The sequence below is a fragment of the Mytilus trossulus genome, chromosome 8 (assembly GCF_036588685.1).
Source record: "Mytilus trossulus isolate FHL-02 chromosome 8, PNRI_Mtr1.1.1.hap1, whole genome shotgun sequence".
NCBI classification, from domain to species: Eukaryota; Metazoa; Mollusca; class Bivalvia; order Mytilida; family Mytilidae; genus Mytilus; species Mytilus trossulus.
In genome coordinates this window covers 28,674,067-28,735,014 of record NC_086380.1, presented here as the reverse complement: position 1 = coordinate 28,735,014, position 60,948 = coordinate 28,674,067, and the positions used below count along the sequence as shown (strand labels likewise).

At 32.0% G+C, this 60,948-nt stretch overlaps 2 long non-coding RNA genes across 5 annotated transcripts; one reads left to right on the top strand and one right to left on the bottom strand.

Moving 5' to 3' along the window:
• Nucleotides 1–1,119: 1,119 nt before the first annotated feature.
• Nucleotides 1,120–12,955, bottom strand: LOC134680770 (uncharacterized). Of its 4 annotated transcripts, none has more exons than XR_010100501.1 (3): nucleotides 12,715–12,955; nucleotides 4,181–4,272; nucleotides 1,120–1,764 (listed from the first exon to the last, which is right to left on the bottom strand). It is a non-coding gene; the product is annotated as an uncharacterized LOC134680770 (long non-coding RNA). The 4 variants fall into 4 exon arrangements; XR_010100500.1 differs by lacking the exon at nucleotides 12,715–12,955 and adding an exon at nucleotides 9,707–9,858; XR_010100503.1 differs by lacking the exon at nucleotides 12,715–12,955 and adding an exon at nucleotides 7,018–7,068.
• A 594-nt stretch (nucleotides 12,956–13,549) lies between these two features.
• On the top strand, nucleotides 13,550–19,981 carry LOC134680771 (uncharacterized). Its single transcript, XR_010100504.1, has 4 exons — nucleotides 13,550–13,604; nucleotides 14,899–14,994; nucleotides 17,179–17,381; nucleotides 19,643–19,981. It is a non-coding gene; the product is annotated as an uncharacterized LOC134680771 (long non-coding RNA).
• Nucleotides 19,982–60,948: the final 40,967 nt, after the last annotated feature.

The following is a 60,948-nucleotide window of genomic DNA, read 5'->3' as shown; positions in this document are numbered from 1 at the left end:
TTGTATGACAATAAAGATTATTCTTATTTTTGAATATATAATAATATATATATGGTCAAAGAGTAAATTCCTTTAAGTAAAACAAAATGATGACATGTCTAAATAAATGAAAAAAATGTTGTTTTGAAATCTTTGTCTTTTTATTTTATTTCAAAAAAATTGTAAGGGTTCCGCGGAACCCAGTGTCTCGCCTATTTTTGCTGTAAATCGCAGGCTCAACAACAATGAGGAAAAACATCAATAAAAATATTCCTCTTGTTACTATTTTATGATTGTAAGAAAATCTAAGTCCATTTAAAAGTAAATTACAGAAAAAAATAATCTTTTTACAAACTTTACTTCTGGATACAATCTTATGATCATAAATAAGCTTCTGTCCAAGTTTGGTACAAACCCAGGATAGTTTAAGAAAGTTATTAAAATTTTAAAAACTTCAACCACAGAGTGAATGTAATGGTTCCCCGCAGAAAAACTAAGTCCATTTAAAAGTAAAATATGAAGAAAAAAATTTATTTATTTACAAAATTTACTTCTGGATACTATATTATGATCATAAACAAGCTTCTGTCCAAGTTTGGTACAAACCCAGGATAGTTTAAGAAAGTTATTAAATTTCTAAAAACTTTAACCACAGAATGAATGTAATGTTTCCCTGCAGAAAAATCTAAGTTCATTTATAAGTAAAATACGGAAAAAATGAAATTTTATTTTTACAAAATTTACTTCTGGATATTATCTTATGATCATAAACAAGCTTCTGTCCAAGTTTGGTACAAACCAAGGATAGTTGGAGAAAGTTATTAAAATTCTAAAAACTTTAACCACAGAGTGAATGTTTTGTTTCCCCGCAGAAAAAACTAAGTCCATTTATAGTAAAATACGGAAAAAATGGAATTTTATTTTTACAAAATTTACTTCTGGATACTATCTTATGATCATAAACAAGCTTCTGTCAAAGTTTGGTAGAAATCCAGTATGGTTTAAGAAAGTTATTAAAATTTCAAAAACTTTAACCACAGAGTGAATATTTGTTGACGCCGCCGACGACGCCGACGCCGACGGAATGTAGGATCGCTTAGTCTCGCTTTTTCGACTAAAGTTGAAGGCTCGACAAAAATAGAACTTTTCTTTGTTATAGCATGTATAGTTTCATTGCAATACATGAATATGCAAACAATTTGAATTATATACCTTATACATAATATTATGGGTATATTTGCAAATTTATAATACAAACACTTTTTCTGTTAAAGTTGTAGTTTTCTTTTTTCATTGCTTGCTATGTACAATTATTCAGTCCACTATACATGCTACATAAGAATTAAGTCAATAAACAGTAAAACTATTTCATCCACCAGAATATTCCTGCAATTCTTAGACAAAACATTTTTTCAATCTGTTCTTCAAAGATCTTTCTCTATACATCTTTATTGGATGGAGCAATTCAAATGAAAAGCAAGTTTATTTGGACAACAACAAACTTAAATTTTTTTCATTCAGTCCTTCTTCCAATTGATAATTCCGTACATTGTTGCATTTCCGTGATCAAGTTCTTGTGCATCTAGACTATGATTGTGATGATATGACTCAATCTTTTTGTTTAGTCGTTATGTTGAAATTTCCTCTTTCTTATAAATGAAGGAAAAAACATGTTCCATTTCAAATTCATAAAAAAAGTCGCACTATGGAGAAAAATATCAACTTTAAGTTTTCTGTTCAGTATTGATCTGTTGAATGATGACCATGAAAATCAAGATGTCTGACCTACAAATACACAAAATTCAAAAATTATCAGTGAAGAGCAGCAATAAAATAGCTATTTTATCATGTTTACGAACATTTCGAACATTTCGATAAACTTTCATTTGAATATTCATTGTTAGGACTCTTATTTTAGTGCTTTGTGTCTATGATTTACATATTACCGTTGTGTTTGGTTCCTTGGTGCAGACTTTTAAGATAACCCCATTGCAACAAATGTCTACAATTTGTTCAAATGTTGTGTGCTGTTATTAAAACCACTGTCGGGTATAAAGTTTGTATATAAGTTTAATTTTTGTTAAATTAATGGGCTTACGGGTCTAAATCATTTTTATAGGATTTCGCTATATTTTTCTATAAATGAACTTTATCAAATATTTCAAAGAAAAAGAAAAGAAAAAAATAGGGTCACCATTTATTTACGATTACAATGCCCCTTAGAAAGAAGCATACATTTTTGTAAAGGTACTTTTTTTTCTGTTGAACTAATAGGAGAAATAGAGGTTACATCGAAATGAAAAAAGAACTAAATTATGGAAATGGCTTAAATTTTATAATAGTTTAGTTTAAGAACGGTTTATTTGAAAATGATAATAAAAACTTAAGGTCACAGATGAGTTAAAAAAGATATTACAATTCTAATGCTGAAAAATGGCATTTTGGCACCAAAGGGAGATAATTTTGAGTTTCAATGATACCAGGGTTTCCCCTGGGTCAATTATTTTTTTCGCCACCTCTTTCGCCAAAACAATATATTTTTCGCCACTTTATTATTTTTTTCGCCAAGTAACACAAATATATTTTTCATTTAAAATTTTCCTTTTTTCCAGCCCCCCCCCCCCCTAAATAAGAAGTGTTTTTACAACAAAACGATGCATCTTATCACTTGGAATTGATCCCTTGAGTAAGGTGTAGTCATTACATTGAAGGGTTTCTCTCATGCCAACCTTTTGAATAGATTTCTTCATAACGACAGTTTTCTTTTCTAGACCATCGTACATAAATAAAACTATATGCTTTGAAACAAGTGTGTAACTGAAACGACTTTGAAGTACCCACTCAAATCAATGATCCACATGAAAGTTAAATGATAAAGTTTTAAATCAGAGACCTTTCTTGCTTTTGGAAATTTTTCGTCATAACAACAATTTTCTTTTCTGCACTATCATTAAAAGAAGGAGAGGAAGCGTAAAAATTTTGCTTCAAACATGTGCGTCGCAAAGTGGTCAATAAATCCCTTTTGTGACATGTGACAGAAGCCATTTAATCATATCATTTTGTCACATCATACAATCAACACCTTTATTAATTCGTCCTTTGATGTCGATAGCTATGAATGCAATCAGCTGATTATTGATTTTCTGTCAAAATCTTAACGAGTTCAAGGTGAATTCCGAGTATTGTCTGATCGGAAAAGTCAGAGAAACCCGAAAAAAGTAAATAAATATGATGGCTGAAATAAATCGTTATATATATTTCTTTCGCCAAATTCTTTCGCCAATGACGAATTTTAATCGCCACAATTATTATTTTTTCGCAAATTGCGAAAATGGCGACCGCCAGCGGAAACCCTGATGATACAAAGGAATATACATTTTGAAAGTCATCTGAATGATTTTTGTACCATATGATAAATTAACAACTTATATAATAAATAAAGTTAAGTTATGAAAAAAAAAACTGTCCCAAGTCAGGAGCCTGTAATTTTGTTTATGTGTTACATATTTGTTTTTTGTTCATTTTTTTTACATAAATAAGGCCGTTAGTTTTCTCGCTTGATTGTTTTACATTGTCTTATCGAGGCCTTTTATAGCTGACTATATGCAGTATGGGCTTTGCTCATTGTTGAAGGCCGTACGGTGACCTGTCACCAATAATTGTTAATGTTTGTGTCATTTTGGTCTTTTGTGGATAGTTGTCTCATTGGCAATCATACCACATCTTCTTTTTTATATACCCAAGAGCCTCCTTAAATGTCATTTGAACCCTATTGGAGAAAAGTCTAATTGGATATCAGACTGCCTCTTATTTTTATATCAACCCAGAAATATTATGCCTGTCTAATATCAGGAGCTTGTACATAGTTCAGTGGTTGATGTTGTTTCATATATGTCATTTTGGTTTTTTATAATTTTTTGTTTTTAAAAATTTGTATGGTTTATTTAAGTTTGAATTGTTGCTTTGTTTTAAATTGTGTTAGTGTTGTCTTTTATAGAATACTATATTATGTATAGGGTATGGTTTTTTTGTATTAATTACAGGCCATCATTGGCCTCTAATAATTAAGTACAATGCTTACATCCTCTAAATTGAACTCTGATGGATAGTTTTCTCTAATGTCATTTATCATACCACATCTTATTTTAATAAATATTCAATCATTGTTCAAGGTCAAAAACTTTATTAACAGTGGACTTACCATTTAGACTTGTTGACCTCTGTAAATCTATTTTTGTTGATAACTTCTTCTGTTTGTAGTTTCCCTTTATCTTTAATGTTCTTGCCCTACACCTAAAGGGGTAAAGATTATCTTAATTTTAATGACAAAAATAACTACTACATGTATTACATAACTAGTAAGCAACTGAAAATGATGCCTCATTTGTATATAAAGTTGACATTGCTCATTATTCTTGCCGTTTAAAATTATCATTATTCTATGAAAATGAGGTCACAGTAAAATTAACCTTGGCAGACAGACATCTTCCTATTTTTATATGACACCTTGCAGTCATTCCATACAACATGAAGTAGACCCATGCTTATAATATCTGATAAAATGACAAAACCAAGAAAACTTAGCATTGACCTAAGAACCATACAATGTGGTCATGGTTATATGAATCTGCCAGACAGACATTCACATCTTAAAATTGTTACATATCCACCAGATATAATCAACTAGTACCTGTTACTTTAAGCATATGATAAAATGACAAAACAATGCAGTGTTACATTGACTAATGAACCATAAAAATGAGGTCAAGGTCATATAAAATATGGCAGACAGACATGTGCATCCTACAATCATTCCATTCACTAAATCAAGGAGCATTATTGCTTACAGTATCCGGAAAAAGGACCAAACCACAAAAACTAAACATTTTCATAGTTCCTTATACCCTGCCACATTTGTTTATGTATGTGCCTGTGTAACGGTTTATTTCTTCCTCTGAGATATTTTATCCTGGGGATAATTTGTCCCGGTAATATTTTTCCAGGCATGGTATTTCACAGGTAGATTTTTTCCAGAGGAGTGAAAATCTATCTGTGTTATGCGGATAGTATGTATCGGTATATATTTGCCGTACAATATTTCACAGAACCTTGTGAAATATAGTCCCATTAACTAGTAAGTAAGTTTATACTCACAATCAATAAATACCTGACTATAACTATAAAATGTTTCACAAAGGTAGAACAAATTTGCATAATTTATCAAAGGGAGGTAATTATGAGCAATTTATATTTTAAAGACATTAATATAATAATATTCCTGAATCTATTTCATAGTGAAATTTTGTCCTTGAATCTTATTTTTTGTATATTCATTCATATAAAAAGATGACTTACAACATAATTTTTTAATAAGCCAGATAAAATTTAACAGGTAAATACTATCCAGCTGTTAAAATTGCTTTTGTTCCAATATATTGTTATGCTATAATTTATCTGATTTCCATATGCAACTACATCTTTTTCACCAGACAAAACTATTTATATAGTTAAAAAAATATTATCATAATCAACTTCTTCAATTACTGTTAAACAGTAGTAATGCAACTATATTCCTTTACCTTTTAATTTATAATTGTACTGAGATCTGAAAACAAAGTTCTCACTTTTACATGTATTTCGCTTACCTTATTTAATCATGATATTATTTCACAATTACGATCTTTGAAATTATTTCTGGTTTTCTTTCTTATGTTTAATCATAGATGTAATACCCATCTATGGTTTAATGATAATTTTCTTTTTAAAAGAATGATATTTACTTGAATATTTCAGGATTTTTTTTCAATGATAATTTGTGAAATGAATCCCATTATAATACATTTTAGTTTACAATAGAGGTTTAATTCAAATACACTTTTATTATTTCATAGTGTTTGTAAAGGATAAGTTTTTGCTAAGGACTATTCAATAGGTTAACTACTCAGATAGAATTTCACGGCAAAGGAAAAAATATCCCAGGAAAATATTCTCCTCCGGATAAAAAAATAACAACAACTACTGTGACATTTTTTCCTCTGGATCAAATTTCACCCAGATATAATTTTGCTTTACACCTGTTCCAAATCAGAAGCCTATAATTCAGTGATTGTCATTTGTTTATGTGTAACATATCTGTTTTTCCATCTATCATAAGTTTTGTACATAAATAAACATTAGTTTTCTTGTTTGAATTGTTTTACATTGTCATTTCTGGACCTTTTATAGCTGACTATGCAGTATGGGATTTGTTCATTGTTGAAGGCTGTACAGTGACATTGAGTTGTTAGTTTCTGTTTCATTTGGTCACTTGTGGAAAGTTGTCATATCCCACCTTTTGTTTTATCATGGATTTGTATAGTAAGGTTCTATCAAGCATTTCTCCTGTTTTGTGACGAATACAAATAAATTTCATATTTAAATACAATACATGTATATTGTTTTTATACTGAAATCATGAAATCACTAAAAAAAAAAAAAAAAGTGTAACAAATATTGTTAAAAAAAAGTGTTTGGAATTTCCCTCTTGGGGTACCATTTTGGGGGTATTTCCCTATGACCGTAGTCAAGGGGGTAAGACATAGACATTTTAATGAATTAAACAGGGAAAAAGTAATATAAGATATGACTTCGCATTCTTCTTCAATTTTTAACGTTTTTATCACAGGCACTTTGAAATGTTAATAAAAAGTTGTTTTCAACTTGTCGCTAAAAAAAAGATAATCTTCGATAGTCTTTCACCTAAGGCAAAGAAAAAAGTTTGTCCAGAGAAAAAATCCATAGCCCCCCCCCCCCCCCCCCCCCCCAGAAAATCAAATGGTTGCTGCCTAAACCCCATATTGACAGAAACAAGTGACTGTGGTTTTTATACATTTATATATACAGATATTTTATTTTTTTTAATTTTTTCTGAATGCGAGGTGCATATTGATATTAAAAATAAATATATCAGAACAGTAAATAGAAATAAAAAATAATGCCCCCGAGGTCATATATTATAGGACGAACTATTTGTCCTATCAAATTTGTGACTTTATTTACTGTGTCTTTTTATCCTGTGACTTTCTTCCGTGTTTACCTTCCTTCTAAATCAGTGAACTGAATATTTGTTTTTGTAGTAGTACGGATAACGAGTCGATATCTGTTATTAATCATGCAGATTAATGAGGAACATTGGTCAATTATTCCCCTTTAATGATAACACAGGTGGCAGTGCTGTAGATCAGGTCCAACACACAGCATCTCTTATCTATATCCTATTGAGAATTACATTGTTTATATTTGTATACAAATTACAATAAGATTTTATTAATAAATGTCTTTTATCTGGATGTGTCTTGTAGAGGTGGTCATATGTTTTTAATAGATGGGGATTTAAAATAAAAAATGGACAAATAGTCAACAAAAAGTAAAAAATATGAAAATTAAGCACATAGAATTAATAGTCCTATATTACATGTATAATTTATGAGGGGATATTTTCTTCTACTAATTCATGATTTTTTTTAATACTTATTATGCTATTTATAATTTTTCATTTTTATTATCAATGTGCATTATATTTTTTAATGAAAATATCAGCAGAAAAAGGATAAATTACACAACTGTAATGCTTAAATGCATCTATTATAGGACAAATAGAATGGACAGCTAGCAAAAACAGCTTAGTTTGCTGTGATTTTTTTTTTTGCAGAGTGATCATGCATCAGTTAAAAGTTTTTACAATGAAAACTGAAGTGAAATATTCATTAAAATTAATTTATAATTAATAAATATAATTAAATTAACAATTTTTGATTTTATGAACTATCGGTTTGAATTTTTTTTTATAATAAGTAGTTCTTTCATTTCAGCTTTGAATTTTAAAATACTTTTGAAAAGATATTTGAAAGTGATACACAGGCAATTTTTTCCAACGTGTGTTTCACGTTTGTGCTCATCACGTGAGAATAACGTTTGTCACACGTGTGTATCAACGGGATAAACGTGGTGTGGACAACGTGAATATCACGTGATTCTCATATTAAAATCACGTTGGAAAAAATTGCCTGTGTAGTCATGTTTGTTGGCCCAACACTAATTTTCTCCCAAATGACATTAGACATGGCAACAGATCTAGTGTGATCAGTTTATTTCGGGATGTATATGGACATTTGAATGCTTAAACTGTAAGCCACCTGATGAAGAACCAAGAAAAAGAAGTGACTTTGACACACATATTCCAAATTTAATGGTTTTATTTTTGCTTTATGACTGACTCAACTATAAAAAGAGGAAAACTGTCATGGCAAAGTAAACTACAGAGACATGTTTACAATGAACTGTTAGGCCTGTATTATGTAACCTGCAACACAACCGCACTGATACTCTATAAAAATTGTTGAGGTATTTCTTTATGTAAACATTTTGTAGGTGATTTCTAGCTCTTTTCATTTTGATAACCCACTTTACTTTGGCAAAAAAATAGTCATTTAAATGATTTTTGGTTCCTAGTCACTGGTATTTAAGAAATCTATTGTTGTTAAATTGCTCAGCTGTATTGAAGAGTATTTAACGCTATTGGTTCCAGCTATATCTCGTTTGATATTGATGTAAAATATGTGCAAAGTCTTTTACAAAATTCTGATTTCTGTCATTTGATTCTCATTTGAAAATTTAAAAAGTGTCTTCATGAAAAAAAACCATCAAGTTCAGAATTGAAAGCTGGGTTTTGTTTTAAAGCTGTCATATATATAAATATAAAGATTTCTTTCAGTTTAATTAGTGAAAATTATTTTAAGATTTAAACAAATAAAAAAAACATGCTTAATTTATATATTTGTGTAAAAAATTGAATTATTATAAAATAGTCATAAATACAAACATGTACATAATGGTTTACTTTTATAAATTGTTACTTAGATGGGAGAGTTGTCTCATTGGCACTCATACCACATCTTCCTATACATGTACCTATGTATCTAACAACTCTTTTAAATTCCATTTTTAGTTATTAATAAAGAAAGAAATAATAGTCTTTAATTGTAATTATGTGAAAAAAATCTCTCATTTTTCTTCCACTGCATGATAATACACATACACTCCTTTAGTTTTTTTTGTTTTTTGTTTAGGCAATGTATCCAACATTTGACACATTTATCATTAATTTATTAATAGTGATTAAAATAAACAATATAATACAAATGAATCAAATAATAATTAAGGCTGAATTATCAACATATACATATTTGTGTATCATGTGTCAATGAATGCATGCTGACTTCTTATCATACAAACAGATGTTGGACCTGATCTACAACAGCGCCACCTGTAATTAAGTGGGGATAATCTTCACCAATGTCTCTCATTGAGAGTCAACACTTACACAGTACCTGTTTCAGAGTGTCAGCTAAAAACAAGGAATCACTGGTGATAGGGGAGTGTAACCGGTGATTTGCTCCTGAATCAGATAAGATTTTCCAAAGCCAGGAGAACCTCTTTTAAAATTGAGCACAAAGTCGCCTGAGGAATTAATAATAATGCTACTAAAAATATTTTATTCCCCCCATTTTTCACTTTAATTACCAAATCTTCACGCGACTGTGCTTTGCGTGAATATAAAAAAAATGACGAGGTCGACCTCACGAATGAATATACAATTGAAATACTGGACCATCGATTAGCAGAGCTCGAGCAGCAGACTGAGTAAACTTCCACATAAATATCTAAGTTATTTACGACTAATACTTACTGTGCTCCTGAAATCAGAATAAAGTTGTTAAATACATTAATTTGTGTTTTTACTGCTACGAATTCGAAATATGTGAATCAAATGCTAAGTATGCACCAGTTGGACTGAGCAGAGAATATTATTCTCAATCAGGAACAGTCTATACTAAATAAAACTGTTAACAATAAGAATAGAAAGTCCCTGTAAAATGGCAGTTAAATCCTAACAGAACTGTAACGTAATGATACATGCATTTTAAGTTCCAGCACCTCACTCAGCACCCTGGCCCAATACACTGAGTAAGCAAACTTGTGTGTGTGACTGTCAGTCTTATAATATAAAACTGCGTAGGTTCATAACGTTTGAATCAACGTTTGTTTGGATATTTTTTTAGGATCTTTGTAAAATAATATCTTAATCTTTGTTAAAATACTATTTTAAATTCTTCTATTTTTTTTTTCATAATTAATTATGTAAAGTGTACTTTTTAAAGTTTTAAATTTTAAATATAAAATAAATAATCCATTTTGATTTGAGGAAATCTTTTTGAACTGTAATGACATGGTCAGTCAACTGATTTGTTGAAATGCTGATTACAGGTAATTATAACATTCAGTAATTTTCCATTACCTCCCACAGTGCGTGTGCCCTCGGGTGTATAACGTATAGTTTTCTAGAGAACATCCTGTCTACGTGTAATACAGGTTGATGACATTACACAAAATTTCTTTTGTTAAATGTATCTGTGTCCATTCCCAATTTTAACACACATTTTTTTTCAAAAAATCATATGAAATAAAGAAGAAAAGCAGCAAATATAAACTTTAGTAACTGCGCATTTAGAAAACATAAATTCAATATTGCACGAACCAACCCTTGAGAAAACGTATACATGTATGCAGATGTGTTTTAAAAAAAAAAACCTATTCCCATTGGCTTTATTTCACACTAGGACTTAAGATAACCAGAAAGAAGCATGCAGTGTTTATCCAGATAAATGGGGACCCATTAACTTCCAGTCATGCTTCAGTGATTTCCTATTTAATCTACCATTTTTCCCCAAAGATTAGGGGGGAGGGGGGGGGGGGGGGCTGGAAAAAAACTAAATCCGCCTCTGCTAGCCTAATAGGGAAATCATTTGGTCTGATACTCAAAGATATGTACAAAATGTATACCTATTATGAACAAAATTAAGAACAAATTAATTTTTAACAATTAATGGAACGTCTAAAAACCATTCAGGATCTCCTGGTGCACGCAGGACATAAAATGTCACTTAGGAAATGTATCTATATACGTTTTAGTGAGCGTTGAGGGTATACATTCGGTTGATAACTCATTTAATAATCTTGAAAAAAAAAAATTTGGATAAAATCAGAGACATACAATACATGTATCGAGACTTATAATACATGTATTATATGTCTCTGATAAAATCAAACCATCTTGAAAGAAGTTATTTAAGTTTGAATCGGCTGTTTTTTGCATTGGGATGCCAACGTTAACCTTAATTTTATTTACAAAAATGCCAAAACCTGCAAATATATTTTAGGCAGGAATAGACATTTTATATATCGATTATTTTTACACCAAACGTTTTCGTAATTAGTACATGTACATAGTTTAATTGTGTAAATATATATAATTGTGTGTGGTGAGACTTTATTAAATATTGAATCTGAATCTAGTTTTATAAAGTCCATCATTGCTTCAATTAACCCCTTGATGAAATTTCGATGGCGAGATCCGTTAATTAATAAATTAAGTATCAATCTATCTATCGGTATACGCCGTTATTTGGGATACGTCACCTCTTCACGGATGACCGATGATCATATTCAATACCAATCATCATGTGAGTTTGGTTAATTGGTCTTGAACCATTAGGACTGAGTGGAGATGACATAATGTGTCTCTGGTGATGATTATAAACACATAGAAGTAAACTTTGCCAGAAAAAGTTTCCTTCGAAAAAATTATAAAAATATGAATATGCTAAATATTTTTTATTTCGTATGTAATAATTGAAGACGTTATAAGAAATTTAAAAAATCTTCACATAGTTGGGAAATTTTCGATTGAAGTTTAAAATTTCATTTAAAAACGTTTAGAAATATAGATCTTATTCGATGTACAATTATGTGGCCCGTATGGATTGGAGATCAAATCCCCGTTTAATTATATGGGTTGCCTACTTTCGTCTATTTATATTGCCCATTCTATATAAATCAAGGGTTTGTACAAGCCCTTGCTATAATAAAATGAATCTCGTCGCCAATGTCACCATAATAACACAAAGTTTAGATACAATCTTCTCCTAAACAGTTTGCCATCTAGCAATTCCAAAAGAAATTTTGAGTCGAAACTTAAGTATTAAATTTATGAAAAGAATCACTGTTGTTTTTTAGCAGTAGATGTCGAAAATAAAACTGTATAAATTCCTTTTTCTAAACTTCTCAAATAATATAACATTATCTATAGACAGCTTATATATGCAAATCCTTTTAGAAGTATGTGAGCGTATAGTAAAATTTGTTTAACCCCCCCCCCCCCCTTTTTCCTTCTATAAAATTTAATTGTAAACTGTTCGATTTTAGTTTGTGTTTGCTAATTAACTGCGGTTCATGCTGTCAAAAGTAAAAAAAATGTCTCCTTGTGTATGAGTTATTGATAAAAAAAATATTTGAAGCCGCAAGAAAAATCAATCATTTCCTGAACTAACATACATTTATCTGTAAATAAAGACAATTCGCCTAAAACTTTCTCTCGTATAATGAAACAATTGTAAAATAATTAATTCAACGACTTTTTCTGCCTGTTTACTAATACTTTTCTTGTTCAGTTTTTGGTTTATACCAATTGCTCTTCATATATTCGAATGATAATTACTGATCACAAATTTTCCAGATGCTCTTTTATCCTTTTTTTCGTATCGAACTAATATGTTAACAGTTGAACCGAATACTCTTTTTTTTGAGAATTTACAAATTAAATTTTAAACCACAAAATTCTACACTTTAGTTTTTTACCTGTTTTTTGTTTTTTTGCTCTGTTTCGAATCAACAACCTTTGACCCCGTCTCAAACATAGCCAACACCTCGCATGGCGTATTCGCGATGTTGAGGTATTGACAATATACAATCAAATTTATCAAGTAAGTAATTTGGTGTTGAATGCCAGTAGATTAGAATTTGTTAATTGATTAATTAAATTTTACCTGTTAAAGGATCACTGTCTGTCTAGCTGTCAAACTCATGTTCATTTATTTTAATCGAATTCACATAACGTGAAGTGTTGAGTTTGTTTTTTTTTAAATTTCACGCACAATCTTGGCTGATATGCATAAAACCATTATTTCATGAAACTGCATGAAAAATTGACTTATCGCACAATACAGAACTAAAAAAAAATAAACCACCAAAAGTCCACATAAGAGATGTGAATTAACAGAATAGAGAATAACGGACAAAGAAAAAAAGGAATAAAGAATAGTGAAAGAAAGAGAAAAATAGAAAAGTGTAATAATGGAAAAAAAAGTGTAAGTTATTAAAAATATAGCTAATAAAAGAAGACAGATAAATAAGTAAACAAGACCCCCCCTCCCCCACACCAACCCCGAGACGATCCTTACTTCAACTGTTATTTGATACTGCCGAGTTGTTTTGAGACAAACACACGTATAAGTAGTCAGCCTGTACTACGCAGAAAGCCTCTTGCATCAGTTTTATGATTACCGATCATTACTCAAGGTTAATATTTTTACGGCGGCTCATTTTATTTTGGCTTAAAAATAAACACAATTGACAAGTTTCTTTCCCCTGCATTCTTGATCGCACAAGTAAATTGCACGTTGGTCTCAAAAAAGACATTGATACAATGCAACACTTGCCGTCAGTATTTGAAAATATTGATTAAGAAGGTATAGAAAATTAATTCACGCACACTATTATCAACCACAGGCCTAAATCGTTAGTCCGCAAACAACGAGCAGGGTGATGAAAACCCAGCACTTTGAACGGAAGCAAGTTAACTCGTACCAACGGAAACTCGTACCATGTTAACTCGTACCAAAAAAGTTAACTCGTAACACAGGAAAGTCGTACCACTGCAAACTCGTACCATCAAAAATATATAAAATATTAAGAATATTTTTTGTAAACTTAATAAAACTAATGTTGAATTACTTGAATTTTATACTGGATTTTATAGACAAAAATACGATTTTTTTTTCTTTTTTTCTAAAAAGCTTTATTTTTTAAGCTGATCTTTCAAAGTAGTTATAATCCAGAAGAAAGAAAGAAAATTGCTTTAACTGTACCTTAAGTTGAATATCTATATCCAAATTAAATTAATTAATGCTGTAATCCATGATCACACATTGAATGCTTTGTTTACAATTGTTGAAAGCCATGTGCTTTTTGGCGGGAAAATTCGGGAACAGGAAACGGTTACATTTCATTGTAACTTGCTATTTATAAAAAGTAAGAATTTCATTTTGGAAATCATTTTGATTAACTGCTAGGATTTATTCATGAAAAATTACTTTGGAATGATTAAAAATTAAATTCAATAATTATCAGTAAAAGTTTAAAAAAGTCTTTTCATAAGAGACAACAAAGCAAATCTGCCACGGTATTTTCTATCCAAATTTTTATAGACAGGGAACATTAGCTACAAATTGGTCATTGTTCTTTCAAATTATATACATTTTACAGACTTGAGAGGTATTGAGTGAAAGTAAAAATTACATACATCATAAAACACCATTTAAATGCATTTAAATAAGTTGGTACGAGTTAGCAGTGGTACGAGTTTGCAATGGTACGAGCTTTTGTAAAGTGGTACGAGTTGACGTTGGTACGAGTTTACAATGGTACGGGATAACTATAATTCCTTTGAACACAGCCACCGACATGCTGTGAATTTGAAAAGCTTCCCAAATTAGTAACACAGGCACTAGACGTTCTGTCAATAGTATAAAAACATTTAAACCATTCCTATTGTAAGCGATAAAACTAAATTTATATCAGGGTGATTGAAATGAGGAAAGGAGGGGGGGGCCTGATAAGGAGTTCAGGGCCCCCTTTTTTGTGGGAAAAATATATTCACAACCAAGAGGGAGTGAAGGAGGGGTCCTGATCCTGCACTCCCGAAAAACATGAAATTCCCAAAATAGTATACATTTTGTAATATAAAAACTTTATATTTTTCAGCTGTGTGTAAAAGTGAATGTTTAAATGGAGGCTCATGTAGAGGACCTGACTACTGCGCATGTCCACAAAACTTTACAGGTCCTTTGTGTGAACTAGGTAAGCAAGAACACAAGGATGGTAGTCAACTTTATTTTATTAGAAAAAAATATTTAGAAGTTATTTATCCCCTTATATTGGGGGTAAGAAAGAAGGGAGGAGTTTTAAATACTAAAGAACCCAATGGGATTTTATTTACTAAAACTTTCAAATGAATATATATACGTCATGATATAACTTGTAAACTGTAAGAGATAATTTAAACACACGTCATAGTCTACAGAAATGATGCTGGCACAATAAAACAAATCACATGAAATATAGGGTGAGTCCCTGGGGGTTATCCATGCCCCTCTGATTTGAGAATATGCTATTATTTTGTAAACGGTCCAGATCTCCACCCCTAAACCATACATATTCTTGAATGGGACGATAAAACAAATCAATTAAAATTAAAGGGAAGTCCCTGGGGGTCACCCCACCCTGTTCAATCTGAGAATGTGTTATTATCATGTTAACAGTCCAGATGCCCACCCCTATACCATGTATATTCTTGTATGGGACAATAAAACTAATCAAATGAAATTAAATTGAATGAGGGGGGGGGGGTTACCCTACCCCGTTCAATTTATGAATGTGCTTGTGAGTGACAATGATCCCCACCCCTAAACCAAATATATTCTTGTAGGGGACAGTAAAAATAAATGAAATGAAATAAAAGGAAGTCCTGAGGGGGTCACCCAACCCGCTCTTTTTTGAAAACTTGTATACGGTCAAGATCCCCATCCTAAACCATGTATAGTCTTGTATGTAACAATAAAACATATCAAATGAAATATAGGGAGAGTTCATGGGGGTCAACCCCACCGCCACATGTTTGAAAAACTTTTAAACCATTGAGATCCTCAGTCGTAAGGTGGAAAAATTTCTGGATCCCTGATCCCCACTCCTAAACCATATATAATCTTGTATGAGACAGCAAAACAAATCAAATGAATATGGGACCATAGGAATGGCGAGTTATGGAAGCTTTGTTTGGGAGATTTTGTAACAACATCCTGTTACAATTACTTCTTGTTTGAACATAATTTTGGTTTTTATTATGCATGTCTTTCATCTACATATTTGGAGAAAAAGACTCATAATCTGTCATATTGCAAGTTGAACCTTCTTTAGTAGGCCTATCCCCAACAGAGACCAAATGATGCACAAGTAAGGTATAGATAACAATATGAATTCAACTATGAGCAAAAGCCATACCAATGGCAGATCCAGGGGAAGGATTCCAGGGTGGAAAGTTCAACTTGGAACCCCCCTTTTTTTAGGACAGTAAATGCATTTGAATGGGAAAATATAGTTGGAACAACAACCCCCCCTCCCCATCCTTCTGTCTTGGGTTGGGAACCCTCTTTTTAAAATGACTGGATCCGTCTAGGCATACTATCTAGCTAGCTATAAAGGCTTTAAAATATGAAATAAATCAAACAAGGAAATTAATGGTGTAGATATGGTAGACAACTGTTTTGAATTTTTAAAAAAGCCTTTAATAACAATGTTAAATTTTGTGTGCATTTATTTTTGCTTACTTTCAATAATCATGATAATAAACAAAGTTCAGTGATTGATTATTTTAATTAAGAAAAATATGCATACATGTTATAAAATGGGAAGTTGAAACTGGGTTGTTGTCAAAGAGACAACAACCCAACCAAAGAGCAGACAACGATCAAAGGTCACCTATGTGTCTTCAATGCAGTGAGAAAATTTCGGCACTGGTCTTCAGCTCATAAATAAATCAAAAATGAGAATGAGATACAGCTTTCAGTTGCTAATAAAAACCTCACAATAACATAAATAAGTTCTGAATATCAGAATATACAGTATTGCAACATTCTCTCAAAATTTACACATGGAGCTGAGAAACTAAAATTAATCATGCTAATTTAACATTTAAGTCCTTGAATTCAATCTTAATATGCATACTCCTGTACAAAGGAATATAAGTATGCAATAGTCATATATGGTCTTCAAAAATTAGAGTATTGATGCTATTAATTTATGACAAGATCTTAATCAAGTAATAATTTTGGTTTGCTTTAATATTTTGGAGGTTAGTATGACCTTCTTTTTTGTGATGATGTTTTAGTTTTAAGTTTGAAAAAATTGTTTGTACCAACAAAAATAAAAACACAAACATGACAAAGTTAATCTAGAATTATGTTTTTATCATTTTTTTATGTTTAGGTTGTCAGCAAGATGAAAAGAATAAATATGCAGTTAAAAGTCAAAATGTGGATAAGCTTCAAAGTTCAAGGTCCTACTTTTGCAGATTTTCATATTTTGCATGAATGAATTTAAAGTTTATATCATGGACAGCAGTGAAAGAAAAAAAAAATCTTTTCAATTTTCCTGCTACAAAGGATAAATGTAAAGACATCTTGTTTTCGGTAAGTTTTAATTCTGTTCTGTTTTTTTGGGGCTCGCTGGTCTTAACCATTTTTTTTTTATTTAATATAGGATTTCGCTATATTTTTCTTTATTTAATATAGGATTTCGCTATATTTTTCTTTATTTAATATAGGATTTCGCTATATTTTTCTTTATTTAATATAGGATTTCGCTATATTTTTCTTTATTTAATATAGGATTTCGCTATATTTTTCTATCTAAAAAGAACTTATCTTAAACTTAAAATGGGGTCACTGTTCTCTCGATCACAATCTGCCTTCGATGAGTTATAAAAGATATTTCAATTTTAATGCCCAAAAAATGGCATTTTTACACCAAAGGGAGATAACTTGAAGCTTTTTCAATGAGATCTAGAAATTTAAAAGTCACCTTGGGCCAACATGAATTGATTTTTATGCCCAACCTACGATAGTAGAGGGGCATTATGTTTTCTGGTCTGTGCATCTGTTTGTCCCTCTGTCCGTTCGTTCGTCTGTCTGTTCGTTCATCCATCCGTTCGTCCGTCTGTCCCGCTTCAGGTTAAAGTTTTTGGTCAAAGTAGTTTTTGATGAAGTTGAAGTCCAATCAACTTGAAACTTAGTACACATGTTCCTTATGATATAATCTTTCTAAATTTTAAACCAAATCAAACTTTTGACCCCAATTTCATGGTCCACTGAACATAGAAAATGAAAGTGCATGTTTCAGGTTAAAGTTTTTGGTCAAGGTAGTTTTTAATGAAGTTGAAGTCCAATCAACTTGAAACTTAGTACACATGGATATTATCTTTCTAATTTCAATGCCTAATTATATTTTTTATCCAATTTCATGGTTTATTGAACATGGAAACTGAAAGTGCGAGTGGGGCATTCGTGTACTTTGGACACATTCTTGTTTTGAATTATTTTTGTACCATATGATAAAGTAACAAAATTCTACTAAATGTAACTGATAAAATTTGTAATCCTGGTAATGAAAAATAAGTGTTTAATTTTTTTCTGAAAATCTTATACCCGTGAGCCTCCTTAATAGTCATGGTAGTGTTTGTGCATTCATCTGTCCAGTCTTTCCTCTAAATTGTATTCTCTTTAAATATTGGTGAGTGATCGTCATGAATTTCAGTAAGTTACTTGTGGATTTACATGTAAAATACTCAAAATTTAGTACTTATATTAATGGGATTTTAGCATGACATCCTGTCAAATGCTCGTTAACCGTGTTTATATTCCAGAACATATGAGTATTTGTACTGTACACGTACAATCTGCCCAATTTTAAGAAGTTGGTCAAGTTTATTAGAAACAAATTTACATTACAGATCAATATAACTGAAACCTTTTAATAGATTAATACAAAAAGTTAAATTTGTATTAAGTTAAAATTGAAATAAAAACACATGTTTGGTCCATCTGGTACTAGACAGTACAAGTATACTCAAATGGTCTGACTGTCATACTGTATGCATATGGTCGGACTGTAAGAGTATACTTATATGTTCCAGACTGTAAACATACGGTCCAAATACTGATATGGTCTGGAACATTAATATACATTCTTAAAATTAATATCAATCACATTGGTGTTTGTGAACTTGGCAATAAGTTATTCAATAGATCTATTATGTTTTGGGATATCAAAAATATCTCATTTTTAATTTTAATAAAGAGGAAGATTATTGATGTATGTATAACTGTATATAAAAATGAGACAGCAAGCCAACAACACAAAAAATAAGGATAAAACAATATCAAATTTTTGTAGAAATGTTATAATTTCCAATATTCCAAAGAGTTCTAGTTTTTTTTTTATTGAAATAAAGTTGAACTGTCAGAACTTCAAAAGCTTCAGGAAATGTTATTTCTTTTGTCTGAGTTTTGTAAAATTGCGTTTTGTAAAATATATTGCGAATTTTTATGAATAATGGAATGGTATCATAATTGTCTAAAGTTTTAACATTGACCTTTTTATATATAGCTTGGGAAAATACCCAAATGTTATAAAGAAGAATAAAATAATTGATTTTTATATAGTATTAGAATAAGAAGATGTGGTATATTGATAATTTGACAACTCTCCATCAGAGACCAAAGGAAGTAGGCGGTTAGCAACTGATGACCATGATGACACTGGACAACCTTTAACAATCAGTAAAATCCATACCGCATAACTATTTTTATTGAAAATCATATTAAAGAACACTACATGAATGCTAACAATTTTGTATAATCAATAACTTCAATTTTTGTTGGTTCTTTTTCAGAAGGATTGAAATGCATCACCTAGAATAAATGAAGAAAACATAGAAACAAGACCAGAATACATTCAAAGACAATGTTGGATCAGTTATTATTTTCATCAAGCAGTCAATGATTTAGAGTTCTTTAAAATACCAAACGATCTTGAAACCACAATAATGTCAATGTTCTTTGCTGAATGACCAAAAAGTGGACTATACAAACACACAGTGCTTGATGATAAGAAACTATTAATGTTTTGTGTGGAGGGATATTGTGAAAAAAATACATTTACTTAAATAGCTACTAGTATGTTTAGCCAATAATAGAGTTTTTCACTGATTTCAAATGGTAAATAATTGTGTTTCGAAAAAGTATTCTATTATTCATAAATAAACATATATTGATACTTACAATATCTTCTTTGTTGTTCAAAAGTTAAGTTTTGAACAGTTATAGAACAATATGTTGAATTAACATTTTCAAAGAAAAAAAGATATATTCAATTTAAAAGATTCATCTTATAACAATTTACTACCAAAATAGAATATATTGTAACATACACATTACTGTATATTTTTATCTATATATTTATAATTAAAATCCCATAGGATTTTAATTTGTCCCATGGGATATTTAAAATCCCATGGGATAATTATAGTCCCATGGGATTTTTTTTGTCCCATGGGACAAGAAATATCCCATGGGACTACAATAATCCCATGGGACCAAAAAAAATCCCATGGGATTTAACCAAAATCCCATGGGATAATGGTAAATCCCATGGGATTTTGCCCTGTCCCATGGGATATTGAAAATCCCATGTTTTTATAAATCAAATAGCAAAATAAATATAATAGTAACAGTACAAAACCAATGAAATTATTGAATCCCATGTAATTCCGCACATTTTGGCTATATACATGATACTGTAGCTCTTATTTGAGGCGGCGGCGGATTTGCAAATGAGTGTTTTGCAAATTAAAAGTGTCCAGTGTTTAATAATGCATGATACAAGAAAATCCTTAGTTTTTCGAACAATTCAAAGTTTAGTAAACAGGAAATTTATAAAAACCATTGTTATAAAATTTTGGCTCTCCCACTTTTGGTACAAAATCTGACAGTACTTCCAAATCCAACAGTTCAGGTTATGCAAGAAATACAAGAAATTCATAGGATGGAAAACCAGACAAAATAAAAAGGAATGTTTTTTTTAAATATTTATGATGAGGGAGGTTTAAAATTCCCTCATATAGAAAGTTTTTCTATGTCCCTTAAAATGTCATGGCTTTATAAATTGCTAGAGCCCTTGAATGTTTCCCCATGGAAAGTTTTATTATTGAGCTATATAGAAAAATATTGAAGGTAATAAAATATTGTGCCTGACAAAAGAGGGTTTGGAAATATTGCAAAAATGTTAAACCTTTTTGGAGGGACATTTTTCTTAATCTGGCTAAATTGAAGCCAGAAAAGGTGAAAGATGAGAACAATCCCATAATATCCTGAGTCAACCAATTTGCCTGAATATTAACATTAAAAGATGTGGAAAGCTACTTTTTTTTATAGTAATGATGGTATATGTTTTTATAAACGATCTAATCTCAGATGGAAAAAACATACTGACATTTGAGCAGCTTAAAACATAGTATGCAGTTAAAACAATTTTGTTGAATAGTATGGTCTTGTTAGTGCCATCCCTGATATCTGGAAGAAAACAATTTCAGATCACAGTAGATTAGATATGATTGAAACATAGAATTGTATACACAAACTCTTTTCTTTATAAATGTGGTTTAACAGAAATAAAAATGTGCACTTTTTGCACTGAAACCAAATAAAGTTTATTGCAATTTTTTTGGGAATGTATATACAGCAAACATATTTGGATAGCACTTCAAGTTTTATTATTAAAATGTGAATTGAGACTTAAACCTATAGAGGCAAACGATGTTATTTTTGATATTGGGGAAGTTTTTGACCCATATAATGTTGATTTTAAACTTTTATATTTATATCTGTAAAAGAAAACATTCGGTGAAAGGTAGTATTGCATATTTGAAATACTGTACAAGATAAATAAAGGCAACAGTAGTATACCGCTGTTCAAAACTCGTAAATCTATAGACAAAAAACAAAATCGGAGAAACAAACTAAAACTGAGGGAATCGCATTAAATATAAGAGGGTAACAACGACATTTAAATGTAACACACACAGAAACAGACTAAACATTAGACAAAATCCGATGAGAATAACAAATATAACATCAAAACCAAATACATTAATTTTGAATAGAAAGGTACCGTAACACGTCTTATAGTAATGTGAACTCACACTCAAATATAACAGAACACGAACGACACAACAGAAACACAACGTTAAAATGTTACACACACAGAAGCTAGCTATAATATATCAATGTCCATTTTCCTGACTTGGTACAGGACATTTTTAAAGAAAAAAATGGTGGGTTGAAATGGTTTTGTGGCATGCCAAACCTCCCTCTTTTATGGCCATGTGAAATCTATAATACTACAATTACGAGGTTCAATTTGTCAGCCGTCATCACGTAAAAACGACGAATCAAAGAATTCCACCTTATATATAACTAATATAGTACAAAGGTGTAGATTAAAAATTACACCACTCCAGGCCCTTTTGTTTTCCACGTAATTAATATTACCAATAATTGATAAATTCCGGTTAGACGGGCTCAAACAGAAAGATTTCAAAGCAGAGAAAACTGTGATAACTATCTTATAATCGGCATGACTTTATCAGATGACAATACTAATACAAAAATAAGTCTTGCGCATAGTTATATACTTTAATTCAGTCACGGACCCGCGATATCACGGGTGTGTTCTAGTATAACATTAAAATGACAACACAACATTACAGGACTACAATACAAATAAATAAGAGAACACAATTGACGAAGATACACACGAATAATAGCTCACAAAAGGCAACAGATTTAAAATTTTAAAACGCTAGAAGTGCATTTTGCCCACATTAGACTTACTAGTGACGCCCAGATACAAAAGTTTAAAAGCCAAAACAAGTACAAAGTTGAACAGCATAAAGGACCAAAAGTGCACAAAAGTTGTGTAAAAAAACGGCCAGGGTTTTCTGTTAGGTATCAGAACATCCCTATTATCTAGAATAATTTAAAATTTTGCAAACAGTAAATTTTATAAAATGACTATATACAAGAATAGAACAACATACGGTAAATGTCTTATCGCCTACACTAAAAGAATATATAGATAAAATGGTTGTCATTACATTCTTTCCTATGTGATTTAAATATTTCATAGTTATATTTTGTTTTATGTTTTGCTATTAAGAAATGATGTAATATAATGATATCTTTAATACCATACTTAAAACTGTACAGGTGTGTAATCCTGCTTGATTGTTTTCTGTCTTTATGTCAAAAATAAACAAATTACAAAAAAAAATCAAAATAACATGGTGGCAAAATCGGAATTTAATTGTTTGATTTTCCGATCATTCCTTATTTTGTTAGTTAGTGTATATATATCATGTATATACTCTGTTAATCTTAAATTACTAGTTATCATATATGTGAATAAATTTGTTCAAAGATTGGCAAATAAGATATATTAATGTATATTCAGTTTCCATTTTTTAATAACATTTTCATAACGAAATACACTCTTATTTCCCTTGTCATAATTTCTACAAAACGCTTTTTTACCATCAAAGTCTACATTATTTGAAATATTTTAGCTATAATAAATGTCATAACTTGCCTTGCTGTCACAAGTTTTAGTTTGAACGGACATTATTTGACAATTGGACACCTGTATGTATCAAGTGTCATTTCTTTTTATTGAACAAATGTATGGAAATTCACAAATTAACGCAAATACGTTTACATTAAAATATTTACCACAGGAGAAAGTGAAATAACCAAAAATACCGAACACTAATATGAATTCAATGGAAAGACCCTAAACAAATGGTAAAACAAAAAGCTCAAAATTAACAGTCTCTTAAATTTTTTTTTTTATCTTTAACCAGAATTTAATTTTAAATATTGTTATCAAGTGTAAAAAGGGCATAGTTTGCAACCCAATTACGTTGCATGTGCGATATAAGCCGACAGACAATACCAGTTATGTGATCAGGTAATAGTTTTAGTACAACAGAACATTGCAATTTTAATAAATCATAAGTTTTAAACTATATGCATGTTTAAAAATAAAAAAAATAAATTTCAGTTGTTCTTAAATTGAAATGTTGAAAGTCCAATTGACAATTAAACATTGCCTCAAAACCAGATCAGTAAAATAGCGGAAACTAGAATATCGTCTCGTACATAAACACGCCATTTTCCAAATTACAAGCTCAAGAATAAGACATAGATAGCCTTGCAATATGCCCGACACGCTTTACTACTCGACCAACTAGGCTCTTAAAATAAAGCTCGCGGTGGCCAGGTGTTACCTTTCCTCGTCAGTTTTTATATAGCGTCGTAAAACAGTAAATGATATTACGTAGAGTTGTCACTGGCCCAGACGTACTGATATATTTATATACTTATGTTGTGTTCACACGACATTTGAATTCGATTTGCATTAACTGATTCGAATTAGTTTAATACGCATTATAACGTTTTACGTCCGAACGTAAGTTCTAATTCGAATTGCAATGCGCGTCAAATTTGCTACTTTAAAGAAGATTTGGTATGATTCCCAATGAAACAACTATCCACAAAAGACCGAAAATGGGTCACTGTACGGCTTTCAACAATGAGCAAAGCCCATACCGCATAGTCAGCTATAATAGGTTTTATCATAATTTAATTCGAATTACAATTTAGAACATGTCCATAACACAGTTTAAATCGAATTAATGCGAATTAACTTATTCGTATTGACGAAAACGGATTTTTAATGCGAATTGAATAATGCGAATGAGCCAAGAGTGTGTGAATGCGATCAGCGAACTCGATTCGCATTACGTTTCAATTCGAATTTAACGCACGTGTGAACGAGGCATTTTATATAATAAGTAAGATATATTAATGCCGACTGAACGTTATTTTTATATACATTGTTAAAGATCGTATAGCTGCCTATATTTGCTTATAGTCACTTCATTTGTTTTTTGAAGGGCAGTTGTCTCATTGACAATTATACCACATCTACTTTATTTTATTTATCGGCTATAAATGTACATGTATATGCATCCTAGATTCATTTACATGGTACTGAATCCTGATTATTAAAAGAAATGTCTAACTATAGTCATTATTTATCGCCTTCACGAAGATATTCTAAAAGCTAACCAATAACATTTGTACATGTGTTTCTAGAAAACATCTTCAAATGTATTACTGGGATCTGTGGTTGTTCAAATTTTTGTCCTTCAATGAATGGTTCAGTCACATTTGCAATCATAATTCACCTGCTAGTAATGCTTGGCATTAGCTTTCTACGTGTATCTCTTGAAGAAGAGATTTCTGCTATTAAGTCTTCATTTTTTTCTATGTCACTATCCCATTGACGTATAACACGTTACTGCTTTGTTACCACTTACTAAAAGATCACTAAATTAAACTAGTCAATTAATTCATTTTGTAATTACATACAAAAAAACCGTCAAAATTTCATTGATCTATATAATAAACCTTGAGTAGCACATTACAAAACACTACACAAAATTTTGGTTACGTACAAAAAGGTTAATGATATTTTTCTCGATTATTTTAAACATTGCATAAATCCATATATCTTATACATTTTAGTTACTTTATTTATTTACGTAAAATGCGCATTATACAAGTTCATGATTAACTGTCAATATTTTGACAATTATTGGAGATTAATTTATATACCATTTCAATTTAGTTAAACTGATACACATGATAAATAGATAACGAAATTACCAATTAATTTCCCCAGTCTGTGTATTTTGAACCGATGTTGCATATCTTCCAAGGATAACCCACGAATAAATTTCAGCATTGAATTGTAAAAGTATAAAGTAGTTCAGATGTAAATGATTACTTTGAAAAGTGATTTTTCAGAAATCCGAAAATAAACATTCGATTTGTCGGATGTAACTTGTATTCCATATAATGTCGGTCGTTCTGGCAAATTGTCAAAAGGCATTTGTTCTCAAATGTGTCAACAACAAATAAAATGTAAATTCTTGTAAAAATATAATTCAAATGACAAAAGTAAAGGAATTGAAATATCATTACTACTTGATTGTGTACGCATTTTACTTTTTTGAATCGGTTACAACGTTTATGATATAAGTGCCAAGTGCCTCCCCCCCAAAAAAAAACACCCAAAAAAAATCACAGGAACAGACTTCGTGTTCTTCATGAATATTGATAGTCTCGTCAAATCATTTCAAGGATTAATTTCAAAATATGATTTTTCTCTTTGGTTATTAATAATAAAAACAAAATTTCACACATTTCAATGTTCGGCAATGTTGTCTAATTGGTTAAACATTGTTGTTACGTTATTTTTATTATTGTACCCGTTCTTTATTTCAGTGATTGGACTATCAATAACTGTAAGAAAATATTATGTTACCTTAAAAGGGGCACTAGCTGTCTAATTCATGTTCATCGATTTGACTCAAATTCTCATATTTGATTTATAACAATGTAAAACATTTATTCAAATTATAAAAATTCTAATATAAACAATATACTGGGCATGGGTTTGATAATATTTAGCTTCTTTTCGTGTGTATTTTAGTCTAGACGCCAACTTTTAACTATCGAGTTGAAATCTGAGGACCTTCGATTGCCATATAAGCAATATAAACATAAATACAGATATAAATAGATAGCAGACTCGTGCAATTGGAATTTTCTAGGTCTATTCAATTTCATATTATAGATTAAAAATATATGTTAATCATCGTTTTTACCTGTATAAGAATGATGTTATACAGAGCGAATCAGTTAATCAAATGATTTACCTTTGTTTCACCTGAATGTTGACAAATTTCACATGAATACGGATTCAATAAGATCGAAAAATTCACTTGCAAGTGAATAATTCATCATAAATGTTTTTTTTAAGATAATTTTAACAAAATTGAACCATACTGTCTGTTAACTAGATGTAATATTTCACTATTTCACTTTGATGAATTATTGAACAAAAAAAATCATATTTCATATATTTATATATCTCGTATCTAGTGCCCCTCCAATATCTTTTTAAGAATTATTCTCCTTTTTCTTTAAGAGATTGGGCAGCTGGAGCTAGTATAATTGATTCCTTCAAGTAAATACTAATTCAAGAACTGAAAAAGATCAAATCGCACAATTTATTTCTTCATGTGAAAAAATACAACGAAAGAACAATTCACAAATACACAAAAAACATTTTAATGCAATAATATTGCCAATTATCAATAATGTTCTCTTGAAAAAAAAATAACTCTTTCAAATTGATTTTGACACTTCCGATACTTATTTTACAGTCCTTTTTCTTGTATTTTTTGGTTGTCTCCTATATAAATTTGTTTGGTAGACAATGCTCCTTGTAACTTTTGATTTTTGTTGCTTTTGGGTATTTCTTTTTGTAAAAGATTTCTCTTCGGCCATCTGTGGATATTAAAATCGGCATTCAGTGTTGAACTTGATGAATATAAGCAGAAAAAAGGAACACTTTACCACAGTTATCTGTTGAAAAAATCAATCAGGTGTTCGATTCGAACTTTGTTCGTAGTGAAATTTTTTAAACAGATATACTCTTTAGGAATTATATAAACATAACTATTTGATTCGAATTTGGGTAAACAATAATCGTCTCTTGCAAGGAAACCACCGAGTCAAGATAAATTTTGGTAAACGACGAAGGAAAGAGAGGACTTCCATCATACTGTCATACGTGGAAATTTTGAACTATATTTTTGTCATGTGAATTAGGTGAACAGGTTGGAGGGATTTGTTCATCTCCTGTCATTTTATGTTTTTTTTCTCATTCACTTACTTTTTAATAAGAAATAAAACCTCAAAAGAAATATGTATTTAATAGAAGATGACACCATTTTAAATTATATGTATATAAAACTTCTTACTAGTATTATAGCTGCTTTAACACTATATCCTCTTCGTTGTCCTTACTGAAATCGAATATATCTGAATACACATTTGAATTAAATCCAAAGAACACAACACAATCACTAATTTCTTCGTTTTTTGCATAAAGAATATACTTCCATAGTCTTTAACCATTTTGAAACACAAAATGCATGTGAATGTATTTACGGAAATTAGTACGCCGCTAGATTAAAACTGACGTGGAAAGGTAACACATGCCCACCGAAAGCTCTTGTTTTGAGAGCCCAGGTGGTCGTGTGGTCTAGCAGGACGGCTGCAGTGCAGGCAATTTGGTGTCACGATATCACAGTAGCATGGGTTCGAATCCCGGCGAGGGAAGAACCAAAAATTTGCGAAAGCAAATTTACAGATCTAACATTGTTGGGTTGATGTTTAGACGAGTTGTATATACATTATGTACACAGCCATGTATCACCATCATTGATGGCGATCCGATGGATACATCTGTTGTAGGGTTGTCACTGACTCAGACGTATTTACGGAAATATATATATATTGTAGTCCTAGCGAACGCTAAATGCATGATTCGAATACACGGTGTCTGCATGTACTTGAAGCAATACTATACGTTTTATGTATATATAGATATGTATATGGGTCGAATCCCGGCTATGGAAGAAAAAAAAATCTTCTGCAAATTTTCAAATCTAACATTGTTGGGTCGATATTTAGACAAATTATATATACATTTATATATAAAGAATTGAATCATTATCGTATACGGTATATAAAAAAATGTTGAGTTACATTGCTGACAAATAAAAAAACACCGTTGAGTATAAAATAGTAATATACCATCTTCACATGCTTATAACACATGTCTAATGTGTATATCAATATTCGCCTTCGTGACAAGGTCATGAATGTAAGACCACGACTATTGAAATTATATTTTTATAGCGGATGTGGTCGTGTGGTCTAAAGCGCTAGACATGAGGTTTAGCGATTGGTGCTGTAGTGTATCAACTGTGTGAGTTCCAATCCCGTTGAGGGACATACATTTTTCAGCATAAACATTTAGTTGTAACACTTTTGGGTATAATTATCAGACTTCATATATACTAGAACACACCCGCAAAATCTCGAGAATTTAGAGCCTGGTAAAAAGTATGTAAACTGTTTTAAGATTTTAAAGATTTTATAACTGTAGAATTTATCGAAAGGTATCAAAAGTCATTATATACCTGGGGACAGAAAATTTTGTTTAGCCCTCCCTCCTTTTGCTTCTTCCTTTTTGCTGTATACTTTAAGCATACATATACAATGTACTTTTAATAAAGTGTATTTGCTATTTTAATCTATTTACTATTAATTCCAAGTTAACTCTCCAGGGCGGATGGATACTCTCTAAGATATAATATACCAGTGACCGCCGTGTATGCGTGGTAGTAAACTTGGAATTGATAGTAAATAGCAAATAAATGTATATATGCATGCTATGCTCATAGTATAAAGAAAAACGCAAAATAATTATCCTGTCCCAAAGTAATTGTGAAAATTATGTGTTATCTTAAAAAAACGGTCCTTAAGGGGACACGGTAGTATTTCCGGGCCGATAAGTGATAACCTTTTTAGAATTTTCACCACTTTCTAACACTGCCAAAACTAAAGTACTTTCTTTATACTTTTCAGAAATTAATTTGAATATGCATCATGACCGTTCACTTTTTTGGATATCTTTAAAAACATAAGGCCACTAATGCTTTAGGGGTAAATTCAGTAAATAAATATACTTCATCAGGGACCGCCCATTCAGGGGAGAGCTTTCTGTCTAAAAGTGAAGTCAGGTGCTCTTCTGATTGGTAGATAATGTTTGTAATAAATATTTTTTGGTTGATGGATCAAAACTAGAGTTGAAAAAAAATAAAAAAAATGCTGAATGTACTAATTCTTTTACCTACAGGGTTGAAAAGTAATGGGGGTCAGTATAGGAATTCAGTGCGAATCTACATTGTTTGTAAACAAGGCCATGTGAATGCCCAAAAATGCCGCATGACCCTATGTTTTTATTGTTGCAAAAGATAGGGCTACATTTGTACTTTCATGAATAATATATGAAAGTTTTTAATTTCTAAAGGTAAATCAGGTATAAATTTATTCCCACACATAGATTAGCATTAAAGTCAATGGGAGATCTTTTACTGAATTTACCCCTATAAGGTCTTTTATCATGCAGTGAATACAAAATAAAAAAAAAGATTCAAAAATTCATTTTTACCTGTATATCAAATTATTTCATATTTTTCTACACCTGATTCATCCCTCAGTTTGGGAAAGTATGTTTAGTTGATACTGTATTTTTTGTTTAATCACACTGGTCTGATACATTGACTTAAGTAGGGTACACAAAAGAGCAACTGAATTCTGGAATGCAAATACTACCGTGCTACCTAAACAGAAGTCTTGTCTATGACTAAAAGGTCCGCCCGATGACGAAAATAATACCCGGACGCCTTTATTTTCGTTATTTTCCAGAGGCCTGATTATTAATGTTTTGTGGAAGGAAGTGCAGCACTTAATAGTATAGATAACAAATCTAAATTGAAAACAACGTTCAAACCTAAGTATGTATACGATAGATAACTCAGCTGATCCGTAAACAATCCATCTTCATGACTTATATATCATGAACTGTGTTTCGGCGTTAGTTAAAAACTGACGAGGAAAGGTAACACCCGGCTACCAAAAGCTTTATTATTTTAGCCTAGGTGGTCGAGTGGTCTAGCACGTCGGACACAGTGCAAAGTAATTTGGTGCCACGATATGTCAGTAGCATGAGTTCGAATCCCGGCCAGGGAAGAACAAAAAAAATGCTTCCGCAAATACACAGATCTTACATTGTTGTCACTGACTCAGACATACTTATAAATATAATTATTTTCTGTGACTGTATGTTGCATTAATTTGTAGGATCCTTTACCATAGATAATTGATTTTAAGACGAGTTGTATATATGTATTTCTCTAGTTCTATGGAAATTTATCCCTTTCCGAACCCAATGTATAAAAAAATTTAATCAACGTGTGGTTGATGGTGATCTCAAAAGACCATTGGATAATTTTAAGGGTCATGACCTTTTTAGCTAACTGGATGAATCAAATATGATAACGGGTGTTAATGAAATTGAAAACTTCGTGCAATGTGAAAGGCGCTCGAAGGGGATTTTCGGTAAACGAAAAAAGAAAATGTCATTTTAATCATTAGAGAAACAGATACTTACATAGTTACTCGTGGATTATCGGATTTATCCAATCTCGATAGTTAAATTATAAATTTTAAAGTCCGAGCCGAGGCGGCTCGGACTTTAAAATTGATAATTTAACTATCTCGATTGGATAAATCCGATAATGCACTGGTATCAATGTAAGAATCTATATATATAGCTTAACTAGCTATAGTAAAGGATCCTAATATATATATATATATATAAAATAAAAATGTCTGAATAATAGTCAACGATAATTCCTACGATAAATAAATTGTATAAACGCATAAAAAGTGTACACAACAACACCAATAACAAAAAAGGAACTAGAAATGTAAATATTTGTAAATATTTAGAATAACAGATATCCTTTAGCAGTAAATATGATTGTGATGATAAATGATTCATATAGTCTACTTAGATTAAACTATAACAATCTTATTCCCGTGCCTGCATTTCCTATCATGATTTTCTTGATAGAGGGTTACTGCTAACAAAGAAGCTATTAAACCAAGAGTTCCAAATGGTGAAGTTGAAATCATCCCTTCGTAAATTTTACGGACGCCATCACGAGTTGGTTGACCCTTATGGAATAACCGTTTCACAAATGATATCGGATATGTTCCTTACGTCGTAACTACAATCCACTTCCCTTTCATGAATTTGACCAGCCGAATTAGACTATTTACCGGATTTGTAATCACATAAGCAACACGACGGGTGCCGCATTGGAGCAGGATCTGCTTACCCTTCCGGAGCACCTGAGATCACCCCTAGTTTTTGGTGGGGTTCGGGTTGTTTATTCTTTAGTTTTCTATGTTGTGTCACGTGTACTATTGTTTTTCTGTTTGTCTTTTTCATTTTTTAGCCATGTCGTTGTCAGTTTGTTTTAGATTTATGAGTTTGACTGTCCCTTTTGTATCTTTCGTCCTTCTTTTTATACAAAAGTCAAACCGAACATCAGTTAATTTAGGATGCATTTTTGTAAAAGATATTATGACTGGAGAATTTCATTTAAGGTATCAAAAGCCCTCTCCCTTTTTTCCAAAGTCCGTTATGTGTTTGCTTTCTATTAAATTCAATTATTTTTCGTGTTTCTGGCCTTATACTACAATTATTCCTCCCCTTTGCTACAATGCATTTTTGGTAAAAAGTCAAATTAAATTAAAACTTGCACCGTTTCAAACATGAAATTAATGAAACTGCTTATATACCATTATTATTCTAATAAAATGTGCTTCTAGAACAATCCATCAATGCTTTTCCTTTGAGTGCCCTATTAACATATGCCAATGGTAGGATTTGAATCTCGTTTAAATGACTAAGGCTCATTTGAGGGGTAGTCTGAGGGGCCCTGATCCCGAAATCCAGGGCTTAAAAACATGAAATCCCGAGGTGCGTATTTTAACGAAATTCATATCCCGACATCGCGAAATTAAAACAAAAAAAATTCCCGCATCCCGTAAAGATCAATCCCGAAATCCCGAGCTTAGAAACACGCAATCCCGACGTCCTGAAAAAGTCCTGCCTCCCTCTAATCTCTACCTTACTTTAATTTTGGACAAATCACTACTTTCACTTTCAACAATAAATGTGTATCGCCCATTTCTGGGAATTATGTTTTCTAGTCTGTTCGTCCGTTCGTTCGTTTGTCCGTCCTTCTGTCCGGCTTCAGGTCAGTAAAGTTTTCACTTTCAACAATAAATTGTTATGCCCCATTTATGGGAATTACGTTTTCTAGTCTGTTCGTCCGTCCGTCCGTCCGTCCCACTTCAGGTTAAAGTTTTTTGTCGAGGTAGTTATTGATGATGTTGAAGTCCAAACAACTCGAAACTTAGTAAATATGTTCCCTATAATATGATCTTTCTAATTTATATGCCAAATCAGAGATTTCCCCCCATTTCACGGTCCACTAAACATAGTAAATGATAGTGTCGATGTTGCATCCGTATATTATGGACACATTCTTGTTTCCACATGTTTTACTTATTTCAATATATATGACACAGTTATGACCCCTTAGATAGTAAATATTTTAGAAAAAAAAGTAGACTGAATACAGAGTCTCTGTATATTATAGTAGAAAAATCGTAGTTTACATTTGGATAAACGCGAAAACATGATTGTCTCTGAAGAGGTATAATAGTTGTGGTTCTTGCGATCTAAAAACCATGACATGGAGAATGCTCTGATTGCCTTATTAATTTTTCATTTTTGTAATCTCTCATACGATTGGTAAACTGGAAGTCTTATCTATGACTTAAAATCAGTTTGATAACGGATACAATATCCGGACACCTATTTTGTCGTTTTTCTCCCAAAATAACTCAATCTGAATAATCATAAGAATGAATGACAAATGCGACTATGCATGTTACCTAAAGAACACAGAGGCATGATGATTTATTTATTGTGGAAGGAAGAGAAGCGACACACAAAATGAGGTCTTCTCGTTTAATAGTGTAGAAGATAAAACAAAGAAACTTGAGCCAACCGGCCAATGTGTTTACAAGTTCAAAACTTATTATAGTTAAAACACAAGTGAGTATATAATAAGGGATTATTTCATGTTTTAACAAAATAAAACAAATCTTTATGTTTTTATTACATTGATCGCTATTAAATATAGTTATTTCCCAGTGAAAAAAAACCTAAAAAATTTCACATGTGAAATAAATCTGATATTTAGACTTCTTTGACGTCAAACAACAAAGAGATTTGCCGAGGTGTTGTCGATGGCGTTATATCAAAACAATTTAGAACAGATAGATGTTGACAAAGATACTCTTTTTTTTTCCTATTTATTTTCCATTAAAAACTCCATAGTCAAGGTATTGTGACAGTCAGGATTCTACCTAGTGAAAATTATCTTCACATTACGCTATGTATTTTTTTTTGTAATCGTTAAATGGATGCTATTGCAAAAAAAAAAAATGCGCTTCAAATTTATCTTTTGAAAACTTATATATTTTTCCACATATTACCATAACGATTCTTTATTTTATCTGCCATATGTATTTTAAAAAAACCAGAGGTACTGAGCTTTATCTTACGAACATTTCTACATTTAGTCAACTTAAAACTATTGTCTAATAGGTTGCTGGGGTAACTTTGGAAAATGTCAAAATATTTAAGAGAAATTCACCATAAATATTTCGTGGAAGACAAGACGAAATATTTTCAGAGGTTGAAGACTAATTACCTTAGAAAATAACTCATAAAATTAAGTTTGTTTTTAAGTTATTCATTTTTTTATCAGATCAGATAAAGGATGTCGTCAAGTGCTTTTAGTAACAAATGTTATTCTAACACACCTACTTTATTTTTATGATTCATTAGAAAATTATTGCTCTTGACCCATATATTTCAATTTTTAGTGCTGTGAACTGTAAATGTTCTTAAATCAACGTGTAACCTGAATATATGAAAATATGAGAATCTGAAGCGAGATGATATATATCAAATATGTTCGCTTCATATATACTTCATGCTTTGAAAAGATCAATTTATTATTTTCGGCGGAATTTATGCTTATGCACACAAAAGGTCCACATGTATTTTCACCTATCACAATCGACTATGAAATATGTCAATAATTTATAACTTTACAAATATTTCGAAAGTCAATACTTTAATTTGAGTAAAAAACGTATATAGGATGTATGAAATTCTAAATTATGCAACTTTATCAAAATTTTAAAGCCCATAGAAACAGATGTAAACCATTCAAACAAACCTTTGTGACTGTTTTTTTCCCTTCTCTAACAAAGAGTTTTATTTCTTTTGTTTATTTTCAACTGGATATCCGACTGGTGAGTAATAGCTAATCCGAGAATTAATATATAAAAAAATATTTAACTCATGACCCACAAAAAACATTGAAAAACATCGAGTTCGAGAGTTGATTTGTTCTTCGGTCACTTTTTGAATATTTGTCTTTATTTGAATTCTTGGATATATATTCATAAAGATTGCATTTCTGTAAATATAGACAATGCAATTTCCCATAGGAACTCCCTTTGAGGCTAAAACTGTGACACTTTTACTATGAAGAAAAAAAGTAAAATCACAAAAATACTGAACTTAGAGGAAAATCGCATCGAAAAATTCATAATCACATGGCAAAATCAAAAAAACAAAACGCATCAAAAACGAATGGACAAGAACTGTCATATTCCTGGTACATTTCAAATGTAGAAAAATGGTGGATTAAACCTGGTTTTATAGCGCTAACCCTCTTGCTTTGATGACAGTCTCATTCGTTATTTTTACATTGATGCGTTAACTAGACAGACACAATAAATAAAATAGTCAAAATATGGGTATCAGTCATAGTTTTGTGAAAAGTGATAAAACATCATAGTTGGGAACCAGTATGTTAACAAATCAAATTATCTATGAATATTTCATATCTCCCCATAAGAGGCTTGGTTTGTGAAACAGCTGTATTTACAAAGTGCAACCTGTAAGTATTAAATGCTAATTATTTTACATTTCATTTACTTTTCTCTTTCACATTGCTTTTGTTTTAGTGCACCTCTGTAGTTGATTAGTCCTATACAGTAATATATCATGAAAGGTTGGATGTATGAATTGTTGTAAGTGATCTTTTTATTCATAGAGCTGCATTTTTGCATATGGCTAGGCCTAGTCAATAAGAGTTTATGTTCAAGATATATCGTCCGTACACAATTTCTCTATATTTCTTTTTTCGGCATTTGGAATGTCAAAGTGTTCGCTAATAGTAAAATCAAAGTAATTATTTAAATTCTTGGAAGTGAATTCTAACAGATTTCACGGTTTGATTACGTTGGGGTGTACGCCTGTTTAAATGTAAAATTTAAATAGAATTCATGTACTTTTTTTTAAAACTTATTCCAGCTTTTTCATTTGTCAATTGTATTTACAATATACATATACATATATGAAATTATATAATAGTAAGCATGTATGATACAGACGATAGAGATAAGCAGACCCGTAAATGATTTATTTACTTAACGAATACATTAATTATTGCGAATAACATCTTAATAACACTATATTTCAATACTAAACATATCTTTGTTTTTCAATCTCTTTCTGGTACACAAAAATGTGACTATAATTGTACAATAATTTAGGAACATGTATTTTTAATATCTATATTGAAATTTCAATGATTTGTTTTGTTCATTGCATACTTTGGATAAATTAAGGTTGCATTTCTGTAAATATTGACAATGCGTTTTCCCATAGGAACTCCGTTTACGGCTTAAACTGTACCACTTTTACTATGAAGTTTTGAAAAAAATCATATCCTAAAATAGAAAGTTCATATGCATTACTTTTTTTTTCAAAGGTCAAAATATAGGGCTGTGGGGCATAATTTCAACGTTGATATGCCCCGAACTTCTAAAAGTTTAAACTAACACTAAATTTCTTTACTATACCTTCCTCGACTGTAGGGTTACCATATATTTCAATACAAACAATATTCACATGTATATTTTCTGGTTACTTTTCCAAGTTATGTCTCTATGAGATGTAACCTACAGATCAGAACTGGGAACCAGTATGTTAACAATATTAAATTTCTATGAATATTGTGAATCTCCCCAAAACAGGGGTGGCTTGAGAAACAGCTGTATTTATAAAGTGCAACCTTAAGAAACTAGCGCTCCCATACCCTGCGGCCGTCTTGTACATTTATTGATTTGATATTTTTATTCGGTCTTTTTTGGACATACAGGTCCTGTGTTGAACTTTTTAGGATTTGGCGTTCTTAAAGAAAGTAAACTAATAAAAGGGCCTTAGAGGTACGACATTGTATTAGTGTTATTTTAACGGTATGTAACTTACTACATGCATCAGGCTTATACTTGTTATATGTCTACCAGCAAGAAAGTATAGATTTATTATCTTAGCCGGTTGTGACATAATCTTTTATATGTCATTATGATATATTTCTATTATGAATGACTTTATACGTTGAACCACAAACGTCAAAATCATTCAATCGCGTACTGGAATTAATTATTTTTGGATTCTCATAAATTCTACCTATAACTTTTGGACTAGTTTGAATATCGGTCTATTTCTGTAATTTATTCTTACACACTTTTGACTTTTAAGTATGCTTACATTGCCTATGTAAATTTTAAAACTGTTTGTATGCACATTGAACGACAAATTTATGTGACGTATAAAATTTTCTGACGTCAGACACTCAAATCAATTAATGTGTTGGTAGATAGAAGATGTTTTTGTGTTCGGTTAAATTGTCCCCTTTCAAAATTTTTATACGATGATGACTGATGAACCCATATTTTGACTATTTTATTAATTGTGACTGTTTATTTAACGCATCATGTATATATAACGGAATTTGATGAGACTGTTATTAAAGTGAGAGGGTTAGTTCTATAGAACCAGGTTTAATCCACCATTTTCTACATTTGATAATGCCTGTACCAAGTCAGGAATATGATAGTTCTTGTCCATTCGTTTTTGATGCGTTTTGTTATTTGATTTTGCCATGTATTATGGACTTTTCTAATTGATTTTCCTCTGAGTTCAGTATTTTTGTGATTTTACTTTATCAAACAGTAAAATAACAAAAATACTAAATTGCTAGGAAAAAATTGATTGGAGTATAACAAAGAAAAAAGATTAAAATCTGAATTCATATTTCATAGATTTTTAGTTTTTTCAGGACGGGTGCTTTTTTGAAATAAAGATTTGCCTTCTTATTACTTGAGATCACATATAGTTTGGTAAGTTACAATTGATAAAATGTATTAAATAATTTTACTTGCAGGTCTTTGATAGAAGTTTAGCGATATATCGATGTTGTTGTACACTTTTTACTCAAGTTAATGAATTTTAATGAATCCACAAAATATATATTCCTCGTCGTTTTCATAATTACTAGAACACATCCGCGGGCATTCAGAGCGTAGTTTAAAGTATGTAAAGTGTTGGTCGGAGAATATTGTGAAATATTGAATGACTGGAGAAATTTTAGCAAAAGTATCACAAGTCATGTACGTTATTGGGGACAGGAAAATGTTTTTTTTTATCCCTCCTCCTTTATTTTCAAAATTCCCAATTTTTGGTTTTCTATCAATTTCAATATGAACATACATTTAGTATGTTAAGAACATTTAAGTAAAGAGCCTGTAATTCAGTGGTTGTTGTTTGTTGATGTGTTACATATTTATTTTTCGTTCAGTTTTTGTACATAAATAAGGCCGCTAGTTTTCTTGTTTGAATTGTTTTACATTGTCATTTCGGGGCCTTTTAAAGCAGAGTATGCGGTATAGGCTCTGCTCGTTGTTGAAGGCCGTACGGTGACCTATAGTTGTTAATTTCTGTATCATTTTAGTCTCTTGTTGAGAGTTGTCTCAACATGGCAATCATACAATATTTTCTTTTTTTGCAATCAATGAATTTTGTAATAGATTTGGCTGGAGGATTTCAGAAAAGATATCAAATTTTCACATGTATAATTTTAGCGCTTATGTGTATATTATGAACATTCATTACTATATAAATAAAGTGTATTTACTTTCAATTCTAAGTTTACTAATCGATCTATGGTGGTCATTGGTATAGTATACAGACCCTCTCTATTTAATAAAATCTGTGACCGCCGTAGATAGTAAACTTGAAAATGATAGCAGATAGAATTCTGAAAATACACTTTATTCGTAGTATATGTATGTTCAAAGTATGCAATAAAACGCAAACCGGAAGTCTAATCTGACTAAAAATTTCGTCAAATGATGGGTCATTATCCAGATGCCTTTTTCTTTCGTTTTTCTCCCAAAATAACTCAATCTCAATAATCATATGAATGGAAGACAAATGCGACTATGCACTGTAACTATAGGACACAGAGGTGTGTTGATTAATTTATTGTGGAAAGAAGAGAAGCGCAACACAAAATGAGGTCTTCTCGTTTAATAGTATAGATATATGTTAAATACCTTTGAAACAAACCAATTCTGCGAAACCATTTTTAAGTTTCATTTTAGTATTATTGTAAGATTGCCAGTCCTCAGTGGTCATTTGTTTTATCCTATCACTATGACATACTCATGGAGACTCATTGGTGGCCTTTGCCTGTTGAATGCTCTTGTGTAAAGTTGTTGTCTCTTTAAGACATTTCCCATTTCCATTCAAATTTTATTGAAAAGAAATTAATGAGATAAGTCCTTTCCTTTTGGTTAACGTGTTTTGACAACCTGCTTTACAGTTATGTGTTTTCGACCTTTTGAAAAGACAAACAGTTCATGGGATATGTATGAGATTCTCACACTCACTGAAATATCGGTTATTTACTGCCAAGACACCATCAATCTTCTAGATAAATCAGAGCTGCAAAATATCGTTTTTGCCATGGGAAGTGGTGTATGAATTCTGATTCAGAAAAATAAGTCTTCATGATTTGGGTTACAATTACAATTGGAAATAAGTTAGTAGTGAGAATAATGATTAAGTTAAAATTAGAGTTATGAATAGTTTTAACGAGAGACCTAGTGTATAACTACTGTATGGGGTAAATTAGATGATAATGGTTAGTTTATGTTAGAGTTAAGATAATGGTAAGTTCACATTCTCTACATGATAGTGTTCAGTCAGCCTACCGTACATGTCATTCCACGGAAACTGCACTCTTACGTGTTCATCACGATATTGCCTATGCATTAGATAATAACTGTTGTGCCGTTTTGCTCATGCTCGATCTATCGGCCGCTTTTGATACCATCGACCATCAGATTCTTTTTGATCGTTTGGAATATTCTTTTGGCGTTACCGGAGATGCTTTACTATGGTTAAAATCGTATCTTATAAACAGAACTCAACGTGTTGCTATAGGATCAGTACAATCTGACGATATTAAACTCGACTTTGGTGTACCGCAGGGCTCGGTCTTAGGGCCGAAACTATATTGTATTTTTGCAAAACCAGTAGGCGAAATTTGTAGACGCCACGGAATGTCATACCATTCGTACGCAGACGATACTCAGGTGTATCAAATTATAAAACCGAAAGGAGACTGGAGCGATCTGTCCAAACGCCTAGAAAAATGTTTGTCTGATATTGGTGATTGGATGAGTGCCAATATGCTTAAACTTAATGAAGACAAGACTGAATTAATTATCTTTGCACCAAAACATCAATTGAAGCATCTTTCAGATTTTCGTCTGACATTTGATGGAACAGTGTTGAGCGACGTTTCTTGTGTGAAAAATCTGGGAATGTACTTTGATAAAACCATCAGTATGGAACATCAAGCCAGTGCGATCACTAAGGCCTGTTTTTACCAAATTCGGAATATTGGTAGAATTCTGTTGAAGCCTGTAAAACACTAGTATGCTCCCTAGTAACATTAAGGCTGGACTATGGCAATGCATTGTTGTACGGTACTAACACCAACATTATCAGTAAATTGCAGCGGGTACAAAACACAGCAGCACGTTTGATAACACGAAAAAGGATATTTGACTCAATTACACCTGTTTTAATTTCGTTACACTGGCTACCCATACATTACCGTTGCCAATACAAACTTATTTTATATGTGTACAAAGCACAGCATGGCAAGGCTCCGAGTTACCTTCAAAATTTAATTACGCCATACAAGCCAAGTAGATCCCTCAGGTCGGAAAATAGTATGCTCCTTCATCCTCCAAATGACGTTCGAACGAAAAGCTACGGTGAGAGGCGATTTGACAAGGCTGCGCCTACACTCTGGAACAATTTGCCACCGTCTTTACGGAGTGTAAATTCCTTAGATGTTTTTAAAAAGCAACTCAAGACTCATTTATTTCGGACTGCTTTTAAGGATTTCTTGTAGTTTTTATATACTTTTAATTGACTGCATTAGTTTAAGACAGTTTTATATATTTTAGAGTACATGCATTTTTATTTCTTTTATAAGTATCTTATAAATTTTTATTTGCTTGTTTAATTCTTTTAAGATAGTGCTTTGTAATCTATGATTTATGTATTTTTGTATTTTATATATTTTTTAATGTGAAGCGCTTAGAGTATTTTTTGTCATTATATAATGCGCTCTATAAATATTGTATTTATTATATTATTATTATAAGTTTTATGGTAACTGTGGAAATGTGATTGGGTTTGGTTTATGTTAACAATTGGGTTAAAGTTCGAATTCGAGAACGAATATACTGTTTTGAATAAGAGTTATGATTAGCATTAGGATTGATGATAGGTTATGATTGCTGGTGGATTTGAGAGATGTAAGGAATAAGAGTTGGCTAGGATCACGGTTATAGTAATGATTAGGTATGTAGTGATGAGTATAGAGATAGGATTGATGTGAGGGTATAGGTTACGCGTGACTTACTGTTATGTTTACAATAAAGGATAAGTTAGTGTTAGGGGTTAGGGTTATCTAACTGGAAAGAAGTTTTGGATTAGGTGGTTAACTATTGTTAAGGACATTATTGCGTTATGTGTTGAGAGGGATATGATATTTCGGTTTAAGGGTTAGGTAAGGATACAGGTTTAATCTCTTTAAAATACCAAGTCTCGTATTAAAATCAGAAATATGGTATAATACAAACCCCTAACGGAAGGGACTGTACTTGATATTCATATTATGAAGACATCATCTTTCAATCAGTTTAATTGGGGTCTGGGGCTATCATGTCAGTAACTGCTAGTTTTAATTTATGTATAATCGTCATTTTGTTTGGTTTCTTTTGTTACCTATTCTGACATCGGACTCGGACTTCTTTTGAACTGAGTTTTACTATGCGTATTGTTGTGTATTTGGTTTTTATACATTAGCTAGAGGTATTAGGGGAGGGTTGAGATCTCAAAACATGTATAACCCCGCCGTATTTTTGCGCTTGTCCCAAGTCAGGAGCCTTTGGCCTTTGTTAGTCTTGTATGATTTTTTATTTTAGTTTCTTGTGTATATTTCGAAGTTAAGTATGACGTTTATTGTCACTGAACTAGTATACATTTTTGTTTAGGTGTCAGCTGAAGCACGCCTCCGGGTGCGAGAGTTTCTCACTGCATTGAAGACCCATTGGTGGGCTACGGCTGTTGTCTGTTCTTTGGTCGGGTTGTCTTTTTGACACATTTCCCATTCCATTTTCAATTTTATGTCAAAGTATCATTTTCTACTGATGTGTGTGTATTTTTTCCCCGCTAGCTTGGATGGTAAAATAACAATGATAAGTTTGTAGCTGCAATATCTTAAAAATAACAATTTGGGTTGAAATGGCTAATACATCTCTTAACCCTAGAATAATAATTATACATTCTTTTTAAATATTAACGGTTCAAACTTTATCATAATCGGTTTATACTGTCTTAGTTTAAAAATATTTAATTATAGTGGATTGCGAAACAAGTTTTGCAACTTATATTAATCCCTTTCCACTTTGCGGATGCGAGTGCTGCCTTGTAGCGGCATTAGCCTACTCTTTTTTCGAAATCTACAACGGTGTCTTTAACGTGCAAGAGATATGGCTTTCTCTTAACACAAGTCAGCCATTTATCGTCCACTTCCGATGGACTATCATGGTTTCCTCAAGACCATACTCGCAAATGGTGTCAAGGGAGAGCCGAAAATTGAGTACCTGAAATTTCATCCCAAACGGGATTCGAACCAGGAACATTTGTGTTAGTAGTCTGATGCACTAACCACTACACCACGGTTATACTGTCTTATTATTTATATCAATCTAATTCCATAACTTTGAACGTGATAAAGTAGGACGTTAGGAACGTGTTTTACATTCAAGACCAAGAAATATCTTCAAAATGTATATATACTACTAATTTGCAATATCTTTTGGCTTAAATGTATTGTTTAGTTTTTATCTATTCTTTACTATCAGATTATGATCATGGATGGTTCAAATTTAAGAATATTTTCTGTTTTATTTTCAGAACAAAATGGGAACTGTTTACATTGCTAATGCCTCTTCCCACAATTTGTACGTAAAGGTGCATTGCGATACTAGATACATGACATCTTCAGATGAAGGATTCAATGTCAGCGCTGATAACTACGCTGAACAGGAATCAGAATGGAGTCGAGCTGATAAACACGGATACACTCTTGTGAATAGGTATACTTCTATGGAATTTCATCCCGATTTCGCATCAAGCGTCTGCTACGTTTCAATTAGATTTCAAGAAGATCTGAACAGCCTGGTTTGTGAAAATTACCCGCTAAGAGAATCCCGAGGAATAATAATCGACAAAGACAATTATATGCACACTGCAAGAAACGGGAAAAAATGGATCGATACTGATGGTCAGAATCACAAACCAAACTTTTAACGCAAGGCACGCCTTCAAATAAATGTAAAAAAATAGAGTTGTGCCAGTTCATATAACAAATAACTATTTTTATTTTAGCATATTTTTGCGGTCTTTGCGTCGTATTTGGAAATTTTAAAATTGTACCAGCGTCTCTGATGTTCGCTCTAACTGTTTTATTGTATAAAATTCAAAATTGTGATAGTATAATCAGAATAGATTGACATGATTGATATTACATACGTGATTCATACTGATGAAGGCTATCTGTTATCCGAAATATTTTAAATATTGTTCGTATTATTGTTATTTTTGGGGATGTCGTTCCCTTTTAGACTTGTTACATATTATATTTTGTAGTGTACTGTATCAAAATTATATGATCCATTGTCCCGTAAGATTTATCGTTGACTATTTATTCAGTCATCATATATATATATTAAAAAGTCAAAATTGAAAACTAAGTTCGAACCTTTGATTGCGTTGGATAAAAACCGCAATTTCTATACGTGTGCAAGTAAAACAAATTTCGTTGTAGAAGGGTCTAAATACAGCACAAACAACATTTTCAATAAGACCAAAAATAGTGAAAAAGTATATAAGATAAAAATATATACAACTCGTCTAAACATCAACCCAACAATAATAGACCTGTAAATTTGCTTTCGCAATTTTTTTGTTCTTCCCTCGCCGGGATTCGAACCCATGCTACTGCGATATCGTGTTAGCTAATCGCCTGCACTGTAGCCGTCCCGCTAGACCTCACGACCACCTGGGCTACATAAAAATGAAGCTTTCGCTGGCCCTGTGTTACCTTTCCACGTAAGTTTTAATCTAGCGGTGTACTACTGTACATGCTATATAAGGCATGAAGATATTATTTTTAAATTATCTATACTAAAGGATCCTACAAATTAATGTAAAATACAATCACAGAAAAAAATTATATTTATAAGTACGTCTGAACCAGTGACAACTCTACAACAGATTTATCCATCGGATCACCAGCAGTGATGGTGATACATGGCTGTGTACATTATGTATATACAACTCGCCTAAACATCAATCCAACAATGTTAGACCTGTAAATTTGCTTTCGCAAATATTTTGTTCTTCCCTTGCCGGGATTCGAACCCATGCTATTTCGATATCGTGACGGCTACTTATTCACATACCGTATATCCTTCACAGATTGTTGGATATTCAGGTAAAGTAGAATTTAAGATTTCTGGATTAATTAATGCAAACATTCTCATGATTAGATAATAGAAAATTGACTATTGTCATAAACACTTATTAGTTTGTTTGACAATCAATTATTTCACCATTTTGACACTTGGTCATAAATTAAGCTCTTTTTTTATTATATAATAAAGAAATAAGCAGATGTTTTCCTTGAAATCCTTATGATGTAAAAAAATGTAATAGTTTTATTGAATAGACTATTTACTTGATAGTTAAATTTAATAGGTATACGGAACAGTTATTTGCATATAGCTAGAATCTTTTGTGATTTCATGTTGTTTTTCAAAATGTTTGATTTTTTTTCACTTAAAAATCACATTTCCAAATTTAATGTATAATTATTTGGGCTAATAGTTTAACCTACAAATATGATCATGGCGCAACTTTTTTTCTACTACGGCATACGTTTTACGTCTAGTCAACGCTCTATCTTACTAAAGTGTCGCTCTAAAATTATTGTCAATCGCTTCATCTCGTTGTGAACATGCATGAAATATTTGCCACGGGACATCAAGAGAGCAATTAATTTATGAGCACCATTTAGTAATATATATACATAAGTCTTTAATTAATGATTTTCTCAAACAGTTTCCCAATTTTATACATTTGATTGTTTTTCATACTTGAATTTTCAAGCTAAAATTTTAGCATTTCTTTTCTCATTTTCTCTTTTGTTTAACATAAAATAACGTAGTCCGCATCAGGGGTTACATTGTATACTTTCCAACCAAACAAGGAGAGGATTAGAACTGAAAAAAATGTCCATCTAGTGGTAATAATTCATATATTGAATCGTACAACGAAACGTCTTGATGACAAAATTTGCAGTTTCGAAGTTTTTTTTTTATATCTAGTAAAATAGTTGTTATGGAAGCAAAATGGATGAAACAAATGTTGGCAACAAATAATATAAGGATTCAACTTGTTTGGGCCGTTTCATTTATTTTTTTTAGATATAGTCTTACTGATTTACCTGTTTTATTATATACTTTTTTCAATTCTTCTACGATAATTTGATCAACAGTCGCAAAATATGTGTTAAAATCAGCCATGCGAATTATTTGAAAACTTGGCTGTCCTTTGTTGTTGTTTACAGGTTCAATTATATAACTTGTGTGTAGATCGTATTTCCTCCTAAAATGTTTTTCAAATGCTTCTTTAACGGATATAGATAGCGTGAAACTATCACTACACTGAGTATCGAATTTACGACATTTCTTTTTCGACCGATCGAAGCTGCGTATTTATCTTACCTCCTATACATTTCTATGAATATGATTGGTTAAAAGCAACTGCGTGGAGTCCGTGTATATTTTATATAAGGTTAGCAGGCGGGGCTTTTTTCAATACACGGTTAGTATTGGTGTTACACTCCTTCATTAAAACATATGTTGATACAGTGTTAAGGAAAAATCTTACATGTTTCAACAGACGAAAAAAACTGATGATGAACGATTGAAATAAATGCTTAGAACACATTTAAAGGTAGCAAGTTTTTTATTGTTGACATTTGTTTTTGTATAGACCAATGAAAGTAGGTTCTTGATACTAACGACATTGAAGACTTGATCACTTGATAGGCCACTAGTCTAAATACCAAATGTTAAGATAGTTGTTAAGATACATTCGTTACATAGTGTACTGTCGGTCGAGAGATGTCCAGATATTTCAATATTCATATACCTAAGTCAATTCTTTGGTTTTGAATAAAAGAAGATAATGGCATACACCAATGCGGCAGCAACTTAACGAAACAGACAAATCAAAATGTTAAGAGTCAACATAGCTTTTCGTTATACAAAGATGCGTTCTTATAAGCTCGAAACCGCCCCATGACTAAAATTTACCAAGTTAACTTAATAATATTTACATATAACATGTAGATATAAAATTGAGTATTAACCCTGCTTTGTACTACACTGACACGCTGGTTTTTTACGCATACATTCGCACGAATAATTGTCACCCTATGCGGAAACAGTTCTGAGTCCGAGCCGACTAGTCTATGCTCTTACTCTTAAGGGCATACGATACAGTTTTGATCCTATATTGAAATTTTGCTGAAAATTTGCATATAGGATATTTTTTGACTGATTAAATCAAATATGTAATAAAAATACCTTCATGTGCTACTTTTTGTGTAAAATGAGGTCTAAATTTTATATATTTGCTCAAAATTTGGTTTTGTGATCATAATTTTCCTTTCGACAGAAATACATAACTTTTTTTTAAAAAAGATAAACTCAAGCTGTTTTTTGTTAAATTATTTGTAAATTCTGTTTTATGTAAATATTCTTTGAATTTGTGCAATTTGTTTTTCAAATATCTTATATTTATCAGATATTCACGAAGGTGGAAAAATAACGTAATTTTTTGCTGTATATTTAACAAATTTAGAATACAGCACTATTTACGTTTTCATGAAGATTGGCACACATAATCTTCATACGTTATCAAAGTAAATGGCATTTTAAAAAAGAGGGGTCCATGAACTCGTGTTCAAGTCAGATAAGTTTGAATGATAACAATCAGTCGAAAACTGAATCTTTGACGTCGCGAAAATAACAACTACGTTAGCAACGTCATTATCTTCCCTGTAAAAGAGGGACGAAAGATACCAGAGGGACAGTCAAACTCATAAATCGACAATAAACTAACAACACCATGGCCAAAAATGAAAAAGACAAACAGACACACAATATTACACATTCCACAACATAGAAAACTAAAGAATAAACAACACGAACCCCACCAAACACTAGGGGTGATCTCAGGTGCTCCGGAAGGGTTAGCAGATCCTGTTCCACATGTGGCACCCGTCGTGTTGCTTATGAGATAACAAATCCTGTGAATAGTCTAATTCGGTAGGTCACATTTATGAAAGGAAAGGAGACTTTAATTACGACGTAAGGACCATATCCGATATCATTTGTGAAACGGTTCTTCCATAACCGTCAACTAACTCGCGATGGCGTCCGTAAAATTTTACGAAGAGATGATTTCAACTTCACAATGTGGAACTCTTGATTTAATAGCTTTCTTGTGAGCAACAACCCTCTATCAAGAAAATCATTCTAGGAAATGCAAGCACGGAAATATTGTATCAATTGGGAGATATATACACCGTATGTAGGTGCTGTTACACTGTTGCTACTTAGAAATGGAAAGTTAACAATTGGAAAGCTGAAATCATCTCTTTTGTCGTAAAGTTTTGTTTTCAACCGACCTTCATTGTCAATTTCTAGATGTAAGTCAAGATATGAGGCCGACTTAACTGTATCTAATGTTTCCTTTAGCTTTAGTTCAATGTGATAGATGCATTCGACATAGTCACCTTTTGAATTATTTAGTGAAAGAACATCATCTATATAGCGGAAAGTAGAGTTAAAGGATATTGCTAACTTCTTATCTTTCTTCCTAAGAAGTTCCTGTATAAAGTCAGCCTCATAATAATAAAGAAACAAGTTGGCAAGATGAGAGGCACAAGAATGCCGAATGTCTGTTGAAAAACACGTCCTCCTAACGTAAGAAATATGTTGTCAATCAAGAAATCAAGCATCTTGATAATTTCAGCTTCAGAGATTTATTTGTTTGAATCAGAGTGATCCTTGACAAAGTTAGATTTATCCCTTCCTAAGACAAGATACTTGTATCTTCGTTGGCCGTTCTTTTTTTATGAAACAAAGCAATACCAACTCTTTCAATTTGCCTTTTAGTTTGGAATGTGGAATACTTGTATAAAGTGTAGAAAAATCAATTGTTTTAATACTATTACAAGGTGAAAGAGAGTTAGATTGTATGTACTCTAAATGGTCTTTGGAATTTTCAAGTATCCACATCTGATTCACACCACCTCCAGAATAGTCAGTTACACAATAACTTTGAAGCCCGTCTTTGATTGTTGATAAAATAGATGTTAATAATTTAGAAAGAGGTTTCGTGGAGCACTTAAAAGACCCAGTAATATACCGTTGTTTGTAAGGACACTTATGCAGTTTAGGTCTTCAATATAGTGATGAAAGATCCAGTTTATCATCTTTGGTTGAAATTCCAAAGGAACATAGAACAGACCTATGATTATCCAGGATTTCCTTTTTCGTAAGTGTCTTGAGGGTATATGTTGGGTTTCCAAGTGAATTGTCAATCCGTAATTCGTTTATCAAGCAGTTAATGTAATGAGTTTTACAAAAAAAAGAAGATGTTATTTGGGCTTTATCTGCAGGGACAACAACATATTTGTCATGAAGGGAAGATAAGTGTTTTGCAACATTAGGGTCTTTAAAGATTGACGTAGCATGATAGACCCATTCAGAATGTTAATTCTGGTTTGTATCAACGACCGCATTACCTTAATCCATCCGGAAAGAGTGTCTAAGTCTTCCTTCTCACGCTTAGCCCATTGCCTTGCAACATCCTCGACTGAATCCATCAAAATTTTTAAGTTGTATTTGCAATTGATGGATTTCGGCTCACAATATATTGGACCTTTCGATAACACAGCTCGTAGGGAAGTGTTATAAACAATGTTGAGGTCACCGGTAATAACGTGGCCAAGCGGATTATATGTGAATTGGGAACTAGCACAAGTGCAATCTGGAGGTTTAGACTTGAAGTCGTCAATACTGAGATCCTGCAAAACGTGTGTGTAATTTAAAATATTAGTTGAAATAGGTTTGGTATAGGTATAAGAAACGATTAATAAAGACTGGTCTTTGAAATAAGGAGGTATTTTCGTTGATCTAATTTACGGGTGCCGCATGTGGAGGAGGATCTGCTTACCCTTCCGGAGCACCCGAGATCACCCCTAGTTTTTGGTGGGGTTTGTGTTGTTTATTCGTTAGTTTTCTATGTTGTGTCATGTGTACTATTGTTTTTGTGTTTGTCTTTTTCATTTTTAGCCATGGCGTTGTCAGTTTGATTTATATTTATGAGTTTGACTGTCCCTTTGGTATCTTTCGTCCCTCTTTTATGATGAAGAATATTGCCTAAGTTGATGCCATCGAGACCTTTGTTGGCAAAGGAAAGATTACGGAAAGATCTATTCTCTTTTTCATCTTTTCCAATGCAGACTGGCTTGAAAGGTCTGTGACTTGCAATATCCGAAATTAAAGCTGTAAGTTTGTATTGGTTTGAATGAGGGTTTGTTACATTGGTTTCCAAACATAAATTGAACAGAGAATGGAGTTTGAAAGGGGTAATGGATAAGTTTCGTGCGAATGTGATGAATACCTAACGGTGTCTGTATAAATGGCAGCAAGTCATTAAAAGTGACATCATGCAGAGTAGGTGATGAAAAATGACGATGACCATGACTGCGTTTACGTAGAGGAGTAGAGTTGAAAATATTCATCACATTCACCGAGCTACACGAAGGACTAGATATAATACGTATACCATCAATTTTGTCATTGCAACCGTGTGGTGTCGCAATTACCAATTGTATAATCCAGTAGTCCTCTTTTTGTCTACGGAGAGGCGTTGCAAGATTTGGATTGTTAGAACCATGGTATATTTTTTCGATAATGCGTACAGTAATAGAAACGATGGAATGATTGGGCTGATTGAAATACAAGTAAAGAATGTCGTTAGCATTGATGTTAATGTCTAATCTATGACCGCACATACGTTTGTTTAGCCTATCTTTCGTTTTACCGACGTATACCAATCCTCAAAGGTTGCACTGTAATCCGTAGACGACATTAATCGATTTACAATTCAGATCATCGTAACTTCTGTTTAAATACTACTTCTTAGTTAAATTGCTATTGAATTTAGAATGTGATTTTTAAAATTTCACAAGTTTTGCAGCCTTTTGTCACACATTTCGAAATACGACGGTGCTGTTCTGAGTCATCAAAATCCAAAATGTCTTTAAGGAGAACTGAACATATGTAATATTGCTATTCTTACTAGAACGATGATCTGAATGAGTCATATTTGAGATATTTGTCATGTCTGGTGATGAGGGGACACCTGCCATACCAGACGACACCATGTCTTTAGTTTCTTTATGACGACCATATAACATCTAGATGACTGAACACTTATAAAGAAAAACATTATTTTGCTATGTTTTTTTTCTATGGTTTTATTGCGATTTATGAAACTATAAAAAAGAAGATGTGGTATGATTGCCAATGAGACAACTATTTACAAAAGACCAAAATGACACAAACATTAACAACTATAGGTCACCGTAAGGCCTTCAACAATGAGGAAAGCCCATACCGCATAGTCAGCTATAAAAGGCCTCGATAAGACAATGTAAAACAATTCAAACGAGAAAACTAACGGCCTTATTAATGTAAAAAAATAAACGAAAAACAAATATGTAACACATAAACAAACGACAACCACTGAATTACAGGCTCCTGACTTGGGACAGGCACAAACATCAATAATGTGGCGGGGTTAAAAATGTTAGCGGGATCCCAACCCTCCCCTAACCTGGGACAGTGGTATAACAGTTCAACATGGCTTAACTCATCAGATAGACAAAATATAAAAGTGGACGTGGCCGTATACTTATACATCCCGACATAAAAAGACACAATGAACAGATCTGAGAGTACTCGCAGTTATCTGACAGCTAGTTCAAAGCCACTAACAACTTATAAAAAAACATGCCTCTAAGACTACACACTCAATCCGTACACATCCAACATACACTGGATTTAGTGTAAAGACGTCATAAACAGCCAGAGAAAAACATGACCTTGTGCAATGTCAAGTTACAGGTATCGACAGATTGTAGATCCATGAAGATGTATATGTATATAACATACGAGTAATCTACTGATAACAAAATCAATATTTATACCAATAAAAACAATATTCAATGATCTTATTACAGTGTTGAATAGGTAACCTTTTAGAATAAGTTTATTTAAAGGAGCAACAAGTTTACATGGATCATTTCCAAATTTCCGGGCACGGTTAACAACATTTCCGTAACAATAAGGATGTGCTATCCCGTTTGAAATAAGTTTCCTGATTTTGGTCAGGCAAATATAAAACTAAGGTGTTTGTTTATGCTTCGTTTATACGTGAAAAGGTAATGACAGACGATTAAAATAAAAGTGTTTTGTTTTCACATAATATCTTGTATTTCAATTTAAGAATGATGATCAATCTTGAGAATATATCTTATCTTGGAGCTTATGGAGCCAATCAAACATACATATAAAAATATGTGGCAAGCTTGCCACTTACAGTTGACATAGACAACTCCCCCTTTTAGACCAAATGTCACAAACAAAACCGCTATAGGTCACCGTAAGTCCTCCGACAATTAGCTAAGTTAAAACCGCATATTCAGCTAAAAAAGGCCCCAAATTGACAAAAGAGGGACGAAAGATACCAAAGGGGCAGTCAAACTCATAAATCTTAAACAAACTGACAACGCCATGGCTAAAAATGAAAAAAACAAACAGAAAAACAATAGTACACATGACACAACATAGAAAACTAAAGAATAAACAACACGAACCCCACCAAAAACTAGGGGTGATCTCAGGTGCTCCGGAAGGGTATGCAGATCCTGCTCCATATGCGGCACCCGTCGTGTTGCTTATGTGATTACAAATCTGGTAAATAGTCTAATTCGGTAGGTCACATTCATGAAAGGGAAGGGGTTTGTAGTTACGACGTAAGGAACATATCCGATATCATTTGTGAAACGGTTATTCCATAACGGTCAACCAACTCGTGATGGCGTCCGTAAAATTTACGAAGGGATGATTTCAACTTCACCATTTGGAACTCTTGTTTTAATAGCTTCATTGTGAGCAGCAACCCTCTATCAAGAAAATCATGATAGGAAATGCAAGCACGGGAATATCGTATCAATTGGGAGATATAAACCCCGTTTGCTGGTGCTGATGGAAAGTTCACAATTGGAAAGCTGAAATCATCTCTTTTGTCGTAAAGTTTTGTTTTCAACCGAACCTCATTGTCAATTTCTAGATGTAAGTCAAGATATGAAGCCGACTTAACTGTATCTGTAGTATCCTTTATCTCTAGTTCGATGGGATAGATGCGTTCCGCATAGTCACCGAATTTTGAATTGTTTAGTGAAAGAACATCATCTATATAGCGGAAAGTAGAGTTAAAGGATATTGCTAACTTCTTATCTTTCTTCCTAAGATGTTCCTGCATGAAATCAGCCTAAGAATAATAAAGAAACAAATCGGCAAGTAGAGGGGCACAGTTTCTTCCCATTTGAACAGTCTGTTAAAAACACATCCTCCGAACGTAACAGAGATGTTGTCAATCAAGAAATCAAGCATCTTGATTATATCAGTTTCAATTATTCAATTATTTGTTAGAATCAGAGTGGTCCTTTAAAAAGTAGGATAAATGTTAAACAATTTAAACGAGAAAACTAACGTAGGAAAATTACAGAATCAAAACCCAAATTAATATTTACATGAACATGCACTCCTGGTCAGCACTTTTATTAGTTTTAATGGTAGCCTAACAGTCAATTTTGAGTTTGGCGGATCTGTGATATCTCGTTTTATGCAAACTTGCTGAATTGAAATCTCATTTCCACTGTTAACAAATGCCACATTTATCACTTTATTATTGATGGTAATTGTGGGAGTACTCAGGTTTATCACTGCGCTCAGTGTGTCCAAAATATCTAGCTTAAGTATAACATCGTCTGTTAACGGTTCTTTCCACACGTCCCATTGTATGTCTACTCTATGAATGTCGAGAGTTGTTCTTTATAATTTTCCAAATAACATGCTGTTAACCCAAACCACGTAGCGTTACGTACTTTAAATTTCCATTCTCTGTCGGAATTAATTTCTTATTTACTAATGTTATTATTGCAGCAGTGTCCACAATCATGCTCACATTCTGGTCATGTATAATACCTCATACTACTAAACTCTTTCAAATGGTTCGTCTGATGACAATATAGGACGAGGCCGTGTGCCTCTGTTCGATTTTGTGATGAGGTGATGTTTCATGGCCAATAGACTTTGGAATCGTGAGTTGGGGTTGCACTTTGATTTGCTCCATATCCTGGTGAAGATGACCGTTGTCTGAAATAACCTTGATTTCTGGAGGTTGTCCTTGGAGATGCTAACCGTTGTCTTTAGGGTCTATATAATCTCAAGCTTAGTGGGGGTATTGCTGATCGATAGGCATTAAGCTTGGGTGTATTTCTATCTGGCGATCTATTGCGATTGTATTGCTCAGGAGATCCTCTACGTGTATATTGATCAGGTGATCTTCCATTAAACTGGAGATCTTCCATGATTATTTGATCAGAAGAACCGAGGTTATAATGATTGGACAATCCACGGTTATGCTGATAAGTTGAAAGCATAACATCAGCTAGTTTTGTGACAACTTGTGTGAGGTTAATATGCACCTCATTAGCAAAGTAGCAAAATGATGTGTCCAATTCTTTATTTCGATTGTCCAGTAATTCATTTACAACAGATGCTAGTAGTTGGAAGGTATCCTGCTGATCAAATACACTTTTAAATTGAACTGTGTCCCCTTCATCAGCTGTTGTCAGCTTGTCCATTCGTGTCATCGCAACATTGAATATTTTATTGATCTGACCATCAGTTCCGCCAAGCAATTATTACTAGCCTTGTGATCTATCCTGTCTTAAGACGACTGCTGAAGTTGCTGAGATATTGCTCTCATCTGTTTGTTATTAATATTCATTGCCTCTTTCTGTTTAGCTTGAAACATAATTAGACTAACGCATATTTTATCAATTTGCGCTTCGCTCTGTTTTATATTGCGGTAAATCTCAGCTATTTTTTTAGCATGAGATTTTATATCTGCTTAAAATTCTTGGTACAATTGTTTAATAGTTATTTCTGAGCTGCTCTCTATTAAAGCGTCTTCAGGTGTGGGTTTCTCCATATCCCCGAGTGTTTCACTTTCTGCTACATGTTCTTGTCCTTGGTGTCCTCAATTCCTGCCATTTCACTATTAACTGTTTAAATGATTCTCAATTCACAGTTTAATATCTCAAATGGCAAAATATTGTGACCCAAGAAATAAGATAGGCACTGAATAATATCTTAAGGCATATAAATCCCAAATCACAGCTTTTATGTGTGATCCAAGATAATGAAAGCTACTACTGCAGCTTTTTGTGAAAGCTACTTCTTTGTGCATGAAATGACAAGCAAGGTGAAATAAAAAAAGGACAGAACTGGGACGGATAAGAAATGACACTATACATCAATAAAATGCTTATATTCAGGTCAATTCTGAATGATAAATATTTGCTTATTTTTCAAGGCGGCCATTTTGAAAATAGCAACCATTTTGTATTTCAAAGAATGATCAAAATAAAATGTTGATAAGTACACCAAGTCATTCAAATAACGACGTCTGACAAAAAGGGCCCAGATGCGGTAAAACGTAATTTTGGCTATGACGTTGCAAAGTTAACGTCGACGAGCACCTGCGAATTAATTTATTGCTGACTAAAACAATGTTGCTTTACTTATTGTATCGTAATAGATGCTTACCATGTGTGGGACTGTCGTTATTATCTATTTAAATTAAAGTCCGCAATATCTATTTTTAACCTGTTTTCGTATTTTAGCCTTATCCCAGATAATTACTTCCCTTTCCGAAATCGAAAGTGGAAGTGAAATGTCATCGTCATGAGTCAAGCTAGATTTGTATCGTTTTGCTCAAGTTTCCATCGGAAATAACAGACAAACAAGACGATGGGTTCAGAAAAATCTCTCTCGTACATATCTAGATAAAGATATAAATACACTTTTAATTGAATTAGATATTGTTAAAGAAGATTTAGAGCAAATAGTAAATAATCAAACAAGAGGGGCTATTATACGATCACATGCCGAGCACTGCGAAGGCAATGAAAGAAATTCAAAATATTTCTTATCATTAGAAAAACGTAATTATAAAAATAAATGTATTTAAACAAATTAGTTGTAAACGACATTGAAATATTGTCACAAGAAAAAATTCTATACGAAGAGAGAAATTTCTACGAAAATCTGTACTCATCAAAAGAAGACCCTGATAAATATTCAGGTGATTCTAACTTTTTTGATTTAAATTTTATTCCTAGGCTAACTGATCTGGAAAAGGATATATGCGATGCAGATATTTCCGAATCTGAGTGCGTTAAAGTTTTAAAAACATTTAAAAATAATAAAAGCCCTGGTACAGATGGGCTTACCGCTGAGTTTTACAAATTTTTCTGGATTGATGTAAAAAAATATGTTTTGGAAAGCTATGAATATTCCTTCGAGACCGGAACCCTCTCAATAGACCAAAGACGGGGTATTTTGACTCTTATTCCAAAGAAAGATAAAGAAAGAACACTCTTGTCGAACTGGCGACCTCTTTCTCTCTTAAATTTTGATTACAAATTATTAGCCAAAGTTATTGCGGAAAGAATGAAATTATTTCTTCCGAAACTTATAGATCCGGATCAGACAGGATATGTGGCTGGTAGATATATTGGTGAAAATCTACGACTAATTGCTGATATTATATTGTTTACTACTTTAAAAAATTATCCAGGGCTTATATTACTAGTCGATTTCGAAAAGGCGTTTGATACGCTAGAGTGGAAATTTATTCAAAAAGCATTGGCTTGTTTTAATTTTGGTAGCAAGTTCCGGAAATGGGTCTTAACTTTATACTCAAATATATCTAGTCTTGTCGTTAATAATGGATTTAGTTCTAGTCCGTTCAAAATTGAGAGAGGTGTTCGACAAGGGTGTCCTTTGTCTCCTTTTTTATTTATTTTGGCCGTTGAACTGCTGGCAATAAATATTCGTAAGAACAACCATATATCAGGTATAAAAATTGGGGATACTGAAATAAAAATTTCACAGTTGGCTGATGTTACCACTTGTTTTTTGAAAGATGTAATTTCTGCGCAAATTTTATTAGATTCTTTCAATGATTTTGAGAAGTGTTCAGGGTTAAAAGTCAATTTTTCGAAAACCGAAGCAACATGGATTGGAAGAAATAAATTTAACAAAGAAGGTTCCCTTCCTATTAAATGGACAGATGGTTTAAAAATCTTAGGTTTAAAATTTAACGCTTTTGATGAAATGGTTTGTTCTAACTTAGATACATGCATAGAAAAAATGGAATCAATTATTAAAATGTGGAGGATCAGAAACCTTTCCTTGATCGGTAAAATCGTTATTCTTAAATCACTTGCAATATCGAAGCTTATTTATGTCATTTCATCTACACATGTACCAAGATCTTACGTAATTAAAATACAAAGGGACATTAATAACTTTTAATGGAATGATAGTACTCCGAAAGTTAAATCGGAAGTTATTCAAAAGTCTCCTAGCGAGGAGGGACTGAAAGCACCAAATTTTGAAGTACAGCTGTTATCCTTTCGTATCATGTGGGTAAAACGATTTTTGTCAGAACATGACTCTAAATGGAAACATGTTTCCAAAGCATTCTTCTCCCTTTTTGATTTAGAGGATTTATTTATGAGCAGATGTGAATTTGAGTTTTTAAATTTAAAAGAACCTCTTTTTTATTTAGAAGTGCTATCTGCTTGGAAACGTTTCAAGGGTATTTTCATCCCGTTAAATGCATTTCATGTTAGAAAAGAATTTATTTGGTTCAATCCGTTTATCAAGGTTAACAGAACGAGTATTTTTTACAGATCTTGGTACACGAAAGGCATAAGGTTCATTAATGATATTGTAGATGATAAAGGCGAATTTTTGTCTCATGACGCTATTAACAAAAAATATAATTTGAATGTTACTTTTGTAGACATTCTTTCTATTAAACTTGCTATACCACGTGACTGGAAAGATGTGTTATTACAACAGCACATGTCACCTAAGAGCAACTCTTTTGGATTCGTTTTTGAGCATAAGAATAAAAAAATGCCTATTAGCAAATTATATACTAAAGATGTATATTCACTTTTTATCGATCGGGTAAGTGTTTCTCCTATTTCACAACAAAGGTGGGAAGAAAGTTTTAATATAGAAATTAGTGACGAAAAGTGGAACAATATTTATTCACTAGCTTTTTAATGTACTATTGAAAGCAAACTACAAGCTTTTCAATATAAAGTGTTACACAGAATAGTCTCACATAATTATCTCCTTGAAAAATATAAACTTTCTTTAACTAATGAGTGTGCCAGTTGTAAAGAAATAGAAACTATAGAGCATAAATTTTTTGAATGTATAGAAATAAAACGATTTTGGAGAGAATTTTCTAATTGGTGGCATTTAGTTTTTGGAGTAAAAATATTTTTAAATAAAGACAGTGTCATTTTTGGTATATTGAATTCTGATATCTTAGTGTTAAACTATTGTATTTTACAGGCAAAATATTACATTCATTATGTAAAGTACACACAATTAGACAGACTGTTTATATATGTGCAAGCTTTTCTCAAATTTTTGAAAAGACGTCTGTAGATATTAGAATATTTATATCTTTCTAAAGACAAGCACGAGTCATTTGTCGACAGATGGGGGGAATTTATGGAAGTTATTAATTAATTAAATTTTATTCTCGATATGATCATGTATATTTAATGTATTCCAAAGTATCTTTTACTTGTATCATATACCGATTATTCACATCATTTACTTGTATTTGTTTTTACTATGTCTTATTCGTAAAATATCAATAGTATGACTATGCCATATGTCAATCACTTATATATTGTAAAAATGTATGTATGTATGTATGCACTGTAGCTTGAACACCAAAAAGATCAATAAAAAAAAAAAAAAAAAAAAGATGGGTTTACTGATGAGCTACATATTGTCGACGAATTGTATTTTGCCCAAACAGAAAGTTCCCAAAAGTGAAAATCTGAGCGATGATGACGGAGTCGGTGTATGTTATGTTAAGTGTTTACTAGTTACATGTATCTTAAAGACCTATCACTGTCTCGGGTCTTTTCTTCTTCTTCATGATTCAAATAACGTGTTTGCGCTTTAAGCAATAAACCAGTAAATATTGTCACATACTAGTATGTAAGTAAAAAAAGAAGAACAAAAGAAGAAAACAAAAGAAAAAGAAAAAAAAAGAAGTTCCATAAGGTTATAGCTAATAGAGGATTATATATCATAAAACGCTTTCAAACAAGAAGAAAACTCAATTAAACTGTCTTGCATATTGAACGACAGATCGTATACCTCTTTTTTCTCAAAGGATAATAAATGCAACCAGCCAAAATCAAAACACTTACAAATGTAACATACATGTAATAAGAACATTATGTCTCTTTTAATAATACACCAATTATAAGAGAAACGACGGAACAACAGAAACACTGAACTACTACAAAAACAAATGTTAACATACATACAAACGAGTTATTTAATAGTATGGATCACCGTTTTTTTTTATCAGGATATAGGTTGTGCAAAATTAATTTGATTTTGTATAGAATATACCTGGAAAACCTACTTTTATTGATAAAAAGAAAACTACACCATAAAAGTTTGATAAACTATGAAAATATATCTCTATTAACATGCTTTCAGTTCAGAAAATGGACTCTTTTTCTTGCTATATAATAAAATAGTTAAGTTCTCATAACACATTATATAATGAAAGTTACTATATCTGAGTTTTCTCCTAATTCTGACAAAGTAGAAAAAAAGAATATTTTTTATGTTCTTAATAAGAATAAAAAGTATTTGATATCAATTACTTTATAAGATTTGGACCGATTAGTATCTTTTATTTCACAATTTAAGATGGACGAAGACATTTAAACTACCTGAAGACGATTTGCAGTTTTGTATTTTGTTAAGTTATACATGATTTGACATTTTAAAGGTTGATGGTGATTAATGTTTTTGTCCATTTAGAGAAACTATAAATATATTGTATTGTTAATGCTGTAAAGTGATATTATGTTTTTTTGGTATAAAATCACGCCATCAGTAATATATATTCGTCCTTGATAAATAGTTTGCAGATGTGTTGTATGAAATGACGCATTTGATAAATATTTCGATCAGAATTACGAACAGGAGCATGGCTGACATATTTTCACAATTAACTTAAAATAGAAATCCCGTGTTCTGTTAAATTACATCTTTGTTAAACGAAACAGTTAGCCTAAATAACCTTCTCATATTTAGACTGGTAATGGGTAAAAATATAAATCAAACTTATTTGCAATTCATGCTCTGTAAATGCATTGTCCCCAACAAAAAAGAATAAAACATCTCAGTCTTTAAGGTGGTACCTAACAATACAGGGAGATAACTCTGTAAAATCTGATAATCGTTTTAATTACGTTGTGTCGTTAATGGAATATTAAGCTTCTCAATGATCAAAATTAGTGTTTGTCAAACTGCTATAAAACCAGTGTAATTTTTCTGATAAAACGATTGGTTCAAATATTTTGAAATTTTTATATTTTTGTCAGAGGGTCAAAGTAAATACTTTGTTAAAATTTTACGAAAATTAAACGAGCCAAATTAATTTTAGTATAAGGGTTTGGTACATACTGGAATCATTAAATTTAAGGTGGTACCCAACACTTTCACTAAAATTAAGATTCTGGGAAAATTAAGATTACATTATTCTGGGAAAATCTTTATATATACAGAGTCTATGATTTTGTCGAAGTATGGACATTGAAAGACAAGGGGTGGGGGGGGGGGTGGGGGGGGGGGGTCTCATCGTCATTTAAGCAGTCTCATGAAGGTTTTCACTATATACTTTGAATATCCAACTGGCACTTTAGGCCCTCCGTAAATAAAGAAGACAGGACGTTATCCCAATGTCCTTTTAGTAACGTTTGTGTCTATATACTTAGTATTAACTAACTCTCTGCATAATATGAGGAAGATTGACAGATCAGGGGGTCTTACCATTCCCCTGTGCCCTTTGTCCTGAAATGTTGACAATATTTAGCTGAAAAGTGACAATCTAAGCCCAGCGTAGGTATCGAATATTTCATCATTCTGGGTAATCATTTTGACACAATCTTTATATAGTATACAGAGTATATGATTTTGTCGAATCTATTTTGACATTGAAAGACGAGGGGATCTCACCGTCATTAAAGCGGTCTTAGGTAGATTTTCACTATATATTTTGAATATCACACTGGCACTTAGGACCTCGGTAAACATAGGAGACAGGAAGTTTACCCAAAGTCACAAGGAAGCTATTGAACCAAGAGTTCCAAATGGTGAAGTTGAAACCATCCCTTCGTAAATTTTACGGACGCCATCACGAGTTAATTGACCGTTATGGAATAACCGTTTTACAAATGATATCCGAAATGTTCCTTACGTCGTTACTACAATCCCCTTCCCTTTCATGAATGTGACCTACCGAATTAGACTATTTACCGGATTTGTAATCACATAAGCAACACGACGGGTGCCACGTGTGGAGCAGGATCTTCTTACCCTTCCGGAGCACCTGAGATCACTCCTAGTTTTTGGTGGGGTTCGTGTTGTT